This window comes from Lactuca saligna, chromosome 4, assembly GCF_052625555.1.
Source record: "Lactuca saligna cultivar CGN05327 chromosome 4, ASM5262555v1, whole genome shotgun sequence".
NCBI lineage: Eukaryota > Viridiplantae > Streptophyta > Magnoliopsida > Asterales > Asteraceae > Lactuca > Lactuca saligna.
Window position 1 is genome coordinate 270,689,045 of NC_136420.1, and position 61,463 is coordinate 270,750,507.

The window sequence follows — 61,463 nt, forward strand, 5'->3', positions numbered from 1 at the left end:
GGACTAATGGATCTGCTCCATTGATATGGACTAATCAGATCTACCACAAAGAATGAAAAACTCTATTCATCACGATTTACTGATGCTTCAATAAATGTGGCTATGCTTATAAGATTAAGCATGATTTTGATATTTTGGAGAAGTTTTCAAAGAGTGGAAGATCGAATAAGAATCTGTTAGGCAAAAAGAAAAAGGTTTCTCCAATCTAAAAGGAAAGGAGAGTACTTTAGTATCGTGTTTTGTGATCATCTTAATGATTGTGGAACTATGTCACAATTCATCCTCGTAGAACATCTTAGTGCAATTGTTTGACTAAGAGGAGGAATAAGATATTGTTGAAATGGTTCAATCAAGATATGAGTCATACTTCGTTTATAATCAAGTTTTAGAGTCTTCTCTAGTTATTAAACATCATATTTTGAAAACTTATTTCATACTAAGTAGGTTTATAACACCTCATGAAATGTGGAGTAATAGTGTTTTCTTACTCTAGCACAACTGGAATTGGTAGTTGTGATGTTTTTGGTTAAAATAAAGGATGAACTAAGGTAAATTCCATGAAGTGTTTCTTGTCGAGAATTCACACTAACTTTTGAGTATTTGTTTTTGCTCGTCAAGGAATGTTCCTTGAGAGAGAAACTTATATGTCAAGAAGTCAGTGGGGGTCTTATTGATCTTGAAGAGTTTCAGGAGTCAAAGGAGAATAAACCTTTTAGTTATCACTAGCACACGACCTGAGGTTGATAACCTATGGTGTTAAGTTGACACATTCTTGTTTCTATGCATCTTCCAGTTGGGTTGGCAATGTTTATGAGTTCTATGGTTTCTCATTTGACTGCAAAAGTCAAAGCACGTTGGTCAGTGAATGCACATTGATCAATATGGGTGAGCTGCTTAACAACATGGAAGTACTGGTAGGCCCTTGTGATACCAAAGGGCAAGAAATTAAGAATAAGCGAAGTTTAGTCCACGAAAGGGAAGCTAAATTTGAATTTTTCATAAACCTTATCTTATGATTGTTGGTTCGAAATGATAGATTCATATAGGTGGGAACACATACACCATAAAATCTAAGTAGCAAAAGGTTTCGCTCTAATTCATGAGAATCATTATGAGGAAATACTTTTGTTGGTAGATTTTAAAGACCTGATAAGTATCATTAAGGTTAGTAGTTGTGATAATTGCATTCTCAAATTCGCAATATGATCACGGAATCCATTTTCATAGTTCGAATTGTAAGAATTGGCAAGGAACTATTTTGAACGTTCAGGACATATGGCTATATGTAACGCTCTAAAAATTCCAACCAATTTAAGCTTTTCAAAAACAACTCAATTTCATTAAGTTATTACAAAAAGGTTTTCAATACATTTGTTATCAGAGTATTCCTAGAACCATATCATAAAACATAAACACGAGGAGTGGTATGATCACGCCTTTGCCTTGCCACGGTCTCCTGAAGTACCTGAAACGTTAAACCACAACTGTAAGCCTGAAAGCTTAGTGAGATACCCCCAAAATACCAACCACATAACATATCATAAAATAACAGAACAGAGCAGCCATGCACTTCGGGTCTACTGTGTGACTGGTCTGCCGCACCGAGCCTTCAGTCCACCTGGTCCACCCTCCGAGTCTAGCCATATACATCGAGTCTGTAGTATGGATGGTCCGCCCGCACCAGGCCTTCAACCCACCTGGTCCACTCTTTGAGTCTACAGTATGACTGGTCCGCCCGCACCGGGCCTTCAGTCGGTATGGTCCACTCTCCGAGCCTCGGCACGTCTGGTCCACCCTCGCGGGGCCTACAGCCTATCCGGACCACTCGCTGGGCCTTCGGAATATCCGGTCCGCCCTGGGTATGTTGGCCTACAGCACAAATCAGGACCTACCTCAACCCAACCCCAGTCCAACAACCATGTGCACATAAACATATAATCATATAACACCTCACAACTAATCAAACCGATCCAGCATATCACATAACATAGCAACATCCTAACCAGGATACCGACCTAACCGGTCACTAGCATAGCATCATCCTATATACCAGGATACCGACCTTAACTAGGTCTCTAACGCATACCATCCTAACTACCAGGATGCAAACATAGCTAAGCAATAACATAACAAACAATACCCGGATTTCCATCCGATAAAGGGTCGGCCTTGGTGTCGTAGACCCTGTCAGTATAGTGAGGATAACTCACCTTGCAACTGCTGACTGAAAAGATAAGATCACGCTGCTCCAACCTCCGACACGAACTCCAAAAGACTGAACTTAATAAATACCAATAATTACCAAAATACCCCTGGAAGTCAACTGGTCAACTCTTGGTCAAAGTCAAAGTCCTCAGTCAAAGTCAACCTTCCTGACTGACTCTACTTGTCGAGTCAACCCACTGACTCATCGAGTCGCTATACTCAGAAACTCCCAATCCACGACTCAACTCGCTGAGTCGCCCCAAGACTCGCCAAGTCCAATAAACTCTGAGTCCTTTCTTGCTCAACTCACCAAGTCGTCCCTCGACTCACCGATTCACAGCTCAACCAAAAAGGTTAGGTCTTCATGACCAGACTCGTCGAGTCCAAGAACAGACTCGTCGAGTCCAAGGCAACATTCAACATACTCGCCGAGTTGTTCTTCCAACTCTTCGAGTTCTTGCCTATCTTCATCCAACTCGTTGAGTCTACCCATGCGACTCGCTGAGTATCTCCAGCTCTTAACCCATGCAGTGGTTTTCTAAGCCATGCTGGGGCTCAAATCCATAGATCTATCATTCTTCAAGCTATCCCTCACATAAAGTTGCAAACTTTACGTGATATCAAGGAGATATAAACTCAAAACACACTAGGGATTGGGCTTTATACCAAAGGGGCTTTACTAATCATCCAAGGATTGAAACTTTATGCACTTAGGACTCAAAAGAGGTTCAGATCTGAAGTTTCAGCTTCAGATCTAGCTTGACCTTGCTCGATGTTCCTGGCAATCCTTCGGACCATGACAGGCAAGACTCGGTCCGCTGATCCTCCTTCGCTTATGTGGTAGAAGCTTCGGTCTCCATTGAAAGGTAAGGGCTGACCCTGCTCATTGCTCCATCGGTTCAAGGTTATTGCCCACATGGGAGTGGGACCTTGAAATGCCGGACGAGGGTTGGGGTTTGGAGCTACAGGGGGTAGGTTGTTAACTTCTGGCTCGAAACTGGAGCTATCCGAAAAGCCTTCTGCATGGTGATCCTCCAAAGGGATGGGGTGATCATCTTCTGTCTCCTCATCGAGCCATCCTCCATTGCCTTGGTTTGGATAATACGGATCGCCGGGATGGTGGAAGCCAGCCATGCTATCTACGCGAGAATGGGGAAAGAAAGGTTAATAGACGTACTAATCTAGGATACTTATAAGATGATCATTATTAGCCGACCCAATACTTGCATAGTGCATACCAATTACATGTAAGCGAAGCTAGATAGTCCTTCGAATAAGCGACCCTAACTCCAGATCCCCAATCAAACAAGAACAGGAAATGAAGCAAAGGTCACAGATTCTAAGTCTATAGCGCCCTAGTCACATGTAACTGTGGTGTATCCACTTAGAAACTATTGCCCTACTAGTAACGACCCTTTTGGTTATCACATATGTAGTTAGTAGAATACAGAATACTCCTATAGTATTCTTGTTCTAATGTTCTTGTGGTAGTGTTGGTAAGTTTTAGACTTGTTGCACCACCAAAATCACTCTTAGGCACATGTTAGTCACTCCTAGAAAGATGTAGTTGATCAGGCTACATCCACCCAGATGTGACTATATGTCTTTAAGCTTAATTGTGCTGTTCAACAATCTTAATTTTGTTCTGTTCTAGTATGATACTGACCCTTTGTATTGGTGAATATATATATATATATATACTTAATTAAATATTTTAGTATTTAAAAGTGTATATTCTTGGTCAGAGTGTTTTAGTCCCGAAGTGTTTATAGTTCGTATATCTTTTATGGGTTGATATACTTGATTCACTATAAACAATTCTCTGATACCAATCTGTCACACCCCAAAACCGAGAACGGCGGAATACGTTCTGGGGTGGAGGACATCATGTACAGTATCATAACAATTGCATAATAGTAAAAACAAGCGACAACAACCATTTCATTAATATAGTGATTATAAATACAAACGTGTTCTGCACAGTTAATAGACACCAAAAGTATAAACAAAAATAAAAGATGAGTCTTGTATACGCTCCATCTTCTCAAAAGCTGCACCAGTACGTGTCTATCTTTGACCTGAGGATATAGGTTATTTTGAAAACGAGTATCAGCATAAAGCTGGTGAGTTCATAAGAATTTAGTGTCGTTGTTTGTATAAAAGTTTTTACAATCATGTAATGTAAAAGCTGTAATTATTGTTTGAGTATGGAAGAAATCCCTAGAAAATCCTATATTTTCCAATTTTGAGCATTTGTAAGTTAAATCCTTCGTGTGTGTAAAAGTATTTTCCATTGAAACTTTCAGTTATAAAAATAAGGTAATAAATTTCATTCATGAGGAAAAGTATTGCTGGTTGGTTGTAGTAGTGTTGCAAACTTCAATATATTTTTATTTACTTCAGGAAGTTAGCTTAGACTTTAAGTCTTAGTGTGTTAAATTGGATATGGATGTGATCTCTCATGTAACCAAACTAAGTAACAATAGAGGGTCCGATGACCTTCTCGGTCATATGTAGTGTAGTGATGTAGTGCCACCCCTGGGCCTAGTCGGCTCGGACTGTAGTTAACAGTCGGGATGAAATAGCGTCCGTCCAGTATAGATCTATACGTGTAGTGTTTCTTTCCTTCCGGGAAGCTCTGGTTACATGGTATTTGCGCAGTAGAGTGTCGTATAAAGGGATAGTGTGTTATATTCTGGATTAGTGTATTCTCTTGTATTATAGTATAGTAAACTTTTAGTATAGTATATAGAGTGTTCTCTTTAACGTGCATTAACTTGTAATAGTAGTAATTACAGTGAGTATCATAGTAATAGAGGTAACGAGCAGTAGTCTTAACTATACCTATTATAGTTAAATAGTGTGTGGGATTGCAAGCCTTTGATTTACAAAGATATTTTATAAGATGAAGACTTTCATATCTAACACAAATATATATGATATATAAATAAGAATTCAATGACAGTCGGACGGATAACAGTATACCCTAAGACCACAATCAAACAAGAATAGGAAATAAGGCGAGTTATCGGTCCTAAGCCCTTCCAGTCTTACTTATATAAGTATATTGGTGTAGATATAGTTTAAAAGAAAAGTAATTTAAAAGCAGTTTGAAAATAATTTAATGATAATTTAACATAGAAAATGCATTTGATAATTATCTAAAACAGTTTTATTAACAAGTAGCTAAAAGTATAGAAAATCCTTTTTGGTTGCAAGTTATAAATCACATATGATTTTATACTAAAACATGTTGCATTTAACTTGTATCCCCCCTAAAACATGTAAAAACGTTTGAAAAGGTTAATTAAGGAGTATGAACTCACCTGTAGCGAGTAGATCGGGTGGAAGTGTCGGATGAGCATTTGGTGTCAAGTAAAGACTTGAACACACTCTATGACCCTAGTAACATATGAAGACATATGTTTACAAGTAATTAGTGATTAAGACACTAATTAAACACATATAGACGTCCTAATGCGAAGAAAAACTCTTTGGTCAAAGGCTAGAAGGTTATTGGGTTGCAAGGAAGGAGTGTTAGGCCTCACTATGTAGTTTACTCCTCAAATACTCACCCTGGGTGAGTTTACGGCTGAGGGACCACTTCCCCCATGAGTTTACGGCCGTGAACTCATGGGAGGAGTGTATTTGTGTGTTTTCAAGTCTCTTGCATTACTAGGAAGGGTTCCAAGGTAATTTCCAAGGCTTGAAGGGTGTTTAGGGTTCAAAAGGGCACTCCCTTGGAGTTTGCGGTCCTAGGACCACTCCTTGGGAGTTTAAGGTCGTGAACCCCATGGTTTACGGCCGTAAACCCTTGAACACACCTTATACTTCGATTTTGAGGTCCTTAGCTCACTCCTACATGTTTCTAGGTGAAGGTATAAGGCTAAATAGGGGGTTTAGGGCTTGATTTGCATAGTTTGAGGGAGTTTACGGCCTAAGAATGTTCTTGGGCTGTAAACCCTCTTTCAAGCCTCCAAACTTGGTGTTTAATGTCTAAAACACTTCAAGGGTAAGTTCTAAGCTAGTCTCTAAGCCTAAGGAAGAGATTTGGGGCCATTTTAGCACACTTTTAGGGGTTTACGGCCTAAGAAGGTTCTTGGGCCATAAACTCCTTGTTCTTGGCCTCCATGGATGATTTTCAAGCTATGTAAACATGTAATGAGCTTTAGAACAATCTAGGGTAAGAGAACTTACAATTTGGGGTCGAAAACTTGACGATTCTGGGATGAAATCGTGTTTTTAGAGAGAGAGGGTAGAGTGAGAGAATGGAAAGTGTGTAAATGAAGACTAATAAATCCTTATATAGGGTGAGTTTGTTGTACAAGAGTTTACCACCCGGAGTTTACTGTCGGGTTTACTACCGAGTTTACTGTCGGGTTTCCTACCCCGTGTTTACTGCCGAGTTTACTACCCGGAGTTTACTTCCGTTAACCCCATGTTTACGGCCATAAACTCCATCTTATGGAGGTTACGACATGATTTTTGGTGTTAGGGCTTTAGTGGTTGTTTTCTAAGACTTGATCCTTAAGTGTGAAAGTCTCGGAATACTAAAACGGACTTTAATTTGTGCTAAAAGATGACGGAAAATGAATTTGACTTCCAAATGAAATGTTTGACTGAAGAAATTATATATATGAAATATTCGGGTTGTCACACTTTAACATTTCCCTTAACCAAGGAAATCCCTAGCCTCCACATATGAATGATCCTAGAAATCCTTGATGGTTTCCTCTTGCTCTTCAAGTCTGCTCCACCAAATTCACTTCTCAAAGCTCCAAACACTCTCCAAGCTCTCACTCACGGCTATAGGGTTTCTGGGACTCAAAGGGAATGTAGAGACGCTGAAGAGAGGGTGTTATGTTCTTTATATATGGCACAAACTCCAGATTAGGGTTTTTCTCATTCCAGCACCAACTCGCCGAGTCTAGCCTCCGACTCACCGAGTTGGTCACTTAACGCATGACCAGAATCGCGACTCGACTCGCCGAGTCTATCCATCGACTCGCCGAGTCAGCCTTCCTCATTTACACTAAGAACCCTGAATTTGCACTTCTGAAGTCGGGGCGTTACACTATAAGTTCTGAAAGGGTTTAAACACACACACATATGCTATCTAATGAAGGTGTATAAGCTTGAGAAGTCTGCTTGAAGACTTATCAAAGTACCACGTATCAAAAATCTGAACTTTAGTAAGAAAGTCAAGAGCATTGATTTCTGGAAGTCTAGTTGATTTTTGGGTACATGTCAAAGCTAGTGGAAGCATAATTGTTATGCAGATAGAAGCATAATTGTTATGCGAGTAGGAGCATGATTGTTATGCTAAGTGTTGCGAGTTAGCAATACTAATTGTAGCAAAATAAGTTTGGGAATTGTTTCGCTATAGAAAGATTTAAGGGAGAATGAACTTATACTTCTTTTATATCTAAAAGTTTAGATTGAAGGATTTAATGGAACTAAGTGTTGGACATATATGAATATCATGTTGAAATGATTCAACATAGGAAATTCAATATATGGAAATATTATAGTAAGAGACTGAACAAATATCAAGTCTTTGTGTAAGACATAATGAATCGAGTCTCATATACTTTGGATATATGATCGTTTTCATATGCTATAATATTCACTTGTTCTGATTTTTCTAAATGCCTTGGGCATTGAGAGGAAAAATGACTTGAACTTTGTGTGACTAAAGTTAAACAATTGTTAAGAACATTCTAAGGTTATACTAAAGGATTGGTTGCTTGTGGACAGTTGGAAGTATAGTATTACTTGGAAGGACCATAGTGACTTGTTTTAGATTGGAATGATTCTCAATCAGAATTGACGGTCATATGGGAATATGGAAATGTTTCCTTAGAGGGAGTTGATGATTAAAATCTACATGTGAGTTCGAAACTTTAATGCATGGAAGGTGTTCAAGGAATGTATCTTGAATTTGAGACTTCATTGCCATGGAATTGTTTTTAGTAACAAAGCTCCAATGGAACGTTTTGTAGTATCGTTGGCTAAGTCTATGTGACTTTGAAGCCTCGACATCACAGAAGGACAATGCATGTAAGGTTGGAATTCTAACACATTTAGTATTGACAAGAATTTGAAATTGTGAAATGAGTATCATTGGAATAGTGTACAGTCGATCTGTTCACAAAGGAAAGACCATAGAGAGACATAATATGCATGTTTATAATTCTCCCCCACTTAAATTAGGCTTCGTCCTCGAAGCCTGCTGCAGCACACAATTCTCGATAATATCTCCACAATGCACCTCCTGGTATCAACCGAACCAAGTTCCTCCGATCGCTGTTATTGAACCTCTATAAAGTCCAACTCTTCTCTCCTAGAGTTTCGAAAACTGATTCAATCGCCCGATGATACTTCCATTTCCCCAAATCACAATAATCACTTGACCCTTACAAAGCTAGACATCACCCTGGACCACCGGGTCCTGATCCGGTACCAAGCTGCTATCCCTTTCCTCGACTGGCATATCCTTTATCAAATTCACTTTTGGGACTCATCCTGCTTTCCTTTCCGAAACCAACTCGTTTCTTTCCGAGCTGACAGGATGGCACTGTTGGATAAGGTGTCTAAGTCCATAACTTATTTGGTATATACTTGACCCGACCCGGCATGGTCCATTTGGGTTGCACTTCACCCGAACTATTTATGGATAATTTTATGAGAGTTATACACATAAGTTTATTAATATATTATAAGTTATAATATATTAATATGAAGTTATATTATTTAATTAGTCTTAGTCTTAAATTAATTATGAATTAATTTAGAGATTAAAAGGAAAACTAATTAGATTGTGGGCTATTGGTTTTATATGGTGTGGGATAACACTCATTTGTTAATGGGCTAGGCTTATATGGAAGTCCATGGATGATCCATGGAGCTTTTAACCCATGGATCCTTGGAAAAGGAAAGGTCATGGGTTATTAGGGTTTCACCCTAACCATGCACACTATATAAGCATGCTTATGTTGCATGAAATAGCCACTAGTGTGTGTGTTTGTGTGTGGCCGAAATTCTAAGTGTGTATACACTCTCTCAAGCTTTCCAAGTGTTTGTGGTGATTTGTGATTTCCATTTGAGGCATTCACACTATTAGTGCTTGGCTCTTAAACTCCAAGGAATCAAACTCATCGAAAGGTATGTAATCTTATCTAATTCTTTTATGTTTAAAAGTACCCCATGCCATGTTAGATAGGTTATGAACCTTGGAAAATTATTATTTTGCATGTATTTAGACAAACATAGATCCAAGGTTTATTAGGGTTGCATGCACACTTAGGAAGTGTTAGATTGCTCAAAACCCAACAGTGGTATCAGAGCCTAGGCTTGTTTGTTTGATACTTGATGCAAAATAGTGAAAAAAGTTGAAATTGTTGTTGTCTGGCTGATGGACTCGCCGAGTCCATGGGGGGACTCGCCGAGTTCAAGGAAAAATTCATCCTACTCGCCGAGTAGGTTCGTGCACTCGGCGAGTAGAAGGTTCAGAATGCAGAATTTCGACTTTTGCTGCTGGAAATGGAGTAGAAACATTACCCTAAACTGTTTTGGTGTTTTAAAACTTGTTTTAGTTGGTGTAATGGTTGTTCTAATCCATTTACAATGGCATATATCAAAATTTCATGCTTTGTATGTGTTCATATAATTCTTGAAACTTTGATAATCATGTTCATGTTCTTATGAATTTAGAAGATGATAGGAATTATTTGCTGAATTGTTTAGGATTAATTCTTGATCATTTATGTGTTTTAATGGAGTCCCTAATTTGTCCTCAAGTTATGGATATCCAAAGGTCACTTTTCTTTAACACACATTTAAAACACATAAGTTACATGAAAATGAAGAATCTTCATTTTATGAGCCGTTAATTCATAAGTTATGAAATGAAAAGTTTTGGATAGTTACAAAACTTGCCCTTAAGTTTTGGAATTTGTAAAGTTTCACACACTTTAATAAACTTTAATTCCAACCCTTAGAGTTTTAATAGTTAAAATTCAACACTTATACTATTTATAACATTAATGGTTAATTATTATATATATGTATAAGAATAAGTCGTTCTACCGTTAGTAGGTCTCATTCATGAAGCCGGTCTATAAGGGGGTATAAGGTTGTTGCCTATAAAATGGCAGCTTAATGGGTGTCCACTCTCACCCACCGCTTCCTTGATCGGTGGAGGGTCGTTAGCCGAACGGGTAGGACAATGACTTTAAATCCTCATTAAAAGTATAATGATTATTATAAAGAAACTGAACCCTTTTAATTCCCAATCTTAGTTACTTTAGGAAAATGTGAACATGGTGCTAGTCCATGGAATTCACACTTTGTACCTTACCAAGTCGTTGGTGGAGCGTGTGTGGTTTACCAGCACACTAACTTGGACTAGTAAGGATCACGAAGGGTGAATTAATGTTTGTCATAGATCAATGGAGTGTGTGTGGTTAACCGACACATTGATTAGGTGATAATGTTAAGGGTACCAAGTGAATTAGCATGGTTATTCACACCTTGTTTTGTGATCCTCGGCATCCCTGTCACAAAACTTGAAGGGCACAATCGAGATGGAAACATGCCATTGAAAAGTTCAATGAATCTCAAAAGAATCTAGGAATTTCAAATCCAATTAAAACCTAATAATTCATTTTGTTTTCATGGTGGAAATTGGTGAATCGTCATTCACCTACCTTTCAAATATATTATTACTTAGATTACGACATCCCTCCTCTAAGTATAATATATTGTGATTGGATCCTAGCCTTAATATTACATTTGGGTGTCTTATTAAGGATTCTATATATCTAATCTAAACTTGCTTTCTTCTTTCAGATGTCTTCCAACACTAATGCTTCGGGCTCTAACCCAACTGGTTCTTTCTCTCTCATGAATCTTTGTGGGAGAGTCATCTTTGATGGTTCCAACTTCATGGACTGGATCAGGAACATCAAGATGGTTACTAGTTATGAGGACAAGGAATATGTCCTCGATAAGGAGTTAAAAGAGCTTGATGAGTCTACTGCTACTCCTGAGGAGATCGCTAAATTCAGGACACATGAGAGAGATGCTACTAAGGTGGCATGCATCATGTTGGCCACGATGACAGCCGAGCTCCAAAAGTCCTATGAAGACTTCTACCCTTTTGAGATGCACTAAGACCTGATGGAAAGGTACCATCAGAGTGCTCGTCAGGAGCAGTATGAAATAATCTCCTCCATAATAACAACCCGCATGAAGGGCGGTGAATCCGTCACGGCCCACATGCAAAAGATGCAAAGGTATGTGGACTGTTTGCTGAAGCTGAATGTGAACTTCCCTGAGGAGTTGGCAATTGACATCATTTTGCACTCCTTACCTTCTTGTTATGACCATTTTCGTATGACATATCATATGAACAAGGAGGAAGTTACCCTTAGCAAACTTCAAGGACTCTTCAAGACCGCTGAAACCGGTCTTAAGGGTAAGGCGGTTGTTGCCTCTACTACTCCTACTCCAACATCTACCCCCATTTTGGCTATCGGGCAAGGCAAAGGGAAAAAGAGGAAGTACCCTTCGAAGGGTACCAAGGGAAAGTCTCTTGAAGGCTCCTCATCAAAGACCAAGAGCGGTTCTGTCACTCCTTCTGCCATTCCCAAGGATGCTGATTGCTACTATTGCCTGGACAAGGGGCACTGGAAGCGAAACTGCCCTAAGTACTTGCAGGATCTTAAGGATGGGAAAGTGAAACCCACCCATGCAGGTATTTACACAATATTGTCTAATTACTCATCATATTCTAACTCTTGGGTGCGTGATACAGGATGTGGTATTCACATATGTTCTGATTTGCAGGGCCTAAGAAGAAGTGAGGATGTGGAGCACGGGAAGATAAACTTGATCATGGGGAATAGGAAGGCTTCACCTGTTTCCAAGATTGGAGTTTATACTTTGTTGCTGAATAATGGGTTAAAATTAGATTTGAATAAATATGTGTACTCGTCTGAAATGGCGAGGAATATTATTTCTTTTCATGCTTTGTACAAACAAGGTTTTACCTTTTCGTTTGATAATGAATGTGGTGGTATTAATGCTTTCTTTAAAAATGTGTTTTATTTTAAAGCATTACCTTGTGATGGTGTGTATGAAACTGTGTCGATTGTAGACAACTTAGGAAATAATGTGTTGTATATTGATTCTTCTACTAGCCTAGATAAAGCATCATTGTGGCATTGTCGTCTTGGACATGTAAACAAGAAACACATAGGCCAACTCCAAAAGAGTGGAGTCTTGGAGTCATTCGACCTTAAATCGGATGATAGTTGTGAATATTGTCTACTTGGAAAGATGACAAAATCACCCTTCACTAGAACTTGTGAAAAGGGTGAGGGTTTGTTGGACCTAATACATACTGATGTATATGGACCATTCAAAACCGCCACAAGGGATGCTAATCGGTATTATGTGACTTTTATTGATGATTTTAGTAGATATGGGTATGTCTACTTAATCAAACATAAGTCAGAAACCTTTGAAAGGTTTAAGGAATTCAAATAGGAAGTAGAAAATCAATTGGGCAGGAACATTAAGATGCTTCGATCCGATCGAGGTGGTGAGTATCTTAGTACCGAGTTCCTTGACTATCTTAAGGAGTGTGAGATTGTCTCACAATTGACTCCTCCCAGGACACCACAGCTAAATGGTGTAGCTGAGAGGCGTAATCGAACCTTGTTAGACATGGTTCGCTCTATGATGAGTCGAGCTTCGCTACCAATCTCTTTTTGGGGGTATGCCTTAGAGACTGCCGCCCATATCCTTAATCTAGTCCCTACAAAGAAGGTTACCAAAACACCTCATGAGATGTGGACTGGGAAGGTTCCCAATTTAGACCACATCAAGATTTGGGGTTGCGAAGCTTTCGTGAGGCGTGAGACTCATGATAAGCTCGAACCCCGAAGTGAAAGGTGTATTTTCATCGGCTACCCACAGAAATCCTTCGGTTACCTCTTCTACAGACCCAGTGAGAATGTGGTCTTTGTAGCAAGAAGAGGGGTCTTTCGTGAGAAAGAATTTATAAGCCAAGGAGACAGTGGGAGGCAAATTGATCTTGAAGAAATTCAAGAAGCAATTGGTGAAGGAACCTCAGACACTAGCAATCAACCTGAGGAGGAAACTCCTGTTGAGCAAGCTGACAAGTCTGTACCTCCGAGGCGTTCCACACGGATTAGGAACACACCTTCGTTTTATTATGGCTTTCATATTACTACGGAAGGTGATACGTTTATCAACGATAGTACACTGGTAAATTTGGATGAACCTAGCAGTGTTAAGGAAGCCATGGCAGGCCCGGAGTCTGCTAAATGGAAGGAGGCTATGGACAGCGAGATACAGTCCATGTATGACAATCAAGTTTGGAACTTGGTTGACAATGTACCAGGCCGTAAAACAGTCGGGTGCAAATGGATCTTCAAGAAGAAGACCGACATGGAAGGAAAAGTGCATACTTATAAGGCTCGATTGGTTGCGAAGGGTTTTACTCAGACTCAAGGTATTGATTATGATGAAACCTTCTCGCCGGTAGCAAAGATTAAGTCTATTAGGGTTATGCTAGCCATTGTTGCATTTCATGATTATGAAATATGGCAAATGGATGTCAAAACCGCTTTTCTTAATGGAAAGTTGGCTGAGGATGTGTACATGAATCAGCCAGAGGGTTTTGTCAGTGCAGAGTACCCTAATAGAGTATGCAAGCTTGAGAAATCCATTTATGGATTAAAACAAGCATCTCGTAGCTGGAATCTTTGTTTCGATGAGAAGGTCAAAGAGTTTGGCTTCTCGAGAAGTGAAGATGAGTCTTGCGTGTATATCAGAGCTAGTGGGAGTATAGTTAGCTTCTTGGTACTGTATGTAGATGACATACTACTTATAGGAAATGACATCCCAACCTTGCAGGAGGTTAAGTCCTGGCTTGAGAAGTGTTTTGCTATGAAGGACCTAGGGGAAGCTGCCTATATCCTAGGGATAAGGATATTAAGAGAAAGGAGTAAAAGACTAATTGGGCTTAGTCAGAGTACCTACTTGGATAAGGTGTTGAAAAGGTTCAACATGCAAAATTCCAAGAAAGGAGATTTACCGATCCAAAGCAATGCCAAACTGAGTAAGACTCAGAGTCCGAGTACAGAGGCAGAGATAGCTGAGATGAGCCAATTACCATATGCTTCCGCTGTTGGCTCGATCATGTACGCTATGACTTGTACCCGCCCTGATGTGGCCTTTGCTTTGAGCATGGTCAGCAGGTATCAGGGGAACCCTGGCAAGGCTCATTGGACCGCTGTAAAGAAAATTCTCAAGTACCTGCGGAGGACTAAGGATTGGATCCTTACCCTTGGTGGGAGTGATGACTTGAGAGTATTAGGGTATAGTGATACTAGTTTTCAGACTGATAGGGATAACTTTCGCTCTCAGTCGGGCTGGGTCTTTACCTTAAATGGAGGGGCAATCTCTTGGAAGAGTTCCAAGCAGGAGACGGTGGCTGATTCGACTTGTAAATCAGAGTATATAGCAGCGAGTGAAGCAGCGAAGGAGGCGATATGGCTAAAGAACTTCATCGGAGACCTTGGAGTTGTGCCAGCTATTAAGGAGCCTATGGAGATTTTCTGTGACAGCAATAGTGCGGTTGCCTTAGCCAAGGAACCAAGAGATCATGGCAGATCCCGACACATTGACAGAAAATATCACTTCATAAGACACAAGATTGAAGAAGGACTCCTCGTGGCAAAGAGGGTATCGTCAGATGAGAATCCTGCAGATCCCCTTACGAAGGGACTGACGAGGGTTAAGCATTTGCAGCATGCGAGACGCATCGGGCTGAGGGATGATATTAGTTTTACAGATTAGATAGCCTTTTCTGAAACTTGTAAAATGTAATCGACGTTTGATGATGAATAAAATTTGTGATTTATTTATGAGTAAAGTGTTACTATCATTGTCAATTATTTACTATTGTTTCAGTTTTGCATGTTTTGACTTCCAGAATAATTAATTTATTCAAACCTCCACAATCGGTCATACGTCGGAAGTAGGTATGAATCAAGATTGTCATGAATTGGGTTTGTAGATGGCTAAAGGTGTTTAGACATGGCAATGGTTGCTAAAACGTTCATGAGTACTCATAAGTTATGAGTATTGGAATAAACCCACGCTCACTTGTATCACTTCATGGAATTTATCTCGAGTGATCGTGAGACGATAATATCATATAAGTCTTCAAACCTAGAGATATGAGTTGTTACCTATGAGTTGGTTGTGCAATGATTGCACGTAAACGCATCAGTAACTTGATGTTATAAAATGTGCCTTTGTGTACAATTCAACAAGTAGTAGAACAAGCATATGAGTCGAAGTTTATCTGTTCCTTCTAGAAATAGAAGTGATATCTGGGCCCCTCGATGATTTTGTGTTGACTCATGTGTCGGGCCCGGTCAGAACTAAATTGATGTGTTCAGTTAAGTTCTTTTTCAAACAAATCGGAAATCGAGAAACAACTGCCAGACAATAAGCAAGACATAGTTCCATGTGTTTGTCCGGCTGATATCATGAGAACAAAGGATTATATGATCACTTGTCTTAAAATGGCGCTTCATAGTTCAACAGAGTTTTCGAGAGCTACGATTGTTGGTTGGTTCCTGAAGTTATATAGGCAAATATAGTTATTAGACTTATCCAAGTGGGAGTCTGTTGGATAAGGTGTCTAAGTCCATAACTTATTTGGTATATATTTGACCCGACCCGGCATGGTCCATTTGGGTTGCACTTCACCCAAACTATTTATGGATAATTTTATGAGAGTTATGCACATATGTTTATTAATATATTATAAGTTATAATATATTAATATGAAGTTATATTATTTAATTAGTCTTAGTCTTAAATTAATTATGAATTAATTTAGAGATTAAAAGGAAAACTAATTAGATTGTGGGCTATTGGTTTTATATGGTGTGGGCTAACACTCATTTGTTAATGAGCTAGGCTTATATGGAAGTCCATGGATGATCCATGGAGCTTTTGACCCATGGATCCTTGGAAAAGGAAAGGTCATGGGTTATTAGGGTTTCACCCTAACCATGCACACTATATAAGCATGCTTATGTTGCATGAAATAGCCACTAGTGTGTGTGTTTGTGTGTGGCCGAAATTCTAAGTGTGTATACACTCTCTCAAAGTTTTCCAAGTGTTTATGGTGATTTGTGATTTCCATTTGAGGCATTCACACTATTGGTGCTTGGCTCTCAAACTCCAAGGAATCAAACTCATCGAAAGGTATGTAATCTTATCTAATTCTTTTATGTTTAAAAGTACCCCATGCCATGTTAGATAGGTTATGAACCTTGGAAAATTATTATTTTGCATGTATTTAGACAAACATAGATCCAAGGTTTATTAGGGTTGCATGCACACTTAGGAAGTGTTAGATTGCTCAAAACCCAACAGGCACATCCTTCAGCTCCTGAGCAACTCCCATGAGCTCTCCCTTGCAGACACATACGCATGTCGAACCTGCTCTAACATCCTCTGGCTGGAAACCCGGCACACTGACGATACTTTCACATATCCCCATGAAGAATTACTGCTACATACATAACTTCCTGATTACAACCATACTGGAAAATCCAAGGCTCCATCCTGGCATCCCTTCTGAACTCTTCTGGTTCTACACTACCGGAAATCCTTCTGCAACCTCAACAGACACCCAACCCGGATGTGTTCCCATACCACTCGTACCATCCCAGTACTTACTACCAATAGTTGAAGTACTGCCGATAATCCACTTACTCCACTTCCTCCTCTATTGGAGTACCCATGCTCCTTCCGAAACTACATGCCTTTCCTTTCCAGGAAATCCACTCAACAACCCTTACTGCACCTGCACGTGCCACTGAGCTAAACTGCACTCTACATTATCCATGTAGAGCAACTGCTATTCTCGCATTTCCATAAACTCTGATTCTGCTTGCAAGGACTCTCAGGTCCATGCACTGCCTTTCACTAACATGATCAATACTTGGGGCCAGACCATATCAATTATCATCCCATGGTGACGCCTTTTCTCACTCTCCTCGAACCGATCAACTAACACATATAGAGTCTTCAGCATGGCTGGACCGCCTTACCAGGCCTTCAGCCTATCTGGACCACTCTCGGAACCTTCAGCATGTCTGGACCGCCCTCCTGGGCCTTCAGCCTGTCTGGACCGTTCCCCGAGCCTTCGGCCTGACTGGTACGCCCACTAGCCTTCAGTCTGTCCGGACCGCTCGAAACTGTCTTACGTCACCCTAAACCATTCCTTCCGAAAATCTCTCCCGTACATACTGTTCTAGCCTACTTGGGGTTCCGAACTCTAATTCCATTCCTTATACTCGAATCCCAGCCTATCCCTACGCCCAACCTTGGTCTGTATCCCGCCCCACTCGTCTGCCACTTACTCATGCCAGCCCACACTCTTGGCTGACTGAAACACTGCTGAATCCCAAACAGCTAATCAACCTCAAATACTTGTCGATCCTCCTGAGAATATTCCAATTCTCCCCACTTAGAGCACTGACTACCAACCACCGGTGACCCAACCGGTATCAGTTACTCAACAAATTCTATTATACTTGAACTGGTTCTAAACGAGAAACCTCCACAAAACCACGTTCTGACATCGCGCATCTCAAACTCTAAGGGAGTTCGACTCCCCGCTGAACACTTCTCAAAACACAATTGCTATACCTGACAACAAGACCATACAACCAAATTATGACCATCAATTCCTTGGATGCTAACTGATTCCAATCCCCTCACTACTGACCCTTCAATAATACCATAAACCCGAAAGACTGAACGAATACAATACCATGAATTAAGTGAACGAGACTAGCAGATATAATACTCCATGACAACCATAAGATAACAAGATATCAAGAAGGAAACGTACCAACAGCTGAATTCGGCTCTGCCCTGACCTCCTCTGCTATAAGCTGAAAAGCACGCCCCTGAGCCCCCGAGGGCTCTGCTCCACCCTGACCTCCACCCGTAATCCTCAAAGTGGCCGGTGCTGGAGCCTGCACCGATCCTGTAGTAAGTTGTGGACAGTTGGCTCTCATGTGACCAACCTGATGGCACTGATAACAAATCCTGATATCCTGAACCGGGCCTGACTGACGACAATCCCTCGCATAATGCCCCTCTCTCCTGCACTTGCGGCACGCACCACCGGACCTACAAACTCCGGTGTGACCCTTCCCGCACTTCCCACAAGTGCGGCTGCTCTGATCTCCCAACCTATAATCAACGGTCTTGGACCGTTTCGGCGCCGGTTGCGACTGCGTCGGGGCCTGCCTCTGCTCTCTCAACTGCAACTCAATCTCCAACTCACGCCGCCGAGCGGCCTCCTGCAACTCCAGCAAGGTCTCGTACCTCTGCGTAGACACAAACTGCCTGATATCCCTCTTGAGCATACTCAGATATCGGGACATCTGAGCCTGCTCCGAAGCAAACTCCGAGCAAAGCATCGCCCTCTCAGTGAACATCCTGGTGATCTCCGTCACCGACTCTGAATCCTGCTTTAGCTCCAGCAACTCCTGAGCCAACCTCTCTCTCAACTCGTGGAACATAGCGAGTGTTGAACATCTCCCGAAACTGATCCCAAGAAACCGCAGCCTGCTGCGCATCCGAATATGACCCCGTAGTCAACCTCCACCAATCCTTCGCCCCGAGCCTCAACAGGTTCAGAGCACACCTCACCCTCTGATCAGCAGGGCATGAACATGTGAAGAAACATCCCTCCAGATCTGACAACCATCGCATAGCAACAATCGGATCCTGAACTCCATCAAAAGTAGGGGGATTCGTATTATCGAAATCCCGATACTAAAAACCTCTACTGGCTCTTCCCCCTACTGCTGCTACAACCGCTGTAGCCGCCGCGGCAGCCATCTCTGTAAGAACTGCGTAGCGCTCATCAAAATACTCGACCATGGCGGTCTTGATGTTGGGTTTTGAGCATTCAAACACTCCTATGGTGCACATGCAACCCTATAAACCTTGGATCTATGTTTTCTCTATTATACATGCAAATAAGAACTTTCCAAGTCTTTAATCCTAACTAGCATATTATGAAGCTCTTATACTACAAAGTACTAGTTAGATGACATACCTTTTGATGTAGCTTGATGTCTTCAAGCTTTAAGAGCTTAGCCCCGATAGTGTGGAAGCCTCAAGTGGAATCACAAATCACCAAAACACCTTGGAAGACTTTGAGAATAAGAATACTTTGGTTCTCTCTAGTGAAATCGGCTAGCCCTCTTAGTGTACCCACACTAGTGCTAATTTCACCAACCAAGGACATCTTTATATAGTGTGGAGACTAGGGTTAAACCCATGACCTTTCATTTCATATGATCCATGGGTTACACACTCCATGGACTATCCATGAAAGCTTAGCCCAAGCTAAATGAACTTGGCCCATTCCATATATATAAGAGTCCATATTTAATTAGTTCATTTTGATCACTTAATTAATTCTAAATTAAGTCTTGATCAATACTAATTAAATAATATGATTCCATATTAATATAGTAGAACTTATAATATATTAATATAAATCATAAATATACTATTCTCAAAAGACAATCCATATAAATTGTGTCGGTGAAGTGCAACCCAAATGGACCATGCCGGGTCGGGTCAAGTACATACCAAATATAGTTATGGACTTAGACATTAATCCAACAGTCTCCCACTTGGATAAGTCTAAACTATTATTGAGTATGACTTCAAAACCTAACTGGAAATCGTAGCTCTTAAAGCCGCTGTCGAACTCTGATATTTGTTAATGACTTGTCCATTAGATAAGGGATCATATATTCCTCCATTCTAGATATCATATGGACTGAGACATGGATTATAATCATTCTCTCAGTCCATTTGTTGTTTCCCGATTTCCGATTCATGATGACTGACTGATTGAACAAATCAAATCAGTCCTGGCTTGGCCAAGCACTCACATGTGTCATCGCTAAATCATTGAGGGGCCCATAGATATCGCTTTTATCCCGAAGGTAAAAGGAATGGATAAACTTCGACTCATATGGCTTGTTCTACTACTTGTTGAATCATACACAAAGGCACATTTTATAACATCGAGTTACTGAATGCGGTTTCGTGCAATCAATGTACAACCAACTCATAGTAATAACTCATATCTCTAGGTTTGAAGAATATAAGGTATTATCGTCTCATGATCACTCATGATAAAATCCATGAAGTGATTTAAATGAGCGCGGGTTGAATCCAATACTCAGAACTTATGAGTACTCATGAGTGTTGTAGCACAACTTTGTCCACCAACTTGGACCTCTACAAACCAACCCATGACAGTCTTGATTCATATCTACTTCCAACATATGACCGACTGTGGATGGTTTGAATAACTTAGTCATTCCAGAAGAATAACCTAGTTATTATGGAAGTCAAAACATGCAAAGTGAAACACAAGAATAAATGAATCAAAATATGGTATCAAACCCTATGAATATAAATAGACCACTTTTATTTATCACCATACTGATTACTCATTATTCATTGTTTCAATTTTATCAACTTATACTTGAATTAAAAACACTAGGTGTCCCATGCTCCAAGCATGTACACTATGTTTTCTAAACAATAGTTTTGCCATACACCAAGTATGAAATCTATGTTTGTCTATGACCCTTTTCTTTGTGAACTAGATCAATTGAACATAATTTCAATGATTCTCTTTTCACACTCCCAAATCCTTGTCTTAAATGTAAGAATTCCAAATTACTATCATTTATCGAACTTTGTTTAGATTTTAAACTAATATGCACTATTCCTCTTGTAATGATTATGGACAAAGCCACAAAGACTTGGCAACAATCATTACAGAGTATTCCAATGGAGAGAAATTCCATGGAAACGATGTATCAGATTCAAAGTGCATTGCTTTGAACATGCTTCTTGCATTAAGTTTATTTAACCTTACACAGATTGCTTCCACCTATGAAGACAACTCTATATTCCCATTTGGACTCCCATTTCTAAACAAGAGTTGTCTCTTTTCAGACTATGTCAATATGGTCCTTCCAATATTAACAGTATACTTCCAACTGTCCTTGAGCAACCAATCTTTGGTAAACCTTAGATTGTCCTCGACAATTGCTTAATCACTTTAGTCATATCCAATTCCAGACATTTTCCTCCTTAATGCCCCAAGGCATTTGGAAAATTCAGAAAGGATAAATATTATAGCACATGTAATTGATCTTGTACCCAAAGTAAATGGGACACGATTCATGATGTTTCACATAAAGACATGGTTCTAGACTAGTCTTTTGCCATAATAATTTTTTGTTTGCCATATTCTCAAAATTTGACTACGAAAAGGGATACTGTAATCATAATCGAATGTTGAGAACGCAATATATAGAATTTTCTTAAGTTGAACCAATCCAACATGAAATTTATATATATATATATATATATATATATATATATATATTCTTGACTAAAGGTGATTAAAATCTCAATATAAGCTCTTTAGAATGATTATAAACTCAATCTAAGCTTTTCATAATTGAAATGAAGTATACTTTCCTCTCCCTTAATTATAGCAAAACAACTTTTTCAACCCCTGCAACCTCACGAATTGAAACTTTTGTTTTCTGTAATTAACATTGCTAACTTTCAATACTTATCATAATTATCATGCTCCCACTAACATGATGATTATTAGCATAATACTTATGCTCCCACTAGATTTGACATGTACTCAGCAATTAGCTAGACTTCTAGAAATCAATACTTTATTGACTTTCTTACCAAAGTTCAGAATTCTGATATGAGATTGCTTTGATAAGACATTATCAGACTCATATACTTTATGTTAGATAGTTTACAGGTGTGTCTAAACAATTTCAGAACTATGAAAAGGAATCCCGTAATCATAGACTCAATTGTTTAGACCTTTGCCATCTGCTTCAAATCTACTTGGTGGTAGTGTTTCCTCACCATCATTTTCATGAATCGGAGAGAAACCTTATGACCCTTAGATTTTATGGTGTATGTGTTCTTATCTATGTGAATCTGTCAAAACCATAATCACAAGACAAGATTAGTGACAATTCCAAATTCATATGGACTGAACTTGTGCAATCTTAAATTCATGCCACCTGGCAGCTCAAGGGCCTTCCATTGCTTCCAAGTTGATAAGCAACCAATTGAGAACTCTAATAACTCATATGCAAAGCCAACTTTAACTGGAATGAGGACATAAATAGAAATATGTCATCACGATAGGTTATAAACCTCAAGTCGTGTGCTAGTTTTATTCTTTATTAGTTCTTGAGACTTTCAAGACCTTTAAGACTCCCACTTTCCTCTTGACATATAAGACTCTCTTGTCAAATATTCAAGGGATAGTGCGGATTCTTTATCAAGACAAACATTTCACACAATTGGCCTTAGTTGGTCTTTGTTTAATCCAAAACATCACAACTTACCAACTTCAAATGTACAAGAGTAGGACACTTTTACTCTTACATTTGACAAGTGTTTTAAACCTTTCTTTAAGATATGTCACTCAACTTACATTCTTGGAGTATGACTCTAAGACTTGTTTTGGAACGAAGTATGACTCATCTTCTTGATTTGACCACTTCAACAATTCATAGCTCCTCTTCTTAGCTATCAGAATGCACTTAGAGGATGAATTATGATAAGGTCTCTTAATCATTAAGATTATCATATAACATGATACTAAAGTACTCTCCCATCTATTCAAATTTGAGAAACTTTTATCATTCTGCCTAATTTGATTCTTCTCATTCGTTCTGTCATACATTGAAATTTTTCAATGTTTCAGAATTATACTTAAGCTTGTAAGTATAATCATATTTACTAAACCTTAGTAAATCATGACGAATAGTCTTATCCATCTTTTGTGGTGGACTTAATCATTGCATGATATGGGCATATTTAGTTATAAAATTCATGCATTATCTTAATACTTTATGTTGTTTTTGTCTCATTTAATGAACAAAAGGTACTTAATTAGTTTATAATTTCATTTTTCAGCAACAATGACATGCTTGGATGGAAAAGGAAGCGGAACTAGCAATTGGAAGCTTGGATCTTGGATTTTGAAGAAAGAATGATGTTGCTGGACAGCTTGACCCCTTGTCAGTGTTTTGGCCATATCTCATGAACCGTAACTCCGATTGATGAGATTCAAAATGTTCTGAAAACTAGATACAATTTCAGACGACTTTCATGTTTTGAGAAAATGTTGATTCCAAATGGACTCGGCGAGTAGGCCATCAACTCGGCGAGTTGGTCAGAAGTTTCGCGATTCTTGACTTTGCCTTGCCGTACACGGGATTTTAAGTGATGGACTCGCCGAGTAGGTCACTGGACTCACTGAGTAGCCCCTATTTTCATAAAATATATATAGAAACACTTCTCATTCGAACCCTGACGAATGGGGGAAGTTTAGGACGATTTTTGGAGGCCAGAAGGGTTCTTAGAAGCTGTGGTTTTCGAGATTTCAACCTAGATATCAAATTGGAAGAAGATCAAAGGCAATAACACACTACTGTTATCTTAATCTTTTGCATAAACCATGTTTCAATCATTAGATTATGTTTTTAGTTTGTTATTTTCTGTAGATATGAGCTAAAATCTCATAACTTCTGTTTAGGAAAGATGAATTTGTGATTATGGTTTGATTTATGGTAGGATTGATTTAATATTGGTGATTTTGTTGATTCTAGCTTGTTAAAGAACCTTATGTGTGAATGATAACTATTTTTCTGTTAATAGGAAGATAATTGAGTTGCATTAACATCTCTTAATTGTCAACCTCATATGTTTATGTGACCACTTTATCATATGTCTAGGATTAATGAACATGAAACTAGAATTAATAAGAAAGATAGGTAAATTCATGTGTGAGCTTGTGTGATGACCATCAACAAGAGGTTAACTAAAGGACCAAATTAGTTAACCATTACAAGTCCAAATTAACCCGAATAAATAACCTAGTGAATTGAATTAAATTAGACAACTAGCCACTGTTTGAGTTAGTTTGTTCTCTAAGGAATAGTGCAGCGAACGTGAATCTAATCACTTGAATCGGTAGCCAATAAAAGAATTAATACATTGCACTATTACCATAATATCAACCATAAGATCAATTGAGTTGAACTAAACAGAAGTTCCATTCGTTATTGAATTTAGTTGAATCTTTGCTTATCTAGTTTTTAGTTAAGTAGTCTAAGTAGGGATAATGACTTGGAAGGGTAACGAACTTTCAATTTTTGTCACATTTAGTCACTAAACTTTTTTTCGTTATCTATTTGCCATTGAACTATTGAAACTGTTCACATTTTACCCTTATGACCGGCTGTTGCCGGTCATAAGGGTAAAATGTGAACAGTTTCAATAGTTCAATGGCAAATAGATAACGAAAAAAAGTTTAGTGACTAAATATGAACAAAATCAAAAGTTCATTTCCCTCTAAAAAGTTCAATGACTAAATGTGAACAAACTTCCTCTTGTATTATGTTTTACCAAATTATTTATTTTTGTTAAATTGTAGCAACATTTGTTGATGAAGAAATCTATGAAATAAAAAAAAAACAAAAACAAAACCCTGAAAATATATTTTAAGAAAACAAAAAACCAAAACCGAAATAAAAAACCAATGGTTTGACATTTTCCAAAATAAAAAATCAAAATTTCCAATCTGATTTTGGTTTTACAAAAAAAATGAACCATTCTCACTGATGTGAATTATGACCATTAGTTTGGCATGCGAAATTTGTGACATCCCATGAATATGTAGTTACAACATCGTGTGAACTCGTAATTCATAGTAAGGGGTTAGAGTATCATCGCATGAATACGTAGTTACAACTTCGCCTGAAATCGTAATTCATCACCTACAGGTTATGGGCCTGCTGGTGTTTCCACTGGGTTGTCTAGAATAGTCCGTGGTCGCCATCTATACTCTGGTAGAGTACTACATCGCCACATTGTTGGTTAAGGTTATGGTATCTCCTTTCATCCTACATCACATATTCATCATCATCTATTTACCTAATTATCATCACCTTTCTATCATCACCTATCTCTCATCATTTTATTTCATCACATTGCTGGTTTAGGTTATGCTTCCTAACTTCGACCCCAAGGTTTACTCTACTAAAGCTTCATATTCTCGGCTCTTTGGACCTAGAAGGGTCCAAATCTATCACACCAAAAAGCTCAAGATAGCTCTTCCTCCCACTCTACACACTCAAGCTCGCTAGGGTTCTCACTTATGGGAAATGTAGTCGCAATTGAAGGCCATAAGTGCCTTTAAATATGGCTCGGGCCCAAAGATTTAGGGTTTCTGCCAACAACGCGGAATCGTCGAGTCGCCTCACCGACTTATCGGGTCCATTCATTAATCCGAGTCATCAGTCGCGACCTTACTCGACGAGTTGAGGCGTCAACTCGTCGAGTCTCTCTTCTTAACTCAAAAGAAAAATACATAAATTATGATACCTGGAAATCCGGATGTTACATTTTGTTTTTTCATTTCATAGATTTCTTCATCAACAAATGTTGCTACAATTAAACAAAAATAAATAATTTTGCTAAAACATAATACAATAGGAAGTTTGTTCACATTTAGTCATTGAACTTTTTAGAGGGAAACAAACTTTCGATTTTGTTCACATTTAGTCACTAATTTTTTTTTCGTTATCTATTTGCCACTAAACTATTGAAACTGTTCACATTTTACCCTTATGACCGGTAACAGCCGGTCATAAGGGTAAAATGTGAACAATTTCAATAGTTCAATGGCAAATAGATAACGAAAAAAAGTTTAGTGACTAAATGTGACAAACGTCGAAAGTTCGTTACCTTTTCAAGTCATTATCCCATCTAAGTATTAGTTGGTAAGTTTCTAGTCTTGCAAAACTAGAGAAACCCCCTTTTATTACTTGTTTTATTAGATAATATTAGCATTTATTTTAATTGTTTATCGTTCCCTGTGTTCAATACCCTACTTGCTTGAACTATATTACAAATCGATAGGTACACTGCCTTTCGTGTGTTTATTTTGTGTCTAAGTTAGTAGGATTAAAACTAGTTCGTTTTACACACATCATTGCACAAGAATGTGTACTCGATCTCTTAGTCCTTTACTTGACTCACACATCCATGTGAACAAGTAAATAGTCTTAATTTTCCAATGCTTGAAAGTTCTCATTCATCATACTATACAACTTGCATGATTCCAAGTTTCGGTCCAATTGAGAACTTGGGTGATGAGAATCTTTCCTTATTTGGTAAATTTAGACACTACCACAAATGAAAGAATCAATTTCATATTCCGATGTTGCTATCAATGGGATCATATAAACAACAATTTTCCACAAATGCCACTCCTGGTATCAACCGACCCAAGTTCCTCCGATCGCTGCTATCGAACCTCTATAAAGTCCAACTCTTCTCTCCTAGAGTTTCGACAACTGATTCAAGCCGGCCATCGGCTTCTTTCTCCGATAACAACTCTCATTAAACAATGATCGCCCGATGATACTTCCATTTCCCCAAATCACAATAATCACTTGACCCTTACAAAGCTAGACATCACCCTGGACCACCGGGTCCTGATCTGGTACCAAGCTGCTATCCCTTTCCTTGACTGGCATATCCTTTATCGAATTCACTTCTGGGACTCATCCCACTTTCCTTTCCGAAACCAAATCGTTTCTTTCCGAGCTGACAGGATGGCACATCCTTCAGCTCCTGAGCAACTCCCATGAGCTCTCCCTTGCAGACACATACGCATGCCAAACCTGCTCTAACATCCTCGGACTGGAAACCCGGCACACTGATGATACTTTCACATATCCCCATGAAGAATTACCGCTACATACATAACTTCCTGATTACAACCATACTGGAAAATCCAAGGCTCCATCCTTGCATCCCTTCTGAACTCTTCTGGTTCTACACTACCGGAAATCCTTCTGCAACCTCAACAGACACCCAACCCGGATGTGTTCCCATATCACTCGTACCATCCCAGTACTTACTACCAATAGCTGAAGTACTGCCGATAATCCACTTACTCCAGTTCCTCCTCTATTGGAGTACCCACGCTCCTTCCGAAACTACATGCCTTTCCTTTCCAGGAAATCCACTCAACAACCCTTACTGCACCTACACGTGCCACTGAGCTAAACTGCACTCTACATTATCCATGTAGAGCAAATGCTATTCTCGCATTTCCATAAAATCTGATTCTGCTTGCAAGGACTCTCAGGTCCATGCACTGCCTTTCACTAACATGATCAATACTAGGGGCCAGACCATATCAATTATCATCCCATGGTGACGCCTTTTCTCACTCTCCTCGAACCAATCCACTAACACATATAGAGTCTTCAGCATGGATGGACCGCCTTACCAGGCCTTCAGCCTATCTGGACCACTCTCGGAACCTTCAGCATGTCTGGACCGCCCTCCTGGGCCTTCAGCCTGTCTGGACCGTTCCCCGAGCCTTCAGCCTGACTGGTATGCCCACAAGCCTTCAGTCTGTCCGGACCGCTCGAACCTTATGATCTTTCAGGTAAATAGGCAGCTTCACAATCAATGCCCCTTCCTTTGGCAAGAGAAACATATGGACTCTTTGGGAATGGTGTACTGGACTATCACAGACTTGTCTTTCTCTTTACCATTTGGTCAACCAAGTTGACTATGGCCAATCCCTTTCCATTGGGAAGCAAAAGTTTTTCTGGATATCCAATGTTACCATTTTCAAAGTCCATGGAAGTTTGGGAAGTTGATCTTCTAATCAAATTTGCTTTACTAGTCATCCAAATCATTGCTGATTCAGTAGCACCAAGCAAATAGATATGATCATTAAGGTTCATGTCATAGTCTGTTTCATAGTAGTCCCAAAGGAACTCACTATGTGACTTAGAAGTAATTGAACATCTAACTTTCTCAAGACTTTGACACCCAACTCTCCCGGCTTGTCAATATGTGACTTCATCTCCAAGATGTGATCACACATAAACCTTGCTTGCCATTAGGGCTTGAGTGACCTTGAACTTGTGGGTTAGGGAGAATAATTGGAGGAGGTGGAGGAAGTGAAGTTCAAAGAGATTTAGGGAGATCATAGATGTCTGAACTAGACATCTTTTGGGAGATATTCAAGTTTAGTTGATTTAAAGTCCTTAATATAACACCCATTATGAAATATTAAGGCTAGGACCCAACACAATACTTTTATAACTTGGAAGAGGGATGCCGTAATCCAGGCTATAAAATATTTGAAGGTAGGTGAATGACGATTCACCAATTTCCACCATGAAAAGCGAAATAGTTTATTAGGTTTTTAATTGGATTTGAAACTCTTAGATCTTTTGAGATTCATTGAACTTTTCAATGACATGTTTCAAGCTCGAGTGTGCCCTTCAGGTTTTGTGACTGGGATGCCAAGGATCACAAAACAAGGTGTGAAGTCACCATGCAAATTACTTGGTACTCTTAAATGTTTATCACCCAACCGATGTGCCGGTAAACCACACACGCTCCACCGGCCTATGATAAACTTTAAGAAAACCCTTTGCCGACCTTGTTAAATCAAGATAGTGTGCCGGTAAACCACACGCGCTCCACCAACCGACTTAAGCAAAGTGCAAAGTGTAATTTCATGGGTTAACACCTTATTCACATTTTCCTAAGTAACTAAGATTGGGTATTTATAAAAGGTTTAGTTACTTAGTATTTATCATTAATACTTTTAATGAAGGGAGAATTTATAGTCTTTGTCCTACCCGTTTGGCTAACAACTCTCCACCAGTCAAGGAAGCGGTGGGTGAGAGTGGACACCCATTAAACTGCCATTTTATAGGCAGTAACCTTATACCCCCCTTATAGACCGGCTTCGCGAATGAGGCCTACTAACGGTAAGACTGACTTTACTCTTATACATATATATATATATATATATATATATATATATATATATATATATATATATATATATATATATATATATATATATATTTATAAATATTATTAACTTATAATATTATAAAGTATAAGGGTTGAATTTTAACTTTTAAAAATCTAAGGGCTAATTTGGAATTAAAGTATTCATAAGTGAAAAACTTTTCAAATTCCAAAACTTGAGGGCAAGTTTTAAACTATTCAAAACTAATTAAATCCATAACTTATGTGTTTAAAGTAGTTTTAATTAAAAAAACTCTTCAAGTTCCATAACTTGAGGACAAGTTATGGAAGACTTTAAACTAATAAAAGAATGTAATTTTTTCTTTATGTTGTAACTTATGGAATTAATTAAGGTTACACATTTTATTACTTAATGAAGTGACTCTTGAACCTCCATAACTTGAGGACAAGTTATGGAGTCATAAAACCATATAATGAGAACAAGACTCTTCATTTTTGTAACCTTTGCAAACTTTTATGAGTTTTAAGAAACTTTAATCTGACTTTTCATGTAACTTGAGGAAAAGTTATACAAACACATTTTAGAATCCACTCTTAGATTAAAATGGATCAAAGACACATAATCAATCAACCTTTTCTATTAATCTAAGCAACTCATATGAACAAGATAATTGGAATCAAATTTTTTCAAGTAATTAGCATAACTTTTAAACTAATACAAAACATGAATCTATTGACAATTAATTTTGAAATTGGATTAGCATGAACATTACCACATCAAAAACAAGTTTATAAGTCCAAAAACATCTAAGCGTAATGTTCCTAGTCCATTTCTAGCCAAAACAGTCGAATATATGCTGTCTGGGAGTCCAACTCGTCGAGTACACAAACCAACTCGGCGAGTTGGATGCTTTTTGCCTTGGACTCGGCGAGTCCATCAGTGGAGTCGGCGAGTCTGCTATGCAGACAGCACCAAAATTCGATTTTTCAGCTAATTTTGCAAGTATAACAAGAAAACAAGTCTAGGCTCTGATACCACTGTTGGGTTTTGAGCATTCTAACACTCCTATAGTGTACATGCAACCCTATAAACCTTGGATCTATGTTTTCTCTATTATACATGCAAATAAGAACTTTCCAAGGCTTTAATCCTAACTAGCATATTATGAAGCTCTTATACTACAAAGTACTAGTTAGATGACATACCTTTTGATGTAGCTTGATGTCTTCAAGCTTTAAGAGCTTAGCCCCAATAGTGTGGAAGCCTCAAGTGGAATCACAAATCACCAAAACACCTTGGAAGACTTTGAGAATAAGAATACTTTGGTTCTCTCTAGTGAAATCGGCTAGCCCTCTTAGTGTACCCACACTAATGCTAATTTCACCAACCAAGGACATCTTTATATAGTGTGGAGACTAGGGTTAAACCCATGACCTTTTATTTCATATGATCCATGGGTTACACACTCCATGGACTATCCATGAAAGCTTAGCCCAAGCTAAATGAACTTGGCCCATTCCATATATATAAGAGTCCATATTTAATTAGTTCATTTTGATCACTTAATTAATTCTAAATTAAGTCTTGATCAATACTAATTAAATAATATGATTCCATATTAATATAGTAGAACTTATAATATATTAATATAAATCATAAATATACTATTCTCAAAAGACAATCCATATAAATTGTGTCGGTGAAGTGCAACCCAAATGGACCATGCCGGGTCAGGTCAAGTACATACCAAATATAGTTATGGACTTAGACATTAATCCAACAGTCTCCCACTTGGATAAGTCTAAACTATTATTGAGTATGACTTCAAAACCTAACTGGCAATCGTAGCTCTTAAAGCCGCTGTCGAACTCTGATATTTGTTAATGACTTGTCCATTAGATAAGGGATCATATATTCCTCCATTCTAGATATCATATGGACTGAGACATGGATTATAATCATTCTCTCAGTCCATTTGTTGTTTCCCGATTTCCGATTCATGATGACTGACTGATTGAACAAATCAAATCAGTGCTGGCTTGGCCAAGCACTCACATGTGTCATCGCTAAATCATTGAGGGGCCCATAGATATCGCTTTTATCCCGAAGGTAAAAGGAATGGATAAAATTCGACTCATATGGCTTGTTCTACTACTTGTTGAATCATACACAAAGGCACATTTTATAACATCGAGTTACTGAATGCGGTTTCGTGCAATCAATGTACAACCAACTCATAGTAATAACTCATATCTCTAGGTTTGAAGAATATAAGATATTATCGTCTCATGATCACTCATGATAAAATCCATGAAGTGATTCAAATGAGCGCGGGTTGAATCCAATACTCAGAACTTATGAGTACTCATGAGTGTTGTAGCACAACTTTGTCCACCAACTTGGACCTCTACAACTTTATCATGCACTTCCTGAAGATCCCTAGCCTAACACTAACATGTTGTTCTAACATATCTCATAACAAATAACTTGTATGGTATTTTGGGGTTACTTACTGGCTCCGGCTGATCGTACCTCCGCGTCCTCCTTTACTCATTTTTGAAAACCATTTTAAATTCTCTTTTGAAAACTCTCCTTGATTTGAGACTGGATTCACACGAATGTTCCTCCAATTCACTCAAGCCAAGGCTCTAATACCAACTTGTAACGCTCTAAAAATTCCAACCAATTTAAGCTTTTAAAAAACAACCCAATTTCATTAAGTTATTACAAAAAGGTTTTCAATACATTTGTTATCAGAGTATTCCCAGAACCATATCATAAAACATAAACACGAGGAGCGGTACGATCACGCCTTTGCCTTGCCACGGTCTCCTGAAGTACCTGAAACATTAAACCACAACTGTAAGCCCGAAAGCTTAGTGAGATACCCCCAAAATACCAACCACATATACCATACACATAACATATCATAACATAACAGAACAGAGCAGCCATGCACTTCGGGTCTACTGTGTGACTGGTCCGCCGCACCGGACCTTCAGTCCACCTGGTCCACCCTCCGAGTCTAACCATATACATCGAGTCTGCAGTGTGGTTGGTCCCCCCGTACTAGGCCTTCAACCCACTTGGTCTACTCTCTGAGTCTACAGTATGACTGGTATGCCCGTACCGGGCCTTCAGTCGTCCTGGTCCACTCTCCGAGCCTCGACACGTCTGGTCCACCCTCGCAGGGCCTACAGCCTATCCGGACCACTCGTTGGGCCTTCGGAATATCCGGTCCGCCCTAGGTGTGTTGGCCTATAGCACAAAGCAGGACCCGCCTGAACCCAACCCCAGTCCAACAACCATGTGCACATAAACATATAATTATATAACACCTCACAACTAATCAAACCGATTCAGCATATCACATAACATAGCAACATCCTAACCAAGATAACGACCTAACCGGTCACTAGCATAGCATCATCCTATATACCAGGATACCGACCTTAACCAGGTCTCTAACGCATACCATCCTAACTACCATGATGCAAACATAGCAAAGCAGTAACATAACAAACAATACCTGGATTTCCATCCGATAAAGGGTCGGCCTTGGTGTCGTAGACCCTGTCAGTATAGTGAGGATAACTCACCTCGCAACTGCTGACTGAAAAGATAAGATCACGCTGCTCCAACCTCCGACACGAACTCCACCACTGATCAATACCAAAAGACTGAACTCAATAAATACCAATAATTACCAAAATACCCCTGGAAGTCAACTGGTCAACTCTTGGTCGAAGTCAAAGTCCTCATTCAAAGTCAACCTTCCTGACTGACTCTACTCGTCGAGTCAACCCACTGACTCGTCGAGTCCCTATACTCAGAAACTCCCAATCCACGACTCAACTCGTCGAGTCGCCCCAAGACTCGCCGAGTCCAACAAACTCTGAGTCCTTTCTCACTCAACTCACCGAGTCGTCCCTCGACTCACCGATTCACAGCTCAACCAAAAAGGTTAGGTCTTCACGACCAGACTTGCCGAGTCCAAGAACAGACTCACCGAGTCCAAGGCAACATTCAACATACTCACCGAGTTGTTCTTCCAACTCGTCGAGTTCTTGCCTATCTTCATCCAACTCGCCGAGTCCACCCATGCGACTCGCCGAGTATCTCCAGCTCTTAACCCATGCAGTGGCTTTCTACGCCATGCTGGGGCTCAAATCCATAGATCTATCCTTCTTGAAGCTATCCCTCACATAAAGTTGCAAACTTTACGTGATATCAAGGAGATATAAACTCAAAACACACTAGGGCTTGGGTTTTAGACCAAAGGGGCTTTACCAATCATCCAAGGATTGAAACTTTATGCACTTAGGACTCAAAAGAGGTTCAGATTTGAAGTTTCAGCTTCAGATCTAGCTTCTTTAACATTTCCCTTAACCAAGGAAAACCCTAGCCTCCACATATGGATGATCCTAGAAATCCTTGATGGTTGCCTCTTGCTCTTCAAGTCTCCTCCACCAAATTCACTTCTCAAAGCTCCAAACACTCTCCAAGCTCTCACTCACGGCTATTAGGTTTTTTGGGACTCAAAGGGAATGTAGAGAGGCTGAAGAGAGGGTGCTATGTTCTTTATATATGGCACAAACTCCATATTAGGGTTTTTCTCATTCCAGCACCAACTCGCCGAGTCCAGCCTCCGACTCGCCGAGTTGGTCACTTAACGCGTGACCAGAATCGCGACTCGACTCGCCGAGTCTATCCATCGACTCGCCGAGTCAGCCTTCCTCATTTACACTAAGAACCCTGAACTTGCACTTCTGAAGTCGGGGCGTTACACTATAAGTTCTGAAAGGGTTTAAACACACACACATATGCTATCTAATGAAGGTGTATAAGCTTGAGAAGTCTGCTTGAAGACTTATCGAAGTACCACGTATCAGAAATCTGAACTTTAGTAAGAAAGTCAAGAGCATTGATTTATGGAAGTCTAGTTGATTTCTGGGTACATGTCAAAGCTAGTGGAAGCATAATCGTTATGCAGATAGAAGCATATTTGTTATGCGAGTGGGAGCATGATTGTTATGCTAAGTGTTGCGAGTTAGCAATACTAATTGTAGCAAAAAAAAGTTTGGGAATTGTTTCGCTATAGAAAGATTTAAGGGAGAATGAACTTATACTTCTTTTATATCTAAAAGTTTAGATTGAAGGATTTAATGGAACTTAGTGTTGGACATATATGAATATCATGTTGAAATGATTCAACATAGGAAATTCAATATATGGAAATATTATAGTAAGAGACTGAACGAATATCAAGTCTTTGTGTAAGACATAATGAATCGAGTCTCATATACTTTGGATATATGATCGTTTTCATATGCTATAATATTCACTTGTTCTGATTTTTCTAAATGCCTTGGGCATTGAGAGGAAAAAATGACTTGAACTTTGTGTGACTAAAGTTAAACAACTGTTAAGAACATTCTAAGGTTATACTAAAGGATTGGTTGCTTGTGGACAGTTGGAAGTATAGTATTATTTGGAAGGACCATAGTGACTTGTTTTAGATTGGAATGATTCTCGATCAGAATTGACGGTCATATGGGAATATGGAAATGTTTCCATAGAGGGAGTTGATGATTAAAATCTACATGTGAGTTCGAAACTTTAATGCATGGAAGGTGTTCAAGGAATGTATCTTGAATTTGAGACTTCATTGCCATGGAATTGTTTTTAGTAACAAAGCTCCAATGGAACGTTTTGTAGTATCGTTGGCTAAGTCTATGTGACTTTGAAGCCTCGACATCACAGAAGGACAATGCATGTAAGGTTGGAATTCTAACACATTTAGTATTGACAAGAATTTGAAATTGTGAAATGAGTATCATAGGAATAGTGTCCAGTCGATCTGTTCACAAAGGAAGGACCATAGAGAGACATAGTATGCATGTTTATAACATGGCATGAATGATGTTTGATTCAAGTATTTAGTTGATTACTCGAAACATTATACAATGAATAAAGTCTAATTAATGTGGTGATTAAATAATAAGGGTTTTATTTATATTCAATAGTTTTGAGACCATAGTTAATTAGGTTATTATTGTGTTTCACTTTGCATGTTTTACTTCTAGAACAACTAGATTATTCGAAATTCCAGTCACTCATAATTTTTGATTAATAAACAAAGAATTAAAAGTAGAATGCTATAAAAGGAAGAAACCTTATACAATGAATAAAGTCTAATTGATATGTTTGGTCCAACTTTTCTACTGCAGAGGTTTACACATATGGTTCGCAGACTGCAAACATATTGGCTCTAAAAAAATAAACACCCAATTTTTGTATGATCAGATCTTTTGTATAATCAAAATTTTTAAATTCCAAATTTTCCAATATTTGCTTCTAACTTGATTTCTTCAAGTTTCAGTTTCAAAGTAATTTATCGTAAAAGATTTATAGTTATACTATAACTGTTAGAGGTTATTGTTCAAAAGCAGTTCATCATCTTGTACTTGCAAAAGTAATCATCATTCAACATTAGTTCGATTAGTTATTCTTCAACAAATAAAAATCTTTATTATACTAATAACTTTGGAGGTCTTTTTTTACTTCTTGCATCGGCCCTAAATATGTTTGATCGACCCTACATTTGACCCCCAATATTGGTTTGTTGCAGGTTCAAACTAATGTTATCGTACAAGTATCAAGTATGCACAAACATTATGTGACTTATATCCTGGGCGGACCTAGGGTAGCAGGTGCTACCTTCAATTTTCTACGCATACTATAAACGTTTTGAGAAATATTCTCACATACTACCCTTAAAATAATGTGTGTTATTCTTTCGGTTTTTGTTGTGGGTCCGTTACTACATGCCTAATAATATGTGTAAATTCTTTTTAACAATCGTATAAATTTCAATTCAACCAAATGATCAAAATCACCAACAAAGTCGTGCTGGCTTAAAGCATTTGTGAAAGTGATTTATGATATAATATATTAATTATGATAATATACGACATCCACACCCATCAAATTAATATTAATATTAATATACAACACTACAACATGATTCATGATATAATATATTATGTTTATTATAATTATTTTAATGATTTCAAGAATATGCTTCAACTAACGTGATTGGAGCTGGATTTGATCTTTTTTTTTTTTCTTTTCTTTTTTTTTTCATTTAAATGATCATATTTATACTAACTAAAAGATAAATTTTATTGTATTAAAAAATTAAAAACATTATTTCTCATTTATAAATTAGCGGATTGAACAATTACGTACAATTACGTACATTTGTTTGTATATATAATCCAACATGTTTCTATGTACGTACATGTGGTGTGTGTTTCAACACAATCTATTTTCAACACACATTATTTACTAGGATGCAAAAATATATACATTATTTATTTTTATGGTGAGTTTGAAGTATAAGTAACTCACCTAATTCACGGAATATAAAGCCACAAGGAGCTCACACATTAATTTTCATTCTCTTCTTTCCTTCTTTCCTTTGTCAAGAGCAATGCCTCTGAGTGGTATGCTGGTTAAACAAGTTACCATCAAATCAGATGGGGATGTGTTTCATGAAATATTAAGAAGCAGGCCACACCATATATCAGAAATGAGCCCTGATTCCATAAAAGGTGTTGATTTACATGAAGGTGAATGGGGTGTTGTTGGATCAGTCATTAATGTTGACTTTATCCATGGTAAGTTCATTTCTCTTTATGAATAACTTCCAACAAAAATAGCATTTTTGTTCATATATATTCTGTTTGAGCAATTTATGAGTATTTCATATCACATGCAGATGGGAAGGCAAAAGTGGCTAAAGAAGTGATTGAAGCAATCGACGAGGAGAAAAAGTTAGTGTGCTACAAGGTTATTGGGGGCGATATATTGGAGGCTTACAAGACCTTCTTGCTCACAGTTCAGGTGGAGACAAAGGAAGAAGAAAACTTGGTGACTTGGACTTTCCACTATGAGAAACTCAATGACAATATTGATGACCCCAACAGTTTGATGGATTTCTGCCTTGCTGTTACCAAAGATATTGAGAAACATCACCTATAATTTCACCTAATCCAAGAATAAAAATCGTGGGATCACTTTTGTTTGTTTCACTCTATATGAAGTTGATTACATGTAATTAAAGTTCCATTTTGATCTCATGAAACTGGTGTGGACTTTGTTTATTTGTGTCTTTTAATCGATTACTAATAATCTTTGTATAGTTATGCCCGAAAATGAAAGGTTGTATTGTAATGCTAAGTTCCTCTTCTTGTATTATATATTTAAAGCTTCAAAAAAAAATTCTATTAATGATTAAGATCTTCAATGACCAAATTCTCATTATGTACTTTTAGAGAATTAACAATTATTATATAATGAGAAATACTTATACCGTGTTAGAGAAAATAGACATAAAGACACAATCACACACACCCCTAAAGGGTATAAGATACTCTTTTACTCTCACAAACATACATATACCACCATAAATATGGCTTAATGATATTCACAATTCACTTGGGATATGAACGCTCTAAAATGGAATGTGTTTAGGTTCAAACACCACAAGCTACAATCTTCAGTGACAGGTCGTTAAAAAGCATGCGCACACCCACACAAATACATGCGCGCGCACCCACACAAATATATGTGTCTGTTTATGTAAGTACATGCATACGTACTTAGATTCATACATACATACATAGGTACATAGTACTTACAAAAAAGGCTATTCCCGACAAAATATTAATCTACGGTAAAAAATAAAGATCCATTAGAAATATCAAGTAAACACCAACATAAAAAATATCTAATTAGTGAATAGGGAAAATTATTGATGGATTACCAACAAACATACATTCCATCGGAATTCTATAGAAATATAACTTAAGTATTTTTTTAGTTATTTTAAAAGAAAGAGTATTATAGTTTCGTCGAAAATTCTGATTTTATAAGTAACTACTTTTTGTTATAATAGTCATTATTTGCAAATATGTTAATAGATATAATTATAAATATAATAATTATTGTTTCCATAGTTATTATTATTATTATTATTATTATTTAAATATATGTAAGTGTATATATGTATATGTATGTGTTTATATATGTATCTGTGTGTTTGTATATGTTTATATATTCATATGTGTATGTACTTTTGGATCTAATGTGCAATAAATAAGCAATTTATTTATCTATTAATCTAATCTATTTCATTTAAAACAATATGGTTCAAGATAAGTATTCTATCTGTTGGTATATTAATTTGAATTTTTTTTCTTTGTCCCATATTATTTCACACATTTATATAATCTTTCATCTTTTCCTTATACAATTGTACTAATTTGTTTTTATTGTGCTTCGGTCTCGATCTGGATATGGATTTTAAAGTCTGTTATTAATTAACGGTCATTTAATTATACGTAAACATGTTTTTTTCAAAGTTTTAAAGCATTTTACTATTCGGTTTCAACTTCCAAAAATATTGAAACGTAGAAACGAATGCTAAAATTACTTAAAACTAAAAAAAATAAAAAAATTAGTTTGGAAGTTTATAAAATGTGCTTTATCCCACATTGTTTCACACATCTATATAACCTTTCCTCTTTTCCGTATATAATGCCAATCATTTGCTTCTATTATCCATCATCTTGATCATAATATGACTTTCAAAGACTATTAACAATTGGTAGTCTTTTTATTATCAAACTATGTATTATCTCAAAGTTTTAAAGGATTTTACTATTTGGTTTTAGATTCTAGAAGTATTATCTCATTGTTGTTTTTAATTAATATATAAAATGATTTCAAAACATCAATATTGTTCTTTGCCTAAGGATTAATGATAAAATCAATATATATATATATATATATATATATATATATATATATATATATATATATATATATATATATATATATATATATATATATATATATATATATATATATATATATATAAAACATGGTTGATTAAAGACAATGACAATCATACATGGTTGATTAAAAATATAACATAAAAATGGCTAAAACAAAGAAAATCATTTCAACAAATTATTTCGTTTTGATATGTTAAAAGACATCAAAGAGTTTGCCAAAATCCTACAATGTGTCAAATATATGACTTAACATTGTATATCGAACAAACTTACACTTTTTTCTATATTATAATCCTTTAGTACATTTGATTTTAATGCCACTTAATTATAATTTGACATTATTTATAAAAAAAATAGATTTTTTTTAAATTTATTTTATTATTTATTTTTTTCTAGAAAAATATTAGAACAAAAATAAAACCAATATTATTTGATTAATTAGTGAAATTATAGAGAAAGAAAAAAAATAAGATAACCTAGAATGGTAAATATAAAAGTAATTTTAGGTTCAAATTCGAGTATTGCCTGACTTACCAAAAAATTGTAACTTATCTTCCAATTTTAACCATGAAAATGATAATTTCAATATACTGCGAGACACATCTACTTTCCACATTTCAAGTAACATGTGCACAATCACTCACCAACATACTCAAATAAAGACCTTCGTCTTTTACCATATACAATAAGTATGAAGTGGTGCAGTGTCCATAAGCAATTTATGCAAGCTCCTGAAAAAGATATTTTATTGGGTAAATTGATGAAAAAACATATAAAACTTGAACTTGCTATCAACCTTATTAAAAATCTTGTTATAGGAGTAATTTCAACCAAGTAAAAATCCAAGTAGAGGCCTCGTTTAAAGCAACCAATGGAATTTTCCTAAATGAGCATTGTCAATTATAGCCAATTAATTATTTAAATTGGTGATTTATCGATAGGTTAGAAACGAGTTTTAGAAAAAGGTACATGATAATTAGCTTTTAAATGTGGAATTTAGATTATGTAAGTCGTGATATTTATTCTTTTCGTGTTTTTGTGATGTTATATTGTGTTTGTACCCAATATAATAAATCAATTATTCAATTCTATTTCTATTAAAATTAATAAAATAATCAATTTGTGAGACATACTAGGAAAGTTTTTTTTCTCAAGAATCCCCTATTTGGTTCCCAATCAATAACTTGTCGTGATATTTTTTTGATTTATATGAAAATTTGACACAGAATTTAGTTAATAACCAATAACTTCTCGTGATTTTACCAAAAATCAAAATCCATCATCGAAACATCGACTACTAACATTAGTTCATTTCACATAAAAAACTCCAAAATTAAAACCTAGAACTTCACAAAAAATTAAAAAATCATGAAAAACCTTGCATGAATTTGCATTTGCTATTGTGAAATCTCAACAAATGTATATTCATAAACCATGTTTACATCGACTGTTATTCGGTTGTTATAATAAACTTGCACAAGAAATGCAAGTGAAAAAAAAAAAAACAACATAAATCAGATTGTACCATCAAAGATTCGTATTACATAAAATTATAAGGATAACTCGTCTCTTCTATTTAAACTCCTTGATACATAATCAATTGAATATCTATCTATATATTGAAGTTAGACCTATCATGCTTAAGCAAACAACACTCGAATTTAATCTATCATCGTCAGTAAAAATAGAGAAATTAGTATGTGAGGCTCAAACTTGAGTGCAAAATCTGCAAAAATAGTAGATGTTATATCTTTTCTTTTGACTTATAAACCAAATTCAAAACTCATGCAGCGAGGAAGGTATGAAAATGATATAAAGCAAAGGGAAACCATCATAATCCATTTTCAATTCTAACAAACACGATTAAATAAGATAAAATAAAAACAATAAAGTATATGGAGATATGCGAAGAGTGACAATTAAAAATTTGAGAAAACCAAATCTCACATTTGGTAAGTTGGAGCAGATAATTAAGAATGCGTTTAGTTGCGGAAAAATGAACCGTTTTTCGGAAAAAAATTTCAAGAAAAACGAAAATTTTGAAAATGCGTTTAGTTCGTCTATTTTTTTTTTTTTTAATTTTTCATGGAAAATAAAATTTTTCCGTTTTTTAAAATTATGAAGAAGTTGAAAATTTTTGAAAAACTTATAATCATTGTTGTCCATATTTTTCGAATTCCAAAATTTTTCTAAAATATAAACATTAATCCACTTCTACCCCATCCACACACACACACACACAAACCCACACCTACCCCACCCCCACCCCCACCACACACACATATACACCCATACCCATCCCCACCCCACCCCTATCCCTACAAACAAACACACACACACACACAAACCCACCCCTACACCTACATACACATAGTGTGTACCCACACACACACCGACCCCCACAAACACACACACCCACACCCACAAACACATACAGACACACCCACCCAACACTACTATCATAATCACCGACCTACCATCACCACCACCACTACAGCCGCCATCACCACCACTGCCACAATTGCCGCCACTACCATCGCCGACCCGCTACCACCACCACCCCCACTCCCACCCTACCACAGCTACCCTTTTCTAAAAATAAAAACCGATAGAAAAATACACATCTAAATAGGTTTTCTAATTTTCTAAAACTGAAAATGAGAAATGAATAAGTTTTAACCAAACGCGTTTTCTAAATTTTCAAATGAAAAATGAAAAATGAAAACGGAAAATGAAAACTGAAAAAGGAAAATGAAAACTGTTTTTCCGTAACTAAACGCAACCTAAGGTTTTCAAAATTTTGATAGCACATATAATGATATGTGATTCAGATATTGCTTTTCAGTTTAAGAGAAATGTATAACATTGTCCGAGAAATAGAGAAACCGGGTAAATATATGAATAACATTTGGCACCTAGGTAAACATAAAATGGTCAAAAGACAAAAAAATCATATATATATATATATATATATATATATATATATATATATATATATATATATATATATATATATATATATATATATATATGTTATTTAAATTAATATATTGATTATATTAAATTGGAAATTGAAAGATCATGGAGAGGTCAAAGGAATATAATGATAAGAAAAATTATGATATATAAGTTTGTAATTATTTTGAGTCATATTATAAAATATATGTCTATCAGAATTAAATCATTTAATAAAATCTACTCACGGGTTATGTTTACATAAAACTAAATATGGCTTCAATTTAGTATTACAATTTAACGTTATTATTAATTAACTTACAAATGCTTATCTATTGATTTTTTTAATTCAATTATGATGGTTAATTGATATATGAAAAGAAATTGAGTAAATTAACCATTTATTTTTTTAAAGAAATTAACCATATTTTTTAAGTTTTTGAAAAACAACTATTTTTTTCAGAATGCCTAAAAAAATATTGTTCATATTCCGGAGTACTGTTCATCTTTTTATAGTTTTTTTTTTATTTTCAAAGAATTTATTTTGTTTTTTTAGGTTCTGAATGCTACATTTCATAATGTTTAATGTCATCGTTTTCAATAAAATGTGTAATTTTATGCACCCATATTATATATAGTTCATATTATTATGTTTGTTTAATTTTTTGTTAAATTAAGTAAATAAATATTTTTTTCTTCGGATTTCGAACTTTTTCTTGAAATTTCAGAGTTTTTTTTCGAAATCTGAAATTTTAGTCCGGAATATGAACAATACTCCAGACTTAGGCATTCTATAGTACTGCTCATATTCCGAAATTTAGGCTAGAATTCAGAATCCATTCCAGAGTTAGTAAAAAAAAGTTTTTTCTTGGTCCTAAATGCCTCGAACAAAGTGGTTATTTTTGAAAAAAAAAAATTGTTTTTTTTTCTATTAAACATTAAAAAGTGGTTAGATTACTTAATTGAATAATTTCCCATAACCATTGTTGGTAAGTTAATACAATGTCATATTAAAACCATTAATTGAAAAAAATCTAAGTTATAATAAAAATAATGTTTTTAATATTTTATTTAGTTTGAGTTGCCGCGTTTATATATTTAAATTTTTTTAACTATCTAAAAAAAATATTTTTATATATTATTTAAATTTATTTTATATTTTTATTTATGTTTTGAATTTATCATAGTATTTCAATTAATAAATAAGTGTATTACTGTAATCAAACTTACCAATGATAAGATAATATTTTATATTTTATAACATATTTTAGAATTTAAATTAATAAATTAATTATATTAAACTGAAAATCGAAAGGTAATAGATTTCAAATAGATATGGTCATATGAATAAATTATAATATACGCGATTCGGATTAGACGAAGACGCAAAATGGAAAACCGCAAGACCAAACTAAATCCAAAAAGAAGTAGGCCCAAATTCGGAACCTTATGTGCCACTTCATTGTAGCCCAACTGGTGCATTGGCCTTCCTACTGAGTCTCAACTTAGTTGCTATGTTAGCCCATAAATTGTAGTCCACTAGCGCCTGAGGTACATCGATATCACTTTCAAGGTGATCCTTCTAGGGCTCTCCAATCCATCTCCAAACTTTATTTTTTTCTTATTCTTCTTCAACCCTATCTCCAAATTAGTATAGAACATTATATTATAAATATTAAATATTGTATTTGAATTATTATTAGTGGATAAAATAAACTAAAAATATATAAAATAAAAATGAAAGAGACTAAAATTGACAACCAAACTTCACCTCAAGGTTGTCAATGGGGGAATACTATTCATATCTCCAAAAATTGAGGTGAAGTTTGGTTGTCAATTTTAGTCTCTTTCATTTTTATTTTATATATTTTTAGTTTATTTTATCCACTAATAATAATTCAAATACAATATTTAATATTTATAATATAATGTTCTATACTAATTTATATTAATTAATCATAAATATAGAGTTTAACTAGTAAAGGGGTGTATTTGATAATATATATAAGTTATAAAAATGAAATATTCCTATAATATACTTTTTGGGGTAAAAAATGAGGTAGAAAATGGAGTAGGTTGGAGATGAAACATTATTTACTCTATTTTTTACTCCATTTATGGAGGAAAAAATGGAGATGAGTTGAAGATAGTCTAAGAGGAAATTTTTTGTATTGTGAAATAGTTTCATCCCTAGATTTTTACAAAATTAATTTTGAAGACTTATTCATTTTAAGATTCAGTCAGGTAGTATATTTGTTTTATTTTACTGTTACTTATATGGTGTAATTTCTTGCAAACTTTAATATTATTTATGACACAAAATAAAACAATAAAACTATACCTTTGGAAAGAACTAGGAAAATTAAAATTGATTTTAGCTTAAGTTTTTGGGTAAAGTTGTTTTATCTAAAACAAATATCGTCTAAAGTTGTTTAAAAGTTATGTTGGCAACCATAAATACTTTTGTAAGAATTCAATATATTCTAAAAACATAATGATACTAGTAAATAAAAATCATATAAAAATTAAAACACATTTTAAAATTAAGATATTATCATCCGGCCTTTGAAACAACTTGTATATGCAAAATTTTGGTATGATAAGACCTAGCCACATTACAAACTCAAGGTGATTTTGCGTTTTTGTAAAAAGCTAAGCCAAGATCCATGGTTTCAAATTGGATGATTTAACAACACCCCGGTAAGACCTAATCTTGGGTCACGAATGGACATAAGCATGCTATTTGGACACTTTCTACGGGTTGTTTTTTACTATTTGGATAAAACCGAATTGTTCAATTGAACAATTTGGATTTGACTATTTTGTTCGGATATTCAGATTTTTGGATTGATTTCCAACAAAACCGAATTATTATTTCGGATTTCGGGTTGGTTTTTGTTTATAAAATAAGAACCGAATAGTCCAAAAAAAAAACAGAATAAACATTTATTATTTATTTATTTATAATATATATCTATAGCTATTTATTAATTTTGTAATTTATTTTTTCAAATAGGTTCCAAAATGTCTCACCCGATAAAAAAACATTAATATGCATTTTCTTTCAAAAGTTTTCTATCTATAAAATACTTAACTATAATATATCTTTTTAGTAGTTATTTATAAATTTCAAATCACAACTAAATAATTTTTTTTTCGTTTCTTGTGTAAAATTGGGTAATATTATAATTATATGTCGTTTTAAAATATTTCGGTTTTTGAAAACTGAATTCAAAAACCGATCCAACCGAATTGTAATTGGATCGGATCGGTCAGATTTGAATTTAGTTTGGACTATTCGGATCCATGTTTTGAAATCGAAATCAATTTAGATTCACTTGATTGGATCGGATCAAATCGATTCATGCAAACGAACACCCCTACTTGCTACTATCCAACGCCCTATAAAAGAGCTAACAATTACACAGGGATGCAGTTGGTTTATGCCACTTACTAGTTAAACTAATTGATATGTGTTTCATCAACATAGCATATGAATAAATTTTAATATGGATCTTACCTTTAGTAAATAAAATCACAACATAAGGACGATCAATTTGTAACGGATAAATATTGAAAAATAATAAAACTTAACTTTCAAACTATTTTCTAAATGGTAGTAACATCTATAAACAATCTTTTCTTTCGTTTGTTGTCGGAGAAGAACAAAGAAAGTGGATCTAACTTCATATATTGGTAACGTAACATAATTATTATCATCAATCATGAGAAGAAAGTATATACCACTAACATCCCCTGCCAAAAGCATCATGCACAACCACACATGTTACTATCCGAAATATATGGAAATTTGATGAATAGAATGATGTTTTATGTCTTAAAATTGAATTCATGATTTTATGCCTCTAAAAGGATATAGAGAACCTTGATGTATATGTAGGGATACAAGTGGGGGTGGGTAGTGACGGGGACCACAAATCCCATACCCATACCCAACTTCCAACCCCAAACCCCATCCTCACCCCTGCCTCGCGAAATACCCAACAGGTTTGGTGAAGAAATACCCAACGGATACGGGGAACCCGTTGGATACTCATGTATATAAAGTATAACTTTTCAAAATACAACAATCAGAAAAAACATAACCACTTATCATAATAATAATAAAATATCACTTGTTCATACTTAATTCTCAAAAACAACAAACTAAACCAAACATAAAAATCCATGAAACAGTCACAAGCAACAAAAATAATCACCAAACATCAATATCCACCAAACACTTTCACTCTATTGCACTTTTGTAATGTTCATGCAAGTGTTTGGTTCAATTCTTGCCTTTTCCACTCAACTTTTTCCCATAGTAGTTGCATTCAACCGTATCTAGTCCATCAAACTTTCGTATTTCAAAATGAGCCCAAACAGGAGAAGTCAATCTCCTTGTATTCCTAGCAGCTTGGCCATTGGCTATAGTAGCAGCTAGTGCATTAGTTGTAGCAGCCTCTTGTGGAAGCTGTTGATCGTGAGTCTCACTACAAAGCAAGACAAAATCAGGTTTAAGTAAAGATTCAACGACATCTATAACAATTAACAACAGATAATTAATTGATTCACGTCTAAGTAAAGCTTTTATTTAGGTTCAAATAAATATTCAGGAATCAGTTTCAGGTCAATAAGCTTCATACATGGCTAATTTCATAAATTTCATCAAATAACGACAAATAACCATGACTACAGAAGATAAACGTGTTCATAGATGTTTGATTATAACAGCAATCGATAACAAATATTACTGAATTAGAGAAGAAACAAAGAAAATGATGAAAAACGATTTCTATATTGAATTATCTTGAATCTCCAACATATAGACTTATATACATGAAAGAAAGAGAAAAACTCAAATCTAACCGACTAACAAAACTATTAACAGTAACTAACTTCTAGCTAAATATTGCTTACGTGGACAATAAATACTAACATCCCCTCAAGTTGGAGAGTTGGAAACTCCCAACTTGGAAAGCAAAAATTGATGATTCTTGATAGGGAGATTTTTAGTTAACATATTAGCGAGCTGAATCTTTGTTGGAACATGATGTAACGAGATCAATCCTTCCTATAGTTTTTCCCTCACAAAACGACAATCAATTTCCACGTGTTTCGTTCTTTCATGAAACACGGGATTCTTGGCTATGTAAATAGCAGCTTAGTCGTCACATTTAATTGGGATAGGAATTACATTTGGAACACTTAGTTCATGTAAAAGTCTTGACAACCAAGCCAATTTAGCAGTTACACATCTCATGCTTCTATACTCTGCTTCTGCAGATGATAGTGAAATTGTGACTTGCTTCTTGGATTTCCAAGAAATTGGGCTTCCTCCTAGCATGATAAAGAAGCCACTTACAATTCTTCTTGAATGTGGACATGTAGCCCAATCTGAGTCACATAAGGCTTGAAGGGTAAAATTGTCATTTTTGTTAAAAATAAGACCTTGATCAGGATTGGCAATAATATATCGAAGAGTATGTAGTGCAGCTTCAATATAAGGAAGACAAGGATTACTCATGAATTGACTAAGATGTTGCACAGTGAATGCAAGATCTGGTCTAGTATTTGTTAAGAAGTTTAGTTTGCCTATTAGCCTTCGATAAAGTTCTTTATCATTCAAAGGTTGTCCTTCATTTAGTAATAACTTCACATTTGAAGGAAGAGGACAAGAAGCTTTCCCATTACAGTGAAATTCTTTCAATACTTCATTAGCAAACTTCCTTTGAGTTAGAATTACTCCTGAATCTGAATATAAAACTTCCATTCCAAGAAACAATTTAAGATACCCCAAATCTTTGATTTTAAACGTTTCATCAAGAAAAGTTTTCAATTCAGTCACTTCATCATCATTGTTTCCCATAATCATTATGTCATCCACATAGATGGCAACATAAGTGACATTTTTTCCCATCATTTTATGAAAAAAAAGGAGTAATCATTCTTGGAATGTTGATACCCTTTAGCCTTTAAAGTTGAAGACAACATAGCATACCATTGCCTAAAAGCTTGCTTTAGGCCATAGAGGGATTTTTGAAGCTTGCAAACCTGCTTAGGATTGTCCATCACTAGACCTGGTGGTGGATTCATGTAAATTTCTTCATTCAAGTCTCCATGCAAAAATGCATTGTTGACATCTAGTTGATGTATTTTCCAATCCTTCTTGCAGCAGTAGCAATGAGAGCCCTTACTGTTGTCATTTTAACAACTGGAGAAAATGTTTATGTATAATCAATCCCAGCTTTATGTGTATACCCTTTGACCATAAGTCTTCCTTTACATCTTTCAATTTCTCCATTAGCCCTATATTTGATTTTGTAAACCCACTTGTAGCTAATTGGTTTCTTTCCTTTGGGAAGATCGGTAATGATCCATGTATCATTTGCATTTAAAGCATCAAATTCTTTAGACATTTCCTCTCTCCATTCTGGGAATTTTACAACTTCTTCATAAGTTGATGGTTCATACAAATCAGTTGTATTTTGAAGAAAAGTTTTGCTTTGATTATCAAGAGTAGTAAAGCAAACATGATTTATTGGAGAGATGTGAGTAATAGTGTGAACATAATAATCAATGACACCATTACATATAAAATCTGTCAAATAAGAAGGTGTATGATGATTTCTTAAAGATCTTCTGAGAACAGGGGGACAAGAAACGTTTGAAGCTGTGGAAGAAGGAGGGACAATATTGAGATTGGCATTAATTTCAACATTGTCATCACACGAAATGGTATGTTCTTGAGGAACAAAAATGTGTGTAGGATTAGAATTCATGGAATGATAAGGAAATATGTTCTCATGGAAATGAACATCTCTGGAAATGATAACCTTTTGAGCATGTATATCATATAGTTTATATGCCTTTTTGCCAAAAGGATAACCAATGAATACACACAGAGATGCTCTAGGTTTGAATTTATCCATGTTAGTCTTTAATGTGCTTACAAAACACAAACATACAAATGCTTTTAAATGAGAGTAAGTGGGTTTAGAATCATACAACTTGAAGAATGGAGTTTTTCCTTGAAGAAGTTTTGTTGGAAATCTGTTTATAAGATAGGAAGCAGTGAGAATACAATCACCCCAAAACCTGATTGGAAGGCTGGACTGGAAAAGAAGAGCTCTGGCAGTTTCAAGCAGGTGCTTATGTTTTCTCTCTACTACTCCATTATGTTGGGGATAATTTCTACAGCTTGTTTGATGTATTATGCCTTTTTCTTGCAAGAAATTTTTTCTTTCATTGCTAAATCCAAGTTCCAAAGCATTATCTGATCTTAGAATCTTGATTTTCTTGTTAAATTGGGTTTCAACCATTGCTACAAACCCTTTCATCACTTGAAAGGCATTGCTTTTGGTGCTTAATAGAATAGTCCAAGTGCACCTTCAAAAATCATCTACTATGGTTAAGAAGTAAGAATGGCCCATGTAAGTTTTTGTATTATAAGGTCCCTATGTATCAATATGCACAAATTCAAATGTAGAACTTGTATGAATTGTGCTTTGTTTGAATGGTAATTTGTGTTGTCTGGCCTTTGGACAAATTTCAAAAACAGATTCATCAAAAGAAGACTGATTATTAATGAAATCAAATGTTTTCAACTTGTATAAAGGCAAATGTCCTAGGCGTTTATGCTATAGAGAAGTAGAGTTATCATTTAAAACTGCATTACAAAGGGAATCAACAAAGTAAACTAAGCTATCTGAAGGATGGTGTGTAGAAACATTCAACACTATACTCTTGTTGGCTGCATTCTTTGATTAGACAAAATACAATCCAGCTGCATATCTAACAAGAACCAAAGGCCTCTTCGGAGAAGGGCCCTGCAACAAGAAACAATATGCTTTTGAGAGCACAACAAAGGCCTTTAATTGTTTGCACAATCTGCCAATTGATAGAAGATTATATCGGAACATTGGAACATAAAGAATATTGCTTAAGACAACATTATCTGCAATGTATGTGTTTCCAATATTATAAGCATGTGTTTTCTGACCATTAGGAAGAGTAACTGAATGAGGTATCTCAAGTGTTTTGATTGAAAATAATGCAGACTTATCAAAACACATATGATTACTTGCACCAGAATCAATTATCCAAGTGGTTGATGAAGTGATAAGATAATTGCAATCTATTGGAATTTGATGAGTATCAAAAACATTACCAACAAATTTAATGTTGGAACAGTTGTTGTTGTTTCCTCCCTGGTTTGATCCTTCATTTGTGATTTTGTATGCACCCACATTGATTGAATTCATTGATTGAGAGTTGAGCATAGTCAAGATCTACTGATATTGACTTGTAATCAGACCAGACAAAGAATTTTCTTCATTATTGTTTGAATTTCCATGGTGAACTTAATAAACTTGAGAATATCCATTATCATTGTTGGTTTGAGTGCTTGAAACATTACCAGCTACACTTTTTCCTTTTGTGAATTTGAATTCCTTTGGGAATCCAACAAGTCGATAACACTTGTTCACTAGATGTCCTGATTTTTTACAGTGAGTACAAACTATAGATTTCTTGCTCTCATAGTTTGTAGCTTTAGAAAAATTATTTCCAAATTTAGCATTCATGGAAGCAAAATCCATTGAGAAAATTGATGCGGAATGTATTTCTCTTTGATTCTCATCTTGGATTAAGAGAGCATAAGCTTGAGAGACAGTTGGAAGAGGTTTCATCATAAGGATGTTACCTCTAGTGGATGAATAATCGTTATTGATCCCCATGAGAAATTTGATCAGTTTTTTATTTTGTTTGAGTTCTTGAATTTTGTGCATCGCTCCATAGGTACACGCAGGTGCAAATGATAAAGCACTCAATTCATCCCAAAACTTCTTGAGTTTGGTATAGTATGTGGCTAAATCACTTGTTCCTTGAGACAAATCTGAGAACTCCTTTTGCAATTGATAGAGTTTTGCACCATTTGATTGACCAAAACATGCATCAAGTTCATTCCAGATCTCGTAAGATGAAGATGAGTATATGACTGATTTTGCAATGTCTCCATATAAGACTTCAAGAATCCATGCTATCACCATATCATTGCAACGTTGCCATGTATCAAGATTAGGATCATTTTCATCTGGTTTAGGGATTTTTTCATTCATGAATCCCAAATTTTTTTAGCAGATAGGGCAATCGACATAGCTTGGTTCCAGGAATTGAAATTCGAACCATCAAATTGTTTTGAAACTAATAACATTATGGGATGATCGGATGGATGCAGGTATAAAGGATCAGAATGATTGATTTGAGAAAATTGATTTGATGAAGAATTAACGATTGGAATCACCATTCTTGAATGAAGGAATAAAAAAATGAGAAAGTGAAGAAGAAGAAGAAGAAAGAACTACCCCTCTGATACCATATTGAATTAGAGAAGAAACAAAGAAAATGATGAAAAACGATTCTGTATTGACTTATCTTGAATCTCCAACATACATACTTATATACATGAAAGAAAGAGAAAAACTCAAATCTAACTGACTAACAAAACTATTAATAGTAAACTAATTTCTAGCTAAATATTGCTTACATGGACAATAAATACTAACAAATATTAGGGCTAAAACCGATTACATCAACAAAAAAATTAGGTCTAAAACTGATTACAGTAAAAAAAAAGATTAAAGCATACTGATATAGGAATTGATTAGGTTTACAACAAATAAAATATTAGGGCTATTAGGGCTAAACTGATTACAACAGTAAAAAACAATTTCATATAACCGATTATCATTTGTTAAAAATCAGTTATCTAAAGTCGAATCATTCATGTTCATCAGTCTCATTAGTAATGATCAGTTTAGAAAATGAAAAAAGAAACTTACTTGGTGGTGGGATCTTGTGGTGGAACAGGAGAAGTATTCATGTTCATTAGTATCATCAGAGGTTGAAGACGAACTCTTGACTCTTATCCAATGAATTGGAGAAGAGAAAAAGGATGTAGAACAATAGAATGTAGATGCACGTTCCCCTTTTAATATATGCCATAACTTGTATGTTATGGACTTGATTGCACTCTGGTAATCGAAGAGATAAGTTGACTGCGGTCTCGAAGAGATACATGGTTGTTCAGTACTCCATGTCTTGTAAATCGAAAAGAGATACATACTTAAGTGCAGTCTCAACTCTCGATGAACGAAAAGGGAATACTGAAATATATATATATATATATATATATATATATATATATATATATATATATATATACATGGGAAAAGTGAATATATCCTTAAGGGTATATAAGATTAGGTACCCAAACTCACCATACTACATCGTTTTGTATCATATAATACATTCTAGTTGTCCAATGTTCTTATAAGTTAACTTCTAACTTGATTTACTTCCATTATTTCTATAAATTACATATTTATCTTCCTCTTACATAATTTTCATTTTCAACTACAATATATATATAACATAGTAGGTGTTCGGCAAAAAGATGTGATATAAGAAAAAAAAATAATAGTGAAATTCGAAAATCTTGAAAGTAAATCAAGTTAGGGTTGAAGTTTAAGAACATTATAATGAATATATGAAACCAAACGACGTATTATGGTGTGTTTGGGTACCTAAGCTTATATACCCTTAAGGGTATATTAACTTTTCCGTATATATATAGGGTCTTAATGGGGCGGATAGTGCCATATCCGACCCCGACCCTCGCCACTTCGGGTACAATTGTAACATCCCAAAAACAATGATAACATTTTTCATTTGGAAGTTTATCAAATCGTAGGGGTGTGTATGGGGCGGTTTGGTTCGGTTATTGGTTAAAATCGAACCATAACCATTATGATTGGTTAATGCATTTTGGTAGCCATTGGGTATGGTTAATATTGGTTATGGTTAATGGTTTTTATCGGTTAACGGTTTTGGTTAATGGTTAATATTGGTCAACCATAATGTTCAAAATAATATAAATGACGAAAGTATATTGCCATAAAAAATGAAAATAGAATACCAAAAACTCCTTGATGCCAATGTTTGTAACCTAGCTTATAGTAATAGAATAAAATATGTACCTTTAATACTTAGAGTGAGATAACACATAGTCACATTCAAAATCAAAAACATTCAATAAAAATATAAAACATTAAAAAAATTGACATTAATAATTTCATATATTGATAATTGATATTAATATTAAAATAAAGCCAAACATTCATACACGTTCAATACGATTAAATCAAAAACTATAAAATAAAAGAGCCAAACATTCATATTATGTGTTATTGGATAAAAAAAAAAAGACAATCACTCATATACATTCAATGTGATTAAGTAAAAAACAGTAAATAAAAAAAAGCCAAAAAATTTCAAAAAAATACATTCTTAATATATCACAGAGTCAAGAAGAACCAAAAACTTAACTTACCTAGAAGTCATGATTATAAAGTCAAAAAATCCTTTGAATAGGACTATAAAGTCAAAACAATCTTTGATTATGATTAACGGTGTGAGAAGCCTTCGATTACGATTATGAGTATGAAAATTAAACTAATTGTGAATAATGTTTACAAATTGTAGAATTAGCTGATTATGAATTACAACATTAATCAATAATCCAACTCAATGCATGACTGGAAGATTGTGTGTGTCTACGTGATCAGCCTTAGATGGTTTGATTGCTCGTTCTTCTCCTGACAAGTGAGGATTGATGGATTATATTTTCAATATTTTAATTGATCTTAAATAAGTTTGAATATATTATTTTATATATAATATATAATTTTTATATATTAAAATTTAAGTTAGCGGTTCGGTTAATAATGGTTCGATTAACCTATAAAACCATAACCGAACCGTTAACCGAATCGTTAGTTATCGGTTAACAAAAATTAGAAACCGAACCAACGGTTTTTAAAATGGTTTAGTTATATCGGTTAATTTGGTTTTGGATCAGCTTTTCGATTATTATGCTCACCCCTATCAAATTGTACACAAATAGTTCAAAATCAACACCTCGTTATAATATTCCATACATCAAAGTATAATTATTTAGAATGCGGAAATCATGAGGGGAGGACGTTGTGCCATCACGCGGGGCCTTTCCCTTTCGAATCGGAAGAAGTAGTTGAAACCATAAACATAAGTTGTAAGCACAAAGCCTAGTGAATTCCTCAAAGCACCACATACCAAAACATACAAGTGTCATGAGCTACCTCATGGTCTTTGCTTGCAATGCCGACGGCCAAATCCCGGTCTTACATACAAGTGTCATGAGCTACTCCCATGGTCTTTCCTTGTAATACCGAGGGCCAAATCTTAGTCTTACATATATGTGCTAGGGACCAGATCCTGGTCTTCTATTCAATTGTCAGGGGCCAGATCCTGGTCTTTCATGCAAGTTTCACGGAGACCACTAACATTCTACATAGCAAAGTAATGGGCCGACATTGGTGCCTTCGGCCCATGAATATAATGAGAAAACTCACCTCATAGACATATAAGCAAATTGAATAGCACACCGCTCCGAGATCAACTCTACCAATCACCTTAATAAATTCAGTGACACAATCTCATCATACATATCAAAATACCTAAAATACCTCTAGGTTAAACCCTAGTCAAAATCCATGTGAAAGTGAACTGAGTCAACTGAGTTGACTCAGTGAGTATGTTGGGGGTACACAATACGAACACTATGCATACAACATGGTTGACTAGAATCTGGAGTTGACCACATACGTGCAGTGTACACGGCTGCCTACAACTTTATCCATTAAGTGCTTAATCCTTAAGAAATTATGTCCAAAATCCAGATCTAGACCTTAAAAGGCGATCTTAACCATAAATTTTCGAACTTTATGGTTTTGCATGGCTATTAAGACCTTAATAACAAAAACCCTAGCTTCTTGACCCATTAAGACAACCTAGACCATGCATGGGAAGAAACCAATGTCCAAGATCACATTTTATGACATAACACACTCTAAAACATCTAAGAGGACAACTCAAATGTCTTGGAGTATTCCATACTCACAAAGATCAAGATTGGGACAAAAAGGTGCCAACTTTAAGCTAAAACTAGATCCAAATAAAATACTCATAAAAGTTGGAGCTTTATACCTCCAAAGGATGTACAAAGGGAAGTAGATGTTGGATCCAAGGTCTAGAGTAAAACACCACAACCTCAAGGTTCTTCCTTCTTCTCCAAAAGCTCCAAAATGAAACCAAAAGGCTCTTCAAGCCTCACAAGGCACTCATACACTTTACGGTTTCGAAATAAGGAAGGAGGCTGAAGATAAGAGGGTGCATGAGGCCATAAAGATACTTAAATATGGTCCAAACCCTAAAAATTAGTGTTTGCACCATGGCTACGATCATAATACTCACCACCTCTATCAGTGCGGATCCTTCTGATTAAATTATTTTGTTGCAACTCAAATTCAATTTTATAAATTTTAAATTTATGAAGGGCTTCATCCTTAGAATGTAATAGATATACACAATAAAATTAGAATAATCATTTATAAAGATAACCATGTATTTCTTACTACTTAATGATGGAGTTACATGCAAATCACATAGATCACTACATATTAATTCAAGCATAATATATTTCCTTTTTACATTAGGAAAAAGTTGCCTAGTAATCTTCATTAGCATGCAAGTTTTACACTTCTATATATTAATGTCAAAAGGTGGTATTATTCCATTTTTAGAAATTTCAATTATTCTTTTATAATGAACATGTCCTAAACAAGCATGCCAAAGAGAAGAATCCTCAACACTAGAACGATCCATATCTATTGAATATACCACATTGCCATTTACATTTAATCTAAACATACCATTACCGAAATATCAAAATCCTACAAATGTACCACACTTTCATAAGATATATTTATCAAATTCATACACTTATTTGTAACCACACTTATTAATTACACCACCAGTAACCAAGTTCTTCCTAATCTTAGGAACATGCATTTCATTTATAAAAACACTTTTTCCAGAATAATAATATAAATACACAGAACCACGACCAACAACATATGCTTTATTTGATCGGTTTTATAGGTTACAAGAACTATGTGCTTGCGGAATTTCACTTAACACTTAAGGGCACATGCAACTTAAAGGATCTATGTCATACACTTTGAATGCATCATACTATGAACAATAAAAACTAACATGAAACCTAATTGAAATTCTATTATAAAAAACACAAGAATTAGGGTTACATATCTTTGATTTGTTGTAGTAAACAAATCACTTCAATCCTTCCTTTGAAGAGCTTGGAAAGTGTAACGCCCGTAGATCCGGGCTAGTCAATTTAGAGGCAATAAATGTCGAAAATGACTTTTCGGCAAAAGATTATTTAGAATAAATAATCTTAACCAAGTTTTAGTATATGTTACAAGGTTTCCCTACATATAAAGAACGCCGAAATCCGAGTTATAACGAAGAAGTTATGACCCGTCGAAGTTTGGCGACGGAACCGACACGGCACCGGGAAGTGTAAATAGTGAATTTACGATGGAGCGATATTCAGCCTTAGCAATCTAAACGAAAGTCGTAGAATTTGTTAAACCAAGAGCGTCCATAAAAAGAACGCCCAAATCTGACTTCGTATGAGGAAGTTATGATTTTTCGAAGTTTCGACTTAACAATGCACAACCCGAAGGTTGAATGTTAGAACGAGCGGTATTTAGCTAACACGACCTAAACGAGAATCGAAGATCTCGTTAATAGTGGTGTAACGATAAAAAGATAGGTGAAAGCGGGTGTCGGATGAAGAAGTTATGGATTTTTAATGGACCAATCCTGTCCCGACCTGTTAATAATATAAAATTTAAAATAAAGTCAAAATTAGCCGACGGAGTCTAAACAAAAGTTGTAGAGTACGTTCCCGCCTACATGTGGATATAAAGAACGTCGAAAACGGAGCTCGTATGAGAAAGATACGAATTTTAGAAGTTAAGTGTGCAATTTGCAAAGCTGATACATGGAATGATGGTGTGGCCGAACTCCCAGCCGTCTGATGAACCCGCTTCGGATCACGACACGTAGACCTCGCATACGGCCAGCGTACCAGCTCAGAATGCGCCGTGTACGAAGTGCCTTCCTTGGTCTACCTTTGCTTACGTCACACCACCCGGAGACCTCCACCTGGCAATCTTATCTGAGCTACGCCCCGCGTAGCTGTTCCGAACGCCCAACATTCCGAGGTTTTGAGTGCCTATAAAAGGGTGCAAGGTGCAACCTTCTTTCCTCACAAATTCAAGTATTCTTTCTCTCTCTACTCTCTCTCTAGCTCCTAAGACCCCCCCCCCCCTAAGCTTAGGTAAACCCCCTAGCACCCGAAGCAAGCCCGAAGGCTCCCAGAGTCCCGAGAAAAAGGGTCTTTCGGTTTAGAAACGTTGCTCCGTGCAAAGTCCAGTTTTCTATAAAACCCGCTGTATGTGAGTTGCGCCTACGCTATTTTTAATATAGCTTCTATTTAATTATAGTAATGTTATTAGGACCTTAAAATAATTATTTGGGCTATTATTATGAGTTATATTGTGTTGTTTAACGCTTATATAATAATAATAATAGTCAGACTATTAATTAGTCTCGGTGAATATTAAACTAAACCTTAGCGGTAATGATACTAGGTTTCGTCGAAAGAAATTGTTTTGAGATAACGAAGTGTTGTCCGAGTGTCGAGTCACCACCTTATCAGGTGAGTGCATGGTCCCTTTCATATTACACATAGATATGAAGTATTTTATATAAACTACATGTTGTGTGTGCATACAATCTGTATACTTGCTATCTATGCTGGATGAACGATTTTATATAATATTTATATGATTTAAACTGCATATGTATTTATATCTACATAATATGTTGGGTAAAACTTGGGTAGATGAAATATGAGTTGGATGATGAGTTGGGAGGTGATATAAACCATGAGGTAAGGGTGAGAGGTGGACGATGTGAGAAACCTTGTTCCAAAATGCTGGCCCCATCATCTAGCAGAGTATGGATGACAACCACGGATTATTCTAGACAGTCCAGTGAAACACTAGCAGGCTCGCAACCTGTAGGTTTTGTGAACGATGTGTTCACTGGTGTACTCTAAAAACCCATTGACATGTATTGTGAGTGGACTCTCAAAAACGATATTGTCAATAAACGAAATAACCTTAGCAGTTGTGCCCGGAGGACAATACCGGCAGCTGCGCCTCAAAGAAAATGTCACAATTCTGGCAGTTGCGCCTAAGTGATAGAATAGCAGCTGTGCTTGACAGTTGTGTCATTGAAAATGATGGACTTTATACCTATTCCTTAGGATTATCCTTAGGAATGAATGAATGAGAAATAGCTGATTCTTAAGGTAGATCCTTAAGAGTAAAGAAGATAATGGGGATGGGTAATTGGGTTAACTGTTTGTTGATTAAACATAATAATTATATTATTGTGGGTTGAAAACCCTATGTACTCACCAGGTTTCCCAACCTGACCCACTCAGTTTATTTATATCACAAGTGTTGATATGAAGTCACATTACACTGAGAGATTAAGGATATATAAATCACTAGTGATAATGATTGTAAGTTTTGTTTATGCTTATGTTTCTGTATTGACGATGACATCCCAAATGTTTTAAAATGAATAAAAATACTTTTCTTCGGAAATGCTTTGATAACGTATTTATCATGTTTTACTAGGAACAAATTCCGCAACATTTTTATTAAAAGAGGTACTCTGATTTTTATAAAGCATAAACAAAATCGGTCTTTTCTGGATGTGAAAATGGGGATGTCACAAAAAGCTAGCACCAAAAGTATGATGTCTCTAATGGCTCACACCTGAACCCTAAAACTAGAGGAAAATTGAGGAAAGAGGAGGAGAGGAAAATTTCATTCCTAAGGATTATGGGAATTGCATGAACAAAAATAAGGTCATAAGGGGTCCTATTTATAGTTTACGTAACTTAGGGACCAAACAAGATTTGAATGTATTCAATCCCAATCCATATCCTTTCCTTATACGCATCCAAGAGGCTTATGGAAACCCCAAGGAAGCTCCCAAAATCGTCCACCCCTTGGATGGTTCTAGAATGGCTTCTTTTGTTCAACTACTGAATAATTACAATTCACCCCTTGCACCTTTAATTAATTTCAATTAATTTCAGATTAATTATGATTTATAATTAATTAATTATAATTGATTTCTTATTGATTTATTAACCTTATAAATTAACAAATCAATTGTTTAACTATTGATCTCACATTAATTTATTAATCACATAATAAATTAACAAATCAACTATTTATTTTCAATTAATATATTAATCATATAATATATTAACAAATCATTTCCTCATAATTTCCAATTAGTTTATTATTCATATAGTAATCTAATAAATCAACCTCTCTCTATAAATGTCATTATAATCAAGTTCTAGCTATGAGGGCAACCCAAAAAGGACTTTGCTTCTAATTTCAATAATATACCAATTTAGTTACTGGCTTAGACACCTTAGTTCAACAATCTTCAACTTGGATAAGTTTGTAACTATAGTTGCAAGTATAGTCCTTAAACTAAACAACAAAGAGTGATTTCCAAAGCTACTGTCGAACTCTGATTCAAATCAAACTTTGGCCATAAGATAACTTATTCATTGATTAAATGATCAACCTCATGTTCATTTATTTGTTTCCCAATTTTCCGATTTGTGATCAATTTAGACTACACAATTGAACACATCAATTTTTTTCGAACCAGGCACCTGGTTTTCATAGATCAACTCAAATCACCAAGGGGGCACAGATATCATTTTTCCTTATTCAGGCAACATGAACGAATTACATTTACTATATAGTCATACAATTTACATATCAAATCACACATAGACTAACCCTTTATAACATCCAGTTATGAGATGTGTTTGATCAAACCAATGCACAACTGATTTGTAACTATGAACTATATATCTCTTCTTTAAGAATAAAAGATATTATGTCTTAGTATTACTTGTGATTAAAATCCATGAAGCAATCTCTAAGTGTGGGTTTAACCAATACTTCAAATCTCTATTGTCAAAGTACTCATGAATATTGTAGCAATTCCAATTGCAATGTCTTAACCTTAATCGACAGTCTACAATCAATTCATGACAGTCTTAATTCGCTACTTACTTCCAAAAGTATGAACGACTATGAAATTTTGAATAATATTTAAATTACTCAAGGAAGTAAAACATGCAAAGTGAAACATAATATTAAATTAGTTGACTATGGTATCATACCTATTGATCATAAATAAATCCATATTATTAATTTATTCATTGTATAATGTTTCGAGTAGTCACCCAACTACTTGAATTAGATAGTATCAGTCATCCCATGTTATGAACATGCATATTATGCCTATCGATGGTCCTTCCTTTGTGAACAGGTCGACTGGACATTACTCCAATGATGCTCATTTCATAATTCCAAATTCTTATCATTATTTAAGATATAGTGGAATTTCATCTTTACATGCATTGTATTTATGTGATGTCAAGTTTCTAAAGTTATAGAGACCGAGTCTTCGATATTATAGAATGTTCCACTAGAACTTGTTACTTGAAACAATTCCATGGTTATGAAGTCTTAAATTCAAGGTACTCTCTTTGAACACTTCTTTGCATTAAAGTTTCCAACTCACATGTAGATTTTACAAAGATCTCACATTATGGAAACATTTATGTATTCCCATATGTGCAACATTCTGACCAAGAATCATCTCAATGTAGAACGTGTCATTATGTTCTATCCGAATAATAACACACTTCCAATTTTCCACAAACAACCAATTCTTTGGTAAAACCTTAGAATGTTCTTGGCAGTTGTTTGACAAACTTAATCACATGTAATTCTAATCCTTTTCACACAATGTAAAAAGCATTTGAAATATAGTATATAAGAATATTATAGCATATGTAATTGATCTTATATTCGAAGTACATGGGACTTGCCTCATTACTATAAGGGTCTAATATCTGTTCAACTCCTTGTTATAATATTTCCATATAATCTGTAACACCCATAAAAATCATGCCAAATTAAAACTTTTAAATCATTCAAAAACCAATAATTATTACAAATTTGTTTTCAATATGGTTTCATGTCAGAGTATCCCAAAATCAAATCATAAAAACATGAGGAGGTGCATGATCACGCCTTCACCTTCCCGCGATCTTCAAATGTACCTGAAACAAAATCAGCAACTGTAAGCCCGAAACTTAGTGAGTTCCCCCAAAATACCAACGCTATACAAACCATGTCAATATCATATAAACAAAATGCATAATGAGCCATCAGCCTGAATGGACCGCCTCGCAGGACCTTCAGTCTATCTGGAACGCTCTCCGAGCCATCGGCATGTCTGGACCACCTCAG

General features: G+C 35.7%; 2 protein-coding genes across 2 annotated transcripts; one reads left to right on the forward strand and one right to left on the reverse strand.

Annotated features, from left to right (window-relative positions):
• Positions 1 to 36,675: 36,675 nt before the first annotated feature.
• On the forward strand, positions 36,676 to 37,547 carry LOC145039131 (kirola-like). The gene is made up of 2 exons (XM_078987247.1): positions 36,676 to 36,927; positions 37,029 to 37,547. The coding sequence occupies exons 1-2, from the start codon at positions 36,741 to 36,743 to the stop codon at positions 37,289 to 37,291; spliced, it is 450 nt and encodes a 149-aa protein (XP_078843373.1). The 5' UTR covers positions 36,676 to 36,740; the 3' UTR covers positions 37,292 to 37,547.
• Positions 37,548 to 50,426: 12,879 nt separating this feature from the next.
• Positions 50,427 to 51,182, reverse strand: LOC145040658 (uncharacterized). Its single transcript, XM_078988566.1, has one exon. It carries the CDS (start codon positions 51,180 to 51,182, stop codon positions 50,427 to 50,429), a length of 756 nt encoding a protein of 251 aa, XP_078844692.1.
• Positions 51,183 to 61,463: the final 10,281 nt, after the last annotated feature.

Coding starts and splice junctions, on each gene's coding strand:
- LOC145040658 (XM_078988566.1), bottom strand. CDS start 51,182: ATGAATGAAAAAATCCCTAAACCAGATGAAAATGATCCTAATCTTGAT.
- LOC145039131 (XM_078987247.1), top strand. CDS start 36,741: ATGCCTCTGAGTGGTATGCTGGTTAAACAAGTTACCATCAAATCAGAT. Junction 36,928..37,028: donor TAATGTTGACTTTATCCATG/GTAAGTTCATTT, acceptor TATCACATGCAG/ATGGGAAGGCAAAAGTGGCT.